At 45.5% G+C, this 72,089-nt stretch overlaps 2 long non-coding RNA genes across 3 annotated transcripts; both read left to right on the plus strand.

Annotated features, from left to right (window-relative positions):
* The first annotated feature begins 15,551 nt into the window (after positions 1-15,551).
* Positions 15,552-41,065, plus strand: LOC309633716. Its single transcript, XR_014247683.1, has 3 exons — positions 15,552-28,411; positions 40,770-40,834; positions 40,990-41,065. It is a non-coding gene; the product is annotated as an uncharacterized lncRNA (long non-coding RNA).
* A 933-nt stretch (positions 41,066-41,998) lies between these two features.
* Positions 41,999-48,098, plus strand: LOC309633703. Of its 2 annotated transcripts, none has more exons than XR_014247668.1 (5): positions 41,999-42,185; positions 42,748-42,960; positions 44,022-44,138; positions 44,483-44,575; positions 47,512-48,098. It is a non-coding gene; the product is annotated as an uncharacterized lncRNA (long non-coding RNA). The 2 variants fall into 2 exon arrangements; XR_014247669.1 differs by having other exon boundaries at positions 42,751-42,960.
* Positions 48,099-72,089: the final 23,991 nt, after the last annotated feature.

The raw sequence follows: 72,089 nt of genomic DNA on the forward strand, positions 1-72,089 counted from the left end.
TGTACATACAGAACATGTAATCCCACAACAACCCGGCAAGACAGGTATCATTATCCCTATTAAGCTAATCTAGCTGGCAGGTCAGGAGAACCAGAATGGGAACCAAGGGCTGTCTGTTTCCAAAGCTCTTCCTGTCCCACCTTAATGTGGTCTGTACAAGGCCTTTCTACCTCCAGAGATGGGACCCAAGGAATGATCAAAAATAATGTTCAAGGGCTTCCCGGGTGGCGCAGCGGTTGAGAATCTGCCTGCTAATGCAGGGCACACGGGTTCGAGCCCTGGTCTGGGAAGATCCCACATGCCACGGAGCAGCTGGGCCCGTGAGCCACAACTACTGAGCCTGCGCGTCTGGAGCCTGTGCCCCGCAACGGGAGGGGCCGCGATAGTGAAAGGCCCGCGCACCGCGATGAAGAGTGGCCCCCGCTTGCCACAACTAGAGAAAGCCCTCGCACGAACCGAAGACCCAACACAGCCAAAAATAAATATAAATAAAATAAAGTAGCTATAAAAATTAAAAAAAAAAAATAATAATGTTCAAGCAGGTCAGTTCTGGGACCTGCACTTGCAATAAATAGATCAAACTACTGCAGATTAGCTGAGGGGAGAGGGGTATTCAGCCTAAACTATGATGAAGCAAAAACTCTGACACACCCTTGCCTGGCGGCCTGCTGATAAGTGAGCCGGGCTCTCAATTCTGGAACCCATCCACCTACCGCAGATCCCTGGCCATCTTCCCAGCTGTCCCACAGCTTCTTCTCGCCCCTCAGGAAGAATTCTCCTCCTCAAAAGACACTCCCCTGTCCAACCTGGTGTAGCACCTGAGATACCTACCATGTTGAGGGGACCTTGAAAAGTGGCCATATCTCTGGGAGATGTCATTTATGCTGAGTTTGTTAGAAGTTAATTTAATTCATTCCCTTTTTAATAGACAGTCATCTAAGAACAAAAGGAAATGGAACCTCTTGTGGGTTACATATTTTGAAAAGAAGAGGGGCACTAGGTTAGGTAAAATGGGAAGAGCACTGGATGGAGAGTCTGGAGCCCTGGATTCTGACTGCAGCTGTGTTTCTCTGTTTTTTTTTAAATAAATTTATTTATTTATCTATTTATTTATTTATGGCTGCATTGGGTCTTCGTTGCTGCGCACGGGCTTTCTCTAGTTTCGGCGAGCAGGGGCTACTCTTTGTTTGCTGCGGTGCACGGGCTTCTCATTGCTGTGGCTTCTCGTGTTGCGGAGCATGGGCTCTAGGCACATGGGCTTCAGTAGTTGCGGCACACGGGCTCAGTAGTTGTGGCTCGCGGGCTCTAGAGCGCAGGCTCAATAGTTGTGGCGCAGTGGCTTAGTTGCTCCGCGGCATGTGGAATCTTCCCGGACCAGGGCTTGAACCCATGTCCCCTGCATTGGCAGGTGGATTCTTAACCCCTGTGCCTCCAGGGAAGTCCCTGTGCTTCTTTGTTGATTGGTTGACTTGGGTAAGTCTTTTCAACTGCATGAGCTTCAGGGTCTTTTATATCTCAGGCCCTGGAGTGGCAGGAAGCAGGTCTGGAGAGGCAGCTTTCTGAAAAAGGGGTCAGGATCTTGCTTAGCCACTAGGTATTATGAGATCTCTGAGTGAAATTTTTTAGGGCAACTGATTAGGGGCAGAGGTAGGTGGATGGAGATGTAATGCAGGGAGCAGCTGTCACCACTCACTGAAAAATCCAGGAAGGCTACATCCACCTGGATTTCCAGGCGAGGAGAAAAGGGCTATGCTTGTCTTTGCAGACATCCAGCCCCATGTTACCCTTCCATGCAGTGACGTGAGCGGCCATGGTTTCCCTTCCTCGGCAAAGAGTGCTCTTAACTGAGAACCGTTTTTGAACAGCTTGTTTGCTGGTATGTCAAATAGAATGAAGCTTCTTTATTCAGTCAAGAGACTGAATCCAGCATCGGCTTCCTTCGAGGCACTGTGAGCAACGCAGAGAATCCTGGAAGAAGACACACCTGGAAGAAGAGCGCCAACTTGTGTCACGTCCAATGCTAGGAGGTTTGCATCCACAATCTCATTAGATTTCAGAGGTCAAAAGGAATAAATTGCCATGAGAGATTCAGATCATAATAATAATCATAATAGAGATAATATGCTATGGGGAAGTCTCTTCATTTTCCCCCTGCCTTTCTTAGTTTTCCCCTAATCATCCTGGCTTCTATTTCCTGAGCTTCCTTCCTGCTGTGTGAGGCCTGTGAGCCTGTCTTTGGTCTCAGTCATAAAGTGATTCTGGAAAAGAGAAGAGATTGGTCTCGATAGGCTGAGCTCCCCCAGGGTGGCCTTGACCAAAATGGAGACTTCCATGGAGAAGAGCAGGAAAGAACAGTTCCCCAGAGAATGGTGCATTAAGGAAAGGGCATCCCTAGGAAGTGATCCATCACTCGTGACATGTAAAATGGAGCTGGGAAGAGTCAGAGGGCAGGGACCAAAAGGAAAGGAGTTCCCTGACTAATGCCCAGAAGAAGGAACTGGATGTGCCCCTTGCAGGTCTCATCTCTCTCTCCCCAGCTTCCATCCAACAGTGGCACCACCTAGGAATCAGGTAGTGAGCTGAGCCTCCCTCAATGCAAGGACTCCAAGTTTTAATCCCAATTAGACTCTCCATTTGCTGCTTGACCCTTGATCTCTTAAGTAGTGTCTACACAACCCCAAAACATCAGTTGAATCCAAAAATTTAGCCAGACATTTACCTAGAGGTCTGGGCTCCAAATTTCTGGACCAATTTGAAAGGATGCATTTATTGAATTGATTAAATTGGCCAGATGTTTCCCCTTCATTTTGGCATGGCCTTGGGTCCATATCTGGTTACAGCACTAGACCCTAAGGGGAAGGATGAATGAGAAATGAACGTGCATTTTTTAAACCCACGGTTCTGCTTACTGCACTTTGCTTGAAGAAACTAGAATGAGTACGCTAGGTTTCTGTGAAGCAAATCTATGCAAAGAGCCCCCTCCCTGTTGATGACCCTTCTTTAGTAACAACTATAATTCACAGGGCATTTGACTATCACATTATTTATAAAGCACTATCACATTATGATTTCACTGAAACTCAATGCAAAACAAAATATTATTTTTCTTATTTCACAATCAAGAATCAATATTCTCTCACCCATAAGGATCACCTGCCTCTGGTATAACCTAAATAAAATCCAGACTTCCTGTGCCTGTTATCAGGCTCAACTCTTGGGATCTGAGATTTGGGGATCATTCATACCCAAAAGAAAGCAAATCTAGCTCCAAAAAAAGACCTTACAGAAACTTGCAGTCAAGATGATGCAATAAGTTCAAAATTTGGTGGATCTTTCTGCTCCAACTCATAGCATTGATAGATAACATGCTTTTTAGAAAACATTTAAACATGGATAGCTTGACTCAAAAGCCAATAAACATCCCCACGTGCTATCAATGGAACAAAAAAACAAGGGTGAGTGTGAGCAAGATTGAAGCCACAGCTACTGGATCCAGGGTCCAGGGGCAGCAGTGGCAGCTGGGAACTCCGCTCCAGTAGACAGCGGTCACTCAAAGTGTTCTTTGTGAGACTGAGGACCACATCTGGGATAATTCTAGAAGCCACAAGCAGGGTGGTGCTCCTCTACTTCCCCAAGCCCTTCCACTTTGCTCTTAAAAAGAGGTTTTAAAAACCACTGCTGAACAGAGGATTTTTAGGGCAGTGAAAGTACTCTGTATGATACTATAATGGTGGATACATGTCATTAGACATTTTTCCAAGCCCACAGAACGTACAACACCTAATGAACCCTAATGTAACTCACTGGACCTTGAGTGATAATGACGTGTCAATGTACTTTCATCAATTATAACAGATGTGCCACTCTGATGGGGGTGTTGGTAATGGGGGAGGCATGCAGGGGGCGGCAGGAGGGGCAGTCCGTGGGAACTCTCTGTACTTTCTGCTCAGTTTTGCCTTGAACCTAAAACTGCTCTGAAAAATAAAGCCTATTTTTAAAAAAACTGCTGCTGAGAGCTCCCTTATTCCGTGTTTATTCTGAACCGGGGGTCTGGGAGTCTGGAGTTGGCTGCAGGAGGATCCAGACGTGGTCTTTTTTTTTTTTTTTTTAAGAGTCTTTTTTTAAAATAAATTTATTTATTTTTATTTATTTATTTTGGGCTGCGCTGGGTCTTCGTTGCTGCGCACGAACTTTCTCTAGTTGCGGCGAGTGGGGGCTACTCTTTGCTGGGGTGCGCGGGCTTATTGCGGTGGCCTCTCTCACTGAGGAGCACGGGCTCTAGGCGTGCAGGCCTAGTTGCTCCGCAGCATGTGGGATCCTCCCGGACCAGGGCTCGAACCCGTGTCCCCCGCACAGGCAGGAGGACTCCCAACCACTGTGCCACCGGGGAAGCCCCCAAAGGCACTCTTATAACCAGGAACTAACCAAACCAACCACTGATCTGGCTGGGTCAAATGTTGCTTAGGGACAAATAAGATGAGACCTCCCATTCTTCTATGCTGGTGGCCCCACCTCTCACCAGTCACTAAGTATTGGAGTGCCCCGGGTGCTATCTTCAACCTCTTTGGGCTCTATCTACACTCACTCCTCTATAGTGTTCCTATCGCTTGATGCTTTCCAAATTTATGCGAGTAGCCTTGACCTCCCCCTCTGAGCTCTAAGCTCATATAAATAAATTCTGTGAGGACAGAGCTTGTCTTAACTCATCTGTGCATCCCTGATGGTACCCATGGCAATACTGAGACAGTAGGTCTTGGTGAGAGGTGCTGCATTAAATTTTCTGCTTCCCAAACACAAAGGCGAGATTGGTCATGCAGCTTGCAGAGTCCAGTACTCATTGCTCAGGCCCGTGGTTTCACTCCCAGGACACTTGAGGATGACTTGTCCTTGTGGCATTCCAGGGCTCTGTTCATCTTTGCTCCCACATGAATGCCACGCTTCTCCCAGCCTTTACCGAAATACCATCACCAACACAGATTTTCAGCTCCCACACAACTGGAAACACAAACAGCCGAAATTATTCAGCTCAATCAGAATGATTTCTAGAATAAATCCAAGAAGCTCTTGGGATAAGACAGGAGGGGATTTCTCCGAGACTTAGCAGAGACAGTTGGTATAAGTTACCATTGGAATAGTATACCCATGTGGTAGCCTCTAAAATAACCCCCCATCATTCCCACCCTCGGTATTCACACTTTTGTGTAATCCCCTCCCCTTGAGTGTGGGCTGTATATATTGACTCACTTCTAATGAATAGAGTATGGCAGAAATGATGGTATGCCAGTTCCAAGATTCAGTTATAAAAAGACTATGGCTTCCTTTGGGGGCTGCGCTTGAGGCAGCCCCATGGAGAGGCGCACGTGGCCAGGCCCTGAGGCCTGCCGACAGCCACGTGAGTGAGTGTGAAAGCAGAGTCTCCTCCAGTTGAACCTGGAGCCCCAGCTGACAACTTGACTGCAGCCTCGTGAGGGACCTTGAGCCAGAACTGCTGGCTAAGCTGATCCCAGATTCCTGACCCACTTAGAACTGTCAGATAATAAATATTCGCTGTTTTCAGCCGCTGTATTTTGGAGTGACTTGTAATGCAGCAATAGATAACTAATACACCAACTTTAACATGGATTGACCCTACAGCTCTGGATACCAATTTAGCCTTTTCCCACAATTGTTCAGATGTTAACACACACATTCAATTGTGACACACGCGTTCAGCTCAGTTGTTAAGCGCGTGTTGGTACTTCCTTTCATAGCTGGATGCTAAACACAGTACTGAAATATAACATATTCATTTAAATGCACAGGAAAGCTTTCAGACACTGCCTTACCTCGGGTCCCCGAGAAAGCGGTCTGCATCAAATCTTAGGTGCAAACACATTACCAGCGATGCAATCCCAGGGCCACCAGGGTGAGGGGGGAGAGGGAAGAGAGGCAGGGAAGGATGGAGACAAATGTGGAGTGGTAATTACCAAGCTGGCTGCAGCGTCACAAAACAAGACAGCCAGCTGCTCAGACACACCGGAAGTCTCCAGAAAGACCATATGGAGTCAGGGTACCTGGAACAGTCCAGGAGGGGGAGAAGAAAGGAGTCATCTATTCGTTGTTCCTTCCTGTCTCCTGTCTCAGCCAATGGGACATCACAACCCCCCAAACTTGCAGGTTATGTTATCCAGCTCCTCCAGGAAAACCGAATCTCATGTGGGGATCTGGGACTTCCCCTAAAACCAAAGCTTCTGTAGGTGCGTCGGGCCATCCCTGGGCACTGGAGCCGCTGTGGCTACCGCTACAGCAGACGCTATGGAGGCCTTGCCAAAGTCTGGCCCTCGCTCAGGGGAGGCTGAGACAGATGGCAGTATTAGGAGATGAGGTGACAGAGGAAGCAGCTGGGGTTCTTCATTGATCAGACAGCCAAGAACTAGAGGGTAGGTGAGGCTGAGCAAATCGGGGCGGAATATAAACCGGGTCTGGAACAGATGTACACACAGATGAACACCTAGTCATGGGGATGCTACTTTTATATCTGAACTGTGTGTGTGTGTGTGTGTGTGTGTGCATTACACATTCAGGTGTTACCTGTATTGACTCAGACTTTATTATTTGTCCCCAAGGAAGAGCCACCCTATACAGGAGGCTTAAGGGAGAGGTTCTGCATCTCTGAGCAGTTTTGTTTCATGGAGACATCCTTATTCCTCAGGAGATTCCACTTTCCTGGAAACTTAATATTATTTAATTCCATTGTCTGGTTTCATATCATGATGTCACCAAGAATACAGGAAGATGGGAGCTAACGCAAGATGAGATGGCAACTAAAACCTGAATCAATCCTACAGAGGGCTCTGGAGCTAAGAAGGCCCTTCAGGGTTGTCCCAACTTGAAGGCAAGGGACCCGGCCTTTGTATCCCGGTATTAGCCAGTCATGGGGCAGGCCGCTCCCTGGGGAGGATGGAACCTTGGATGATGCAGTTTCTTGCTGCCAGAGCAAATCTCAGCGAAAGACACAATTCTGAGCCCTTCGAAGCCAGTGTTCCTAGTGACCAGGGTTGGAGCATCAGCCCCAAAAAGGGGATGTGGGTGGGATGCCACCGTATCCATGAGAGTTGCCTAAACTTCTCATGGTGAGAATTACAACTTAGTCTAACTCTGGTTTTCCTCCAAAACTGACCACACTGATTCACCCTAGATGTTTTCCCAGAGTCAAAAAGGCTTCCCATTAGTTGTCATAAAAGATTCCCGGTGGGCCTTCCCTGGTGGCGCAGTGGTTGGGAATCTGCCTGCCAATGCAGGGGACGCGGGTTCGAGCCCTGGTCTGGGAGGATCCCACGTGCCGCGGAGCAACTGGGCCCGTGAGCCACAATTGCTGAGCCTGCGCGTCTGGAGTCCGCAACGAGAGAGGTCGCGATGGTGAGAGACCCGCACACTGCGATGAAGAGTGGCCCCCACTTGCCGCAACTAGAGAAAGCCCTCGCACAGAAACGAAGACCCAACACAGCCATAAATAAATAAATAAATAAATAAAATTAAAAAAAAAAAAAAAAGTAACCGGAAAAAAAAAAAAAAAAAAAAAGATTCCCAAGATGTGTTGAGAATGATCATGTGATGTTTCTTTCCGGGCTTGGATGATTTCCTGATTTACCACAGTGAAGGAACAGGAGCCAGGCCAGAGATAACCCCAAATTCCAGGAACTCTTTCCTTTACAAATACTCTGAAATACAGATTCAGCTTTCTTAACCACCATGCCTGGATTTCTTTGTCCCACCTGACCCAAAGGGCAAACCCAACTATTTGCTCTAGTCCAAGAGACCACTGTCCTGTCGTCTCCTTAGACTTAAAGAAACTAGCACAGGAAAATAAAATAGCCTCACTCCTAGGTCAGAAATCTCATAACCCTCTCCTCACTACAGGTATGGCAACCTCTTTACAGATTCTCCCTCATCTACCTCATGCCCCTCCTGCTGCCACAAAGACTGCAGAATCCTGTCACTGTGCCCAAGTCCTCAAACTTTGCTTACTCAGCAAGGCCTCCAGGAGCCCCTGGTTCCCAAAAGCCAGTGTTTCTCAAAGTGCAGACTGACTGCTTTGGGCTCTGACATAGTAGGGAATGGGCCCCTACCCTGGCTTTTTTCGGAGCAGCTGCTTTGTTTTTTGTTTTGTTGTTGTTACTTTTTATCTGTTTTACACACTGTTCTTTATGTAAGATGTTTTCTGAAGGAAGTTCAAGAAAATCAATTTGAAAATCTCTCTTCTTATTCAATATTGAAGTGTTTAGCATTAACGACATGAAACTGACCTCCGTTTCAGTGACTAGGCTTCTGTTTCTGAGCATAAGTGCCCACCTCTCCGACTCTTGCTAATTTCCCACTTTAACTGGGAAACTGTGGGCTATAGCCCTTAGCAGTATCTAGCTGGCATTGCATAACCTTTTTTTTTTTTCCATTGTGCTCCCTCTACAGTTGCCTTCTATTATGAAGCAGTATTTGCTTACCATCTACATTTCTGGCATAAAGTTTTCATTTTCAGTAAATATATTTCAGATCTTTAAATGAATAAATTTAAAGAAAATTATTAAGTAAATAATAGAGCAGGCTCACACAGTTATGGCAAAGAACATGAAGGTGGTACAGGGATGAATGCCATCCTCTGTGGGGCGTTTACCTCTTGCTGGGCATTCCATCTGTGGTCCATCACCACCATCATCCAAATGCAGCAGCACAGCAAGCGTTCTCCACCTGATTGTGCAATAAGAACCAGAGATTCTAATTCAATACGTTGGAGGTGGGGCCCAGGAATCTGCATTCTTAACTGGCACCTCAGCTTATTCTGGTGCCTCATTATCCCCTTCTCAGCATATCAATTCTCTAGATCCACCAGACCAGGAGTTCTTTAAGGTGAAAAATTATATCTCACTTATACTAAGCTGTGCTTAGGACATAGTCTCCAAATAAATGTTTGGGGAATACAGTCAGGCAAGTAGGACAGAAATGACATGAAATCAGAAGTGCCAAGCTGGGAAAGGTCTTTCCATTATACAAATAGATAATGAAGCTCAGAGAGGTTGAAGTCCTTGTGCACAGCCCTTGGCTAGTGAAAAAAGAGCCACAGAGAAGGCCAAGTATCTGGGCTCCAGCTCATAGTCTTAGACCACTGCCTCTCGAGCTGGCGAGCCTCCCGGGATTGGAGCAGAAGTTGACAAGAACTTAGAAGATCATGGGCACATATTCAGTTAGTTTGACTCACTCTGTTCCATTGTGTAATTTAAGCTCTGAATTTTTTCTAAAGCATGGGGGAGACTGTAAGAGAGACTGGGTAGATCTGCAGACTGGAAGAAGAACAAAAGAATCTCCTCTAAGGAATCAGTAGCAACTTCTTCAAATGCAGATGTCGGCCACTGAACCTGCCCTGGAGCCAAATGAATGAAATGCCTTAGTGACACAAGGAAGTTGGGCCCCTCCCCCATGTGGAGAATGTGAGGTCCTGTGTAGCCATCTTTATCGATCCCTATGTCTGTACCCTGTTGCCCTAGTACAGGACTCCATTAAAGACCTCTCTGGGAGACAGTTTAGTGCAGTAGTTAGCACGTGGGCTTTAGAACCAAATTCCTGGGTTCAAATTCTGACGCTGCTTTTTACTATCTCTATAATCTTAGTCAAGTTCCTTAACACTCTCTGTACCTCCATTCTCTCAACTGTAAAACTGTAATAAATAGTAGCTCTTACTTCATAGGGCTTTCCATACGTCAAGGGTCAGGACAGTGCCACCTAACAGGTGGTAAGCACTTGGTAAGTGTTAGTAACTATTTCACATTTTTCAATAATCACCAGTCAAGCACCTATGTTAAGCACCATGAAAAATACAGTTGCCCTAGAGGTATGTTCTGGACTGAATGTTTGTGTCTCTCCAAGATTCATATGTTGAAACCTACCTCTCAATGTGATGGTATTAGGGGGTGGTGTCTTTGAGAGGTGATTATGTCATGAAGGTGGAGCCCTCAAGAATGGGATTAGTGTCCTTATAAGAGACCCCAGAGAACTCCCTCTCCCCTTGTGCCGTGTGAAGACACAGCAAGAAGACTGCCGTCTGTGAACCAGAAAGTGGGCTCTCACCAGATGCTGAGTCTGCTGAAAACTTGATTTTGGACTTCTCAGCCTCCAGAACAGTGAGAAATAAATTTCTCTTTTTTATAAGCCACCCAGTTGATAGTATTCTGTTGTAGCAGCTCAAAGGGATTAAGACAAGGTACATGCAATCTGATAGAGGAGATGCAAAGTGTACAAAAATAACTATAACTCAAGGAGAGACCATAGGGTCATAAGACTGTGCACATAATCAAATACCATATGGGAAGAATCTACCTAGGATGTGGATACTCCAGTCATTTCCCTTGGACCAGCAATGGGACTAAGGCAGAGAGTGGCTACTTCACTTGCCCATAATCACACAGGTAATGAGTGCGGAGTCAAGCTCTGAGGACCAGCTTCTCTTACTACAAAGCCTGTCTTCCTAACAATACAGGTTTCATGGTAACATGCTAGATTGCAGATCCAACAGGTGCTGGGGTTCTAAATAAACTGCAGCAATAGACCGACATTCCTCAGAGTTAATCTTACCGAACGTAATAAACCTCCACTGTATGTGCTAAACGGTCCCTAATTTAATTAATGACTTAATTGGTTAGTGGACTTACTAATGCATTAATAAGCCATTAATATCTCATTATGCCTATGGATACCAGCCTATTACTAGCACCGTTAGGCTGGCAATAAAGGCTTCATGGGCACTATTCACTCCCTGGTACCCAGAACAACGCCTGGCACATAGTAGGTATTCAATAAATATCTGTTGAATAAATAAACATACTTCTGTTTTACACTCATTTTCAGGTTCAAATAGCTTTAACATTTTTATTATTGTTGTTTGTATTTTTCGTGTAACCAGGTACCCGGCCTCACAAGGACTATGAACTCACTAATATTAAAGCAACATCTCGAGAATTCCCTGGCAGTCCAGGGGTTAGGACTTGGCGCTTTCACTGCCGGGGCCTGGGTTAGATCCCTGGTCGGGGAACTAAGGTCCCACAAGCCCCGTGGCACAGCCAAAAAAAAAAAAAAAATCAACATCTGGCCTTTCCTAACCCCTCCATCAATTGATGAAAACCAGGGATCACAAAAGAAACTGTTCGTTGTGCAACTCTACCAGAAGCCTAACCCAGACAAGGAATATCGGGGGGCCCTGGGTGAGGAGAGATGGGGTGAGAAGCAAGCTGATTGATTCCAAGGGGAACAAAAACTCTGCAGCAAAGAACATGTCAGCACAATTAAGAAAAGTAGACTGGGAATTAGAGATAGAGCCACCTGTCAAAAGATAAATTAGAACAGGTATGCAACCACTGACCCAGTATTCCTCCCTTTTTTTTTTTTTGGCCTCACTGCACGACTTATGGGATTTTAGTTCCCTGACCAGGGATCGAACCCGCGGCCCTGGCAGTGACAGCGCCGGCTCCTAACCACTGGACCACCAGGGAATTCCCCCCACTATTCCTCTTCTATGATCTTTAGTCAACATGGCCAATGCAATTTACGTGCCTATCAGCTGGTACACTGATCCGGGAAACTGTAATAACAAGTCTTATTTTAAAATATGGCCTGCCTTCCCCTGTCTTGCAAGGAAAGCTCTCGGCTCCGCACAACACGAGTTGGATTGGGCTGGAGGAGACGACAAGCATGAAGCAAAGGGGACCTGAGGGTCTCTAGTCCTATGCAAGGAAGCACAGGGCTGGGTGTGGAAGAATCAGGCCTGAAGTGAAGGGTTCCCAACAGTGATCAAGTGAGATGGAGCAGTCAGGTGCAGGAGGCAGACGTGGGAGAGTCCCTGGGGCTCTAGTACAATCTGTAGGGAGAGTTGAGGCCCCCGGTGGCCCGGAGAGATAGTGGAATGGGCCAGCTGTTCCAGGCGCCTTGTTAGTTCACCCAGGTGCACAGAATCACCTCACATACCAAGACGGCCAGGTGGAATTTTACGTGTTTTTGACTTTTTATCAGTCAGAGTCCCGGCAGGAAATGAATGGCAACTCAAGCCAGGTAAAAGAAGAGAAAGAAAGAAGCAACTATTTTATAAAGGAGTCATTAGGATTAGAAGAAACTAACCAGGGATGGCATGGTACCCCAGGGCTACCAACAGTGGGAACCCATTGCCATTCCTGGAGCCAAAAGGAGAAGAGGAAGTATGGGTTGCCTGCAGGAAAGTAGCTATATAAAGAGATGCTCCCTAATAGGAACTGTGGCCTTTGGTACAGGGACACAGCCAGCCATAGCAATGCAGCTAGGAAGAAGCCAGGGAAATAAACAGCCTGCCATTCTTCCAGGTGGTGCACCCTGTTGGCCAAATTTAACCAGAAACCAGAGGGCATGGGTGACCCTGAGGCACAAAGCAGAGTGAAGGATGGAGAGTGGGTCAGGATGGGGGTGGGGGAGGGGGGAGGCAAATGTAATAGAAGTTGACTTCACACACCTCCCAAAAGTTCTCACCCTTCTCCATCCTACTTTCTACTTGCATGGACCGTATCGAAGGCTTACCATGATCTCTGGCTGCTAGCTGGGGTTAGCCATTGGCAAAGATGAGAATGTGGTCAAGATGTTTATTTTTCTGGTCATCTCGAGCTGAATGTGTCCCTCCACAAAGGAAGGCCTACTCTACACAGCTCTCCCTTCAGGCTCCGGTAACACTCTCTCCACTTGTCATTTCTGATTATGTCACTGTCTCTTGCGGCCGCTCTACGGCCCCACACCTATGTAAGGAGCTCTTTTTCTTTAAGTCCCTTTGACTTATCCCATTTCGAGGGTGCTGCCTTTTTCCTGTTGGGACCCTGACTCATTCACTTTATAAGGATGATTTTTATAAGGCGGCATTTTTCTACATAATACAGCTCCAATTTTTTAATAGAAGTTAATAAGAAATTAGAATTTATTTACCAGAAATCCATTTTTACATTTTACCAACGTTTAGAGTATATACATTCCACTACTTAAGGGATACTTGGACAAGGAAGAGTTCATTACAATTATTTTATTATACAAGTGGGGAACATAGGAGACGAGGGCTTTCCTTTCCCTCCATGATGTTGAGACTCTGCTACTGGCTAGCTCCGAACTTCAGCTTAAGTAAATGTTTCCCAAAGCTAACATTAAAAGCAAACTGACCGGGACTTCCCCGGCGGTCCAGTGGTTAAGACTCCGTGCTTCCACTGCAGGGGGCAGGGGTTCAATCCCTGGTTGGGGAACTAAGATCCCACATGCCATGCGGCACGGCCAAAAAAATAAAAAAGCAAACTGACCATTTAGCTTAACTATTCAGCAAAATATGAATTGAGGGGACGTTAATCTGAACAGGGTTGGAATTCCAATTGTGTCTGTCCTGTCTTAAAAAAATAATAATAATATATACAGCAGAAACTAACACAACATTGTAAAGCAGTTATACTCCAATAAAGATGTTAAAAATAATAATAATAAACCATAATGGAAAAGAATATTAAAAAAAGAATGTATATATATGTATAACTGAATCACTTTGCTGTACAGCAGAAATTAACACAATACTGTAAAACAACCATATTTCAATAAAAAAAGAAAAAGAAAAACTTCCATGGCTCCTCATTGTGTATAGAATGAAATAAAGCCCAAGGCATACACTCCAAAGCCCTTTGAGATCCGACCCCAACCTGCTCTCTTCTCCCCTCGCCCTCTGAGTGCATATCCTGCATGCCAGCTACCCCAAACTGCTACCACCCCGTTCCCTGTCCACATCCTGTCTTCGTCTCTCTGTGGTCATGTACTCCTTCTGTCTGAAATATGTTTTCATCTCTAGCTGTCAAAATCCTACTCGACATGCAAAGACTTGTACATAAATCATCATAGCAGCTCAATTTTTAATAGTCACACACTGGAAACAACCCACATGTCCATCAACAGGTGAATGGATACACAAATTGTGGTATATCCATACAATGGACTTCTACACAGCAACAAAGAACACATTTGACACATGAAACAACATGGATGAATCTTAAAATCATTACGCTGAGTGAAAGAAGCCAGATGAAAAAGAGCACATACTGTATAATTCCATTTATATAAGATTCCAGAAATTGTAAACTAATTTATAGTAGCAGAAAGGAGATCAAGAGGTTGCCTGGGGATGAAGACAGAGAAAGGAGGGGTTACCAAGGGCCTCAAGAACTCTTTGGAGGGTGATAAAAATGCATGTTAATCTGATTGTGATGATGGTTTCATTGATTTATGCATATTTCAAAACTCATAAAGTTGAACATTTTAAATATGTGCAGTTTATTGTACACCCACTATACCCCCAAAAGGTATGAGAAAAAATACGACAAACTTGAAAAACTACTGGCAGCAAGCCAATAAAGGAGTATTAGTTATAATATATTAAGTGCCCCAACAAAGAAAAAAATACAAATAAAGCAATGGAAAATGGGTACAGAGCACAAGTAGGTAATTCAGAAACAAATACAAATGACAAACATGCTTCCCTATAAGTGTTTTGCTGGAACAGAAGGTAAAAATATACCCTATTCACCAAGGGGTCTGAAGGACCAGCTATATGGGGATCTGTAATGATCATCAGTGAGGAGAGGACCTTTGGGCAGGGAGTGGGCTTCACCCCAGCATCTTAACACATCCTCAGCCCTTTTGCCTTCATCCCGCCAGGCTCAGCATTCTGAGTGATACCTGGCATGACAGGTCACCAGATTCCTTATGTGAAACTGAAGTCCCATCCCATATGGACACATGTCCTTAAATTGCACCTTTTCAATCCAGTCGTTATCAGAACATGAGCATATACTGGTCACAGTTACATTTACTCCAGTGCAATACCAAGAAGGGGTGGTCACTAGTCCTCAGGCCAGGACAGAGCTCCCAGGTGGCTTTATCACAGCCTACATTCTGCTACAGCGAGTGGCACACCTATCTCTCTCCCCCATGGGGAAACACAAACTCCTGCAGGCCACAGGGCGGTCTGGTCATTGCTCTCCCCCTAGGAACCCAGCACAGGGCCTCCAGCCCCGAATGGGGAATGATATCTTGAGTTTTAGCACAGGACCTGCCAAAACACTGTCACCCACTCTTAAAATTCAACTTTTACAAGAACCCTGAGCTAGTATGATGATTAATAGTATCATTACCCTTATTCTCAATTTGAAGAAGCAGGGGCTTGCGGTGGAGCGCCTCTCCTCCAGGTGGCCCGCTTCATCAGAAAGGGGAGAAGAGCCTCCCCCAGGCAGCGCTGTCCCCAGCGCCCCAAACACTTTGGAAACGAGAGCTGAACGGAACTTCCGCCCAGACTCGGGGCGGGTGCACCTGCAATGCGATCTGACTGCTCAAGGCTTTCCCTTCCTCTTCGCCCGCGTCGGCCTGGCTGTTCCACTCGGTTTGCCCGCAGCGGACTGAAACTGACAGGCTGGCGAGGGAGCTGGAGCAGAGCGGGGGCGAGGGGGAGGGGCGAGGGGGAGGGGCGAGGGGGGAGGGGCGAGGCAGGAGGAAGACCCGGGATGGAAAAATCCCAGGTGACCGGGGAAGAAGCAAGGACACCCATAAGAAGAGTGAGACAAAGAGAAAAAAGTTGGACACCCGAGGACACACAAAGCTGCAGAAGCATTTATGAAAGAAAAAACAACAACAAAACAAGAATGAACAGAGGATGGCTCATTTATTCATTATTAACAAACAAGTAACACTAATGAATATCATTATTAAAGAGCATTTTGTGAATATTAATATGTAGTTATATTCTAAATAATGTTCTCCCCGTGGCCAGCCAGTATCCTTCCAATCTTCCTTCAAAAGGCAACTATTTTAACTATAACCACTGCCCCCCATCAAAACCCCACAGTCACATCCCTGATCCCGTGTCTCTTCTAGACCTTATCAGCAAGAAACACTGTTAAGATGTGATTTTCCACTTTTATTTTTACTGTCTGTCTCCCTGCACTAGAGCAGACGTTTTACAATGACATGGATTTATGTGTTTTGTACACTGATGTGAACAAGTACCGAATTCACCGTAGGTGCTCAATAAATATTTATTGAGAAAATAAAATAATGCTAAACAAGAAAGGGAGAGGGGTTCCCTTCAATGCACCACACCCACTTCCTGCAGAATTCCTCTCCCTGTCAGCTCTTTCTCTCGTCCATGGCTTGTAAGAGAGGCGAAGAAAACCACAAGAGAGGCAAAGAAAACCTCAGTTCGCCATGAGTTTTGCCTTTCCCTCTGAGCAGGCTTCTAGCAGCAGAGAGGCCCCACCTCAGAGCTCCTGGCTGCTGCCCCCGGGCCCTTGGAACCGAGGGCAGCATCCTCCCATTCGAGCACATAATCAGAGCGGCAGAGTTGAGAGGATTGAACCCTCTCGTTTTACAGATACAGACTTTGGGACCCAGTGAGATGGAGTGACCTGTCCAAAGGTAGGCGTGAGCTCCCAGGTCCCTCTAGCCTCTCTCTTGATTCATGGGGATTTGTTGAAAGGTGGCCAATGGCCCAGCTCTCGGCAAAATGCCCAAGGTAGAGGAGGCACCGGCGTCTTGCAGCTTTGTCTTTCTATGTTCTTGTCCCTCCTCACCCTTGCACACAGCGGTCCTTTCCCAACCTTCCCAGAGGCATGGTGAGCTGGGTGATTCATCCAGAGATCGCACTTGGCTTGGCAGACAACACCCTATTTGTATTACCCCAGGGGAGGAGGCTCCGGCAGTAAGGTTTCAGTCCTCAGGAACCCATGTGACAGAGCAGATGTCCAAAGCCAGCGAGAGGAAATGACTGGCCCAGAGTTTCTCTGCGTGCCGGGGCTGTGGGAATCCAGGTTTTCCAGTTCCCAGTTCTCTACCTGCAAATTTCTCTCCCCTCCATTATCATCACATCTTGAGCAGAGAAGAGCCACATGTACAAGGAAAATTCCAGGCAGGTTTTTCCTCATGCTCCCAGATCTGAGTAAGCCTGACATATAGGAGCTTGTTTTCACCCATACGCTTCCAAATGGACAAACCACATCTTTAGAAGCAGCCAATGGAGCACATGGAACAAGAGCTAAGAAACTAACACTTAAAACAGGCCACAATGACTTCTATTTGTTGAGCATCTAATAGGTGCCAAGCACTTCCAATGATTTATCCTCTGATATAATCCACACAACCGTCCTACAACATAGGCTCAGAGAGGTTAATCAGCCTGCCAAGTGTCACACAGCCAGTTAGTATCAGAACTGGCATTCAGACTGAGGGCTGCACGACACCAGAGCCAACGTTTGTGCTCCCTGTCACGCCACCTCCCTAAAATCCTAGCCGCAGTGGGCAACGTCAGGATGGTGCAAAGGACCAGCTTCCGTCTACTTCAGGATGACGACTCTCTTGTCCCTCAGAGGCTGCCATCTCCACAGGGTCCTTTCCATCCCAAGTTTCCGGGTTCAGTCTTCCACAGCTCCCATTGCCATGGCAGGAGGGGCTCTCGACACCATTCAAAAACCCAGAAGAGGAAAAGAAGAGGACTCAGCTCTTTGACTTGAGAGCTGACCAGTTCTTTTAAAAGATAAACTCAATCTGGTCCTTGAATCAGGCTTCGAAATGGAAGACAGATAATGGCACTTGTAGGCATTGGAGTTATTTAGCTTCTTGCTCCAAGGAGCTCAGTTCCCTTTTCAGACATGATCTCATTCTTCTCCGCAGGACCTTAGAAAGAGACCAGAGAACAGACCGGAGACAATTCTCTGCGGGGTGAGACTAGAAGAAGGCTCACCGCCCCCGCCCATGTGTCTGAACTTGGTCCTCTTCATTTTTTTCCTGCCAGCATGAAAGATAAAAATGTCACACTACTGGCAATGTTACATGAAAGTGGGAATTTATGTGAGGCCCATGGTTTGTCCCATCAAGTTTAAAAGATCAAGAAATAGGGACTTTCCTGGTGGCTCAGTGGTTAAGAATCCGCCTGCCAGTGCAGGGGACACGGGTTCGAGCCCTGGTCCGGGAAGATCCCACATGCCGCGGAGCAACTAAGCCCATGCACCACAACTACTGAGCCCACGTGCCACAACTACTGAAGCCCGCGCACCTAGAGCCCGTGCCCCGCAACAAGAGAAGCCACCGCAATGAGAAGCCCGCACACTGCAACAAAGACCCAACGCAGCCGTAAATAAAATAAATAAATAAATAAGCTGCATGGTTTGGAGACTATCGGAGATGAGACCATTACTGTTCCAAGTCCCATTTCCCCCCCACACACACCAAGCACCCACCTGGCACCTTCCAGAGGAGCAAACAGAAGCCCAGAGAGATTAAGTGAACTGAAAGGAACTAGCTTCAGCTACCCACCTTCAAAATAGCCTCTAGGGATTGGGACCACCTTTCCTGCGGCCAGGGAGAAGCAATTTCCACCCCCTTGAGGACGCTCGGGGTATGTTTGTTTATCACTCACTCTTTTGGGTCTTTGGTTTTCCTCCAGGACTACTTGCTCTTAGCACATTGGTATAGTGGAAACAAAATGCCTTTTGGAATCAGGCAGACTTGTTTAAAGCTCAGCTCTTCCTCCACGGAAAAGCTGTGTGATTTTAGATAAGTTGCTTAATATTCTCTCAATCTCAGGGCTGAGAACAGTCTGGATAGGCCCATTCGAAGTCCAGCACTCCGATTCCCTGTCCTAGTTTACTTAAATAAGGTATCAAAAGATTCCAGGTCCTTGCTCTGTGTTTCAACATTCTAGTGCTTGCACTTCAAATGTTTTCAACTTTCAGTTTTGGATTCCACATCTCAAATTCTCCAAGTTTTTATATTTAGACAGTGTGGTTTAAGTCTTGTTGACCGGTTCTCATACAGAGGGATCTGTTGGGAGTTCTATAACAGAAACACATACTGATTTCCAACCTGGCTAAACCACTCATTGATGAGAGGAGAAGAGACAGAGCCCTTGCTTTTGTAGAGCATGCTGTTCAGGAACAATTTCCCAGTTTGAAGGTGAGGCCAAGGGCGTTAAGCACTGTTTGTTTAGTCATCTATGAATCAGTGCTCTCAGCCCAAACTGCCAAGGAAATTTTATTTGAAATTTCCAATAGTCTCAGCCTTGGGCAGCACATAAACATAGAGGAGAGAAGTGGCCTAAAAGTGCAATTCTATAACTTCCTATCCCAGTCAGTATATTGGAAAATCAAACACTCTAGGCACTGCTTAGAACGCATTCATCCAGGAATTCATCCTTATATTTAAACTAAACTGTCTACTTACCTGTCTTGTCAGAATTAGTCTCAAAGTTAGTAGGGCTTGGGGGGCTAAGTAGTATTCCGATAATTCCAGAGTTGTAAACATCCTTCAGTGCCCAACAGGCCTGAGTTTAAAATCCTTAAGCAAAAGTCCTGGGGAGAAATGGGGCTAATGGATTTGGGGTTTCTTTTTAGGGTGATGAAAATGTTCAAAAATTGATTGTGGTGATGGTTGCACCATTGTGAATATTTAAAAAAACATCAAACTGTATACTTTAAATGGGTGAATTGTATGGTATGTGAACTAAACCTCAAAAAAACTGTTTTTAAAATTCCTAGGCACCTAATTCTCAATTTCATTATTACAAAATGAAGATAATACCTTAAAATGCTAAGTGACTATAGTTAAGTACCAAGCACTGGTTTACAGTAGATACTCAATTAATAGAATTTCTTATTGTCAGAGCAACAGTAGTAACAGTGATTATGACACTGATGGTAGTGAAATTATTCTCCTATCCTTCATAGTTTCTTAGTCCATTGTAGCCCCAAATTTCCTTTCTTCTCTAGATTATTGTCTATACAGTTCATTTGAAAAACTGAAAAAGTTAATGATCTATCTTTTGTGGTAGCTCTCCTATTGTTGTCTGGAACAATTATTCAGATCTTCTATTCAGCTACTTTTACAGTTAAAAGTAACTTTTTGCTTGTTTATATCATCTTTCAACTAGATTATGAATCCCCAAGGGCAGAGAAAGTATCTCAGTGCCCCTCCCAAAAAAAATTGCACTTGGGAGGCCCTCAATATGATTTCTTGACCGGGTTTTCTTATTGCATCTGTTGGGAGTATGAAATTAATCTCCTTACAGCTTCTTTTGTCCCTCTGTTCCCCCATCTGTCCTTTCTTTCCTAATTTCCATCTAGTGGCCCATCAGTCATCTATCTATGAGTGTAAAGAATCAGTCTTTAAAAATGGCTTCCTCCACTTTCTCCCACCCCTGTGAGTCAGACAATGCACCAGAACTGAGAGGAAGAAATCATCATTCCAGCTGACAGATAATCAGTTAGAGAGTTTTGCATAGAAGGGTGGGTGTGATACCCTCTCAATATGTTCCTTTGAGGAAGATTAACAAACATGGCCTCCAGAAACCCATTACATACAGAATCTTGGGCCTCCAAACTGGCTTCTTAGGAGGAAAAGAGTCTTGTTACTTGACAAATATCTCCTTCCCTGGTAGGCTCCTTGTTCTATGTAACCAAAGGACATTCTTCTTACCAAAACCAACAAAACTACATAAGTCAAGCAATTAAGTTAGAAAATGAGGCTTGGCACCTAGAAGAAATAGAACCAGCTATGATTAAGAATGAATCTGAATATCTAACAAAATAGAATCCACAAACTTGCAGAATATGTCTCTTAACTACTGCCAGCTTACATCATCAGAAACACATGGTGAAGAATGGTAGGAGTAGGTTTAAGAAGCTCAGTAGATTAATTGGCAGTACTGTTTGTGGAGCTCAATAGCAGGTGAAGTATGCACCGTATCTTTGACCAACGACCTAGACTCATCTCCCGACCAGCAACTGAGTGTATTAGAATGCTTTTAGCTGCAAGTAACAGAAACCCCTGCTCAATCCATAAAGAACTTGATTGTCTCACATAACAGGAAGACCAGAAGAAATGCAGGTTTCAGAACTGATTGATTCAGTAGCTTGGCAATGTCACCAAGAACCTAGGTTCTTTTCATCTCTCTGTCATCCATGGTGTTGGCTTTAATATTAGGCTGGTAGCAGTTTGGCAGCAAAAGTTCTCAGCATCTCATCCGGACACTTCACCATCCCTTAGGGGCAAGGAAGCCTTTTCCAGAGACCTCACAGCACTAACCACTGGCACAAGGGAGAGGTCAATCAGGCCTACTCTGGAGCTGGGGGCAAGGTCAGCTTTCCACAGGCATGTGGCTACGTGGGGAATGGAAGATACATGAAAGCAACTGGAGTTCTGTTAGGGAAGTGGAGGTTGTGTAGACAACCAAGCATGATCATTGCACAAGCCACCCTAGGACACAATGGAATGACTGGCAAGGGCTGAACGCCTATATGAGCACAAAGGCAGGAGCTGCATTATCCACAGCCTGAGGGCTCACCCTCTCTTAGAGACAATACAAAGCAGTCTTTCTTAGGAACTCTATAGGAGGGTCAAATCATGCAAAAGATAGGGCAGCAATGAGTGGAAGTGACATGAAGGTAGCTGAGGGATGGATGGGAACATGTGGGCAATGACTAACAAAAACCCACTGGCTTCTGCAAGGTTCTGCAATGTGTAACTGCCAGTGGGAAATGAGGGTGGAGGAGGGCACGTGTCACTAGCTGTTTCCAGCAGCACTGTGACTGTCCGATAAATCAAGGGTGTCAGTGTGAGTGTCCCTGGCTTATTAAGTTAATGGAAGAAAAAAAATTTTTTTTCAGATACAGAAGGGACTAAAGCCAAGTTCACAGACTTTAACCAACTCAAGGCAGGATGACAAGTATCCCTTTGAACTGTCCTGGCATCACTATCTGCACCTCTCTGACGGGCATGGTTTGACACTCTCACGGCCCACAGTAGTTAGGAAACCAGAAACGCCAATATCTTCCCATCAATTGTTTCGTAGGAACTGTTATTATTAAGTATTGGGTAGCACTCTACGGTTAACAAAACAATTTCTCATAAATGATCCCATTAATTTTTACTTAAGATATGTATTTGTTGTTATCTCCTTTTACAGTTGAGGAAACTGAGACTCAAGGAAGTTGAGTGAACTGTTCTAATCTTCACAGTTGGTGAAGAATTAGAACTATAACCAGGGCAGCCTCTCACAGAGGTAGAATATCACTGTGCCTTTTATGGCATAATTTGTGGCATCTCTGAGGCCCTGGAGATTCTTAGAGACTATCTTCTACCTTGGCCTGAAATTGAGCCTGAAATTCCTACTAGTGGGAACATGCCCATTGATCTAAGGCACCATGACTGCAAAAGGTCCATGTACTGCCTGGGAAAGTGGAAAAGAAATGGGCATCCCGCTCTCTGTCAATTATACTTTAGTACCCATCCATGCTTCCCCTGAAATCCAGGGCAGTTTAGACAACTCTTGCATGGAAAACGGTGACCCAGGGGTCCAAGGAAAGAAAGAGCATACTTAGACTAAAAACAATGAGATTAGTTATGGGGATGGGGAAAGAGATACCACAGGATTCCATCTTCTTTCTGATAGAATGGGGCAGAAAGGATTAAATAAATGCCTCAAGCAGCTAGAAAAAGAAAAGGGAGCCCAAAGAACACACTTTAAAGGAATCTGGGTTAGTCCCTTAGATTCTGAGTCTTCCTTAAGACCCCAGGTTCCAATCTCCAGCACAGCTTGCCAAGGACACCGAATCAAACATGCAGAACTCCCCAGTGTAAACAGCCACGGAGTCCCGGCTCAGTTTCCGAGGGGGCTCACGAGGCGCTGTCTTCGGTGCTGAAGTAGCACCGCCTGGAGCCAGGAACACGCAGAGGCAGCAAGGGCGATGCCGCGGCTCCGCTTCTGATTGCACTTTGGAGTCACACGGCGCTGGACCCTGGAATTGCTTGTTTCAGAACTAGGACAAAATGCCTTAAATAACCACCTTTACTTTTACTCTCATCACTCAAGCCAGCTTCTTGAAGGCCCAGGAAAGGGATTTTTGAAGCCTTGAGACCAGTACCAGGCAAACTGCCAGGTCAGATCATGTGACTCCCAAGAATCCACTTTTCATGTCCCATTTCCTCTTTCTGTGGTTCTTCCTCCCCGCCCCCCCCAACCCCGTTTCAAGTGCAGCTCTGCCACAACCTGCTTCCCAAGCCCAGTCTTGGAAGAGAGTCTGGGAGAAATCTATCACAAGCTAGAGTGAATTTAAGTCAGTGTGGGATTTCATCTGAAACCTTACATGCCATGAAATGAAAGGTTACACTGCCATTTAAGAAAGATATTTGGGAGGCAATAAGGAAGGGGGCGATTCCTCCAGGCTTATAACATCACACGCATAGGCAACTTCCTGTTGTCTCTACATATAACCAGTCCTTGTTACTATTGTCATTATACAATGTGAAAGGTTTTGGTGTTACAGGAAAAAAAAACACACATTTAACTTCTTATAAACCAGAAATATTTTAGTCATGAGGATGACCCAGACACAGGCTCTATTCTCAAGGCATTCCCAATCTAGTTGGGGGGATGGGTGGCATACTGCAAACTAATCATTTATATACCAACACATAGCCAAGTTTCATGGGTGCCCAGAGACCTGCCTGGAGGGTCTAGGCATGGACCTAGAGAAGATGTTTATTAGGCTAATAAAAGGGAAAAGGTAAAAAGTGCAGGTTTTGTGGTTAGAAGATGTAGGTTCTGGTCCTAATTCTGCCAATTATGGCGTGTTCTTAAAAGAATCATCTGTCAAATGAGAAGAATAATAATATCAGACTTACTGAGTTATTTTAGAGATGACTTGAGATAATAGGAAAACACACTTCCTAAACTGCAAAGCACTATTGAATAAAAAGCTAACCATTTTCTCACTGAGTAATAATACGTAAGCTTGTGTGTAAGTGCCATGAAGGCAAGGCTGGGTCCTCCTCGTGGATACAGTGCCTAGCCCAGAATCATGTTCCCAGAGAGGGTTATCAAGAGCATTCTGATTCCAAAAGAGCTCTGACTTGGGGAAGAAAAAATGCAGTGTTTGTCCTCAGTTGCCAGTTCTGCCCAAGCCACCCCTGGGGTGCAGGGCAGAAAGGTGCAATGGAAAAAAGACGGCTCTCACAGGAGGAGTTGGCCTCAAACATTGGCTCCAGATGGAATTTCAGCTGGAAGTATACAGCAGCAGCTGAGCTCAAAGAAATGACTGAGGTTTTCTGGACCTACTCTCTGGCTGGTGGATGAGATGAATCAGAAAGGAATAGAGGACAGGTGGCGCCGGCAGAAGGGGAAGGAGGTGGGATGAGGAGAAGCAAGAGAGAGGTCATGATGGAGGGTCGCATTCCAAATCTTTTGCTTGGGTGGAAATTTTCAGCTAATACAACTGCCACTGGATATCTCTGTAGCTTCACGAGGGGATACTTTTTAGAAAGAAGAGAACCACAGATTATTCAAGTTGGAAGAGACCTTTAAAATGATCTAATCCAACGCCTTCATTTTGCTGATAAGATTAGGGCCAAGAAAGGTGAAGTTCAAAGTCAAAAAAAAAAAAAAAGAGTTCCTGGAAAAAACAGAACTAGGATTCAGGTCTTCTAATTCTCAAGTCAGTTTTTATTTCTCACTACTCGATAATTGAATTCAGGTGAAGTTTGAGGTGTTGCAACAAATAAACCCAACACTGCAGAGACTTAAAGAATAGAGGGTTTTCCTTCACTCGTGTAACAGTCACAGTGTGAGTGGTATATTGGGTTGGATTCCCTAGGAAATAGACTGTTAAGGAGACTTGCACGGCAGAGGTTTACTGAGGAGTGCTTTCTGGAAGAGCAGCTGGGCAGAAGGTTGTTGGAATTATAAAGAAGCATCAGCGGATACCACAGGGAGCTCTGTAGCTGGGATGCCCTTTAGAGTTGTCCAAAATTGAAGCATAGGGGCCAGGCCTTTCACTGACCAGGCATTGACCAGTCATTGCATGTGGGCTGTCCCTGGAGAAGGGAATGGAACTTCAGGTGGGACAGCTCTCTTTGGCCAAGAGTAATTGCTGAAAAAGAATTCAAATGTGAAACTTCAGCAGCCAGTGTTCCCAGAACCTGGAGGAAAGAGTGCTGATGGCCTGAAGGAGGAGATCTAGGTAGAACTCCATGGCAACCACTGCTGTAGCCCAGGTTTGGGGAGGGGCAGCCCCCTTACTGCGCATGGCTACTTAGAGAGCCAGTCACTGCTGGGCCATCCCGTAGAGAGTCAGCATCATTCACACGTCCAAAGCTGGGTCACCGTAACGTCTGGGTTCATGTCATGGAAGGAGAAAGAGAGCATGGTGGGGACACATCAATACCTTAAGTAACAAAACTGGAGGTGGCTTACATTCCATTGACAAAAACTAAGTCCCATGGCCATACCTACTAGCAAGGGAAGATGGGAACAGTAGACTTGCCATGAAATACGTAACAAGCTACAATTCTGCTACTATGAGAGAACATATTAGGAAAGAAGGCCCTGAGCTGCCATTTATTTTTCACTGAATATATATTTTTAATTCTCTCTCCTGTTTTATCCTTCCCTTTGGAGCTCGATAACATAGGTTCCTTGAGTCTCTTCTATCCTATTATTCTTTCTGAAGTCAAATTTACTCCAGAGAGAACTGCTCCCTCCAAGACAGTGGTGAAGCCAGACTACTCTCTGGATGCAGTCTTTCTCACCTGCCCTTGAAAAGACCAGAAAACGATCAATGAGACTTTCAGAGACTATCACTCTGTTTTAGAGAAAGCCTAGGTTCTAGAGTTTCTCCATGCCCAACAAAATCTGAAAGGCACAGTGACTTAAGAGTCTCCCCCACCCCCAGCTCCCATATATGTAATCACAGGGCGAGCTACAGAGACTTTTCAGGTGAAAGTTTCACTTAAGTCACAATTCACGAATATTCCATCTCTGTCTCCCAAAGTCTGGCTGCTGATAAGCAGCACCTCTTCTGGCTCAATGCCCGATATGACCGGACCTCACTTATTCCATATCAGAACCCTGTAACCTAACTGCTTTTGAAGAAAGAAATGAATTTTTCAGGGTCCAGGAAACAATTTCTAAGTATTCTGTCCAAAATCCTAGAACTGGACCCATAGTTCTGGTTCTCTGAAACCCAACAAAGCCTTCTGAAGTTGCGGTGCAAAAGCATTTTCCTTTCTTCCCATTTATAATCCTACAGCCACACTAAACCCAAGCTAAACTTTCTTCTTCCAGAGCATTCTCTTAGGTCTCTAATCCAGAGAATATAGAATTGGGATCTATGCTCAGGTGTTCCTAATAGTCATGCAGAAAGCACAGCTGGAGTCAAAAAGATCCAGGTGAAACCAGCCCAACTTGCCTGGGACTCCAATTCTAAAGGAGGAATGACTAATTCTGTTCTCATTGTGAGCATTAATGGGTTGATCCTTCTTGGAAAAGTGTTCAGAGATCCTTAGAGCTTTACGTAACAATAGGTCTGCCTATGAAGACATTCTTCTCTGAATATGCATCCTTACCGTGGTTTTCATGTAGTCACTTCTTGCAGCTTACACAGCATATTTACATCCATCAAGTCAGGGGTTTCCAAAAAGGGTACAAATAAGTACGCCAGGGGATATGCAGAACCCTCCACGGAAGTGCAGGAAAGAAAATATCAGAACCTCTATTTTGTCTTAAATATCAGAAAGAAATAAATTTTTATTAATATCTGATATATGAATTGACACTGATGACTTTTAGAAGCCCAGGTGTCGCTTACAGGAAACATGTTATCCTGAGGAAAGAGTGAGAGTTCCCTGCGTGGAAGAGTTTAGTGGAGTTGCAGAGCAAACTATCTTAGTTTTAATTAAGCTAACCCCACACACTCACAGAGTGGATGCTTGGCTTCGAAAGATTCCCGTGAAGAAATCCCAAATGAAAGTGGATACTAATAACACAAGCAACAAGAAAAGGTGAAGCTGACACTTCCACTCGTAGTAAGAGCTCAACCATATTACAACCACATTCACAACCATATTATAAGATCAAAACAATGATGACTCATTCAGATCCAAGAAGAAGTTGGCCAAGGTTTTTTGAAATTGTCACAAGTGTTTGAAATATCATTTAACATCCACTACCATTAGTAATGAACTTCATCTTTAGCGTATTTTTTGACTTGAGGTGTTAGCTAAGGACATGTGTGTTATATAATTTACAAATACATAAATATACACACACTGGGGGTACACACGCAAATAAATTTTTACTGATGGAGAGCATTTTCAAAAAGATTTACAGACCGTTGCCATAAATCATGTAAATTCTTCATGATCACCCTGTGGGTGGTGTTATTCTGCAGAGGAGAAAACTGAGGACTTCCCTGGTGGCGCAGTGGTTAAGAATCCGCCTGCCAATGCAGGGCACATGGGTTCGATGCCTGGTCTGGGAAGATCCCACACACTGCGGAGCAACTAAGCCCGTGCGCCACAGCTACTGAGCCTGCGCTCTAGAGCCCGCGTGCTGCAGCTACTGAAGCCCGCGCGCCTAGAGCCCGTGCTCCGCACAAGAGAAGCCACCGCAGTGAGCAGCCCGCGCACCGCAACGAAGAGTAGCCCCCGCTCGCCACAACTAGAGAAAGCCCGCGCACAGCAACGAAGACCCAATGCAACCCAGAAAAAAACAAAAGAAAACTGAAAGGATGACAAAAACTCCCAGAGCCCATCAGCTACAGAATTTATGTGGAAGCAAAGACTAGCCACCAATAAAACTGGCACCCCAAAAGCTGAGTGAGCAGTTCAGGGAGACATCTGTGGAAATTACAAAGCAAACTCCACCCCCATAGCAAATGAGTCCCAGGCTCTGCCCTGTTCTATTCCCCAAAGATTATGCCAAGAAAGCCAGCACCACAAAACACATCTCGTCCTATCAGGCTGAATGATGTCACCTGGAACCCTGGAAGCCCACAGAAACATCACCCTTTAAGAAAAAAGCCAGGCATCTCCCCTGGCATTTAAGGATGCTTAAAGACCCTGTCACTATCTCCATCCACAAATACCAGTGTTGCCTTAGCGTATATCTGGAGCAGGAAGCAAGATCACAATCCCGGACGCTTGAGTCTGACTTCACAAGGGGGGTCTGATCTTGGCAAAAGCCAAGGTTCCTCAAATCCATCCCTCTGGGGGTTGCAATGTTGAATTTCTTCCCACCACTAAAACTCGCTGGGTAGAAATAGCCCTTGGAAGAATGGAAACCCACCTCCCTCTGCAGCAATGCAGTCTGCCTCCCAACGCTCAGAAATGTGCTGTGCTCAGCACTTCTGTGCTGACGCAGCATCCATGGTGGAAAAGGCGGGCGGCTGCAGCAGCCACAGCTGCAGTTGCTCTAGGGGGTGGAAGCCAGATTGCACCATTTCTACATCATCTGGCAGCAGAAACGTCGGGTCACAAGGAAGATGATGTCCTAGTCCAGAAGCAGCTGGGCTATGTCACTCTAAAGGTGGTGAGTAAAATGGCCATTCACTGGGGTGTTAGGTTTTTGTGCTATTTCCCTAGGTGAAGATTCTGGTGTGTAAGAGGATGCGTGTGTGTGTGTGTGTGTGTGTGTGTGTGTGTGTGTGTGACTGTACACGTGTATGGACATTCTTATTTTCAGTGAGCAGCAATACTTGGGAAGCTGTGTGTGGAATAAATAAATAGAACGTAGTGTTGTCAAGATGGAGAAAGGTAGAGAAATCATGCATTCCCAGACCCTTGTTTCACAGAAGAGGATCCCGAGGTTCAGAGAAGTGAAGCCCTTTGCCTGAGATTACAGAGCTAATGAGTGGCCAGGTCTAGAAGCCAGTGTCCTGGCTCCCGGTGCAGGATTCTTCCCACTGCTCTATCTGGGTATAAGATGACCACCTCTATGCCAAGTGACACGTATCCCTGGGAATAGACCGAAAACTGCAGCCACAGGCATCAGCGTCGCCGAGACCCTTCTCGAAGTTTCCAGTAAACATGGGACTTCATTTCTGACTAACTGCTGCCTGAGGCACAGCAGCAAAAAGCAGCACTTGTTTGCTACAAATTGCTCCAGTCCTAATGGCTACCTTCTCCCCCAAGGTTATTCTTTGGGTCACACCGCAAGCAAAGTGTGCGCAGCACCAGCAAATCTTCCCAGCAGGGTCAAGTGGGCTCTTGGTAGGGCTGGAGAGCATGCTTCATCAATAATACCTCCCTTTGCTTGGAACAAATATTTGCTGAACATCGTGCCTATGCCAGGCACTGGGCAAGCGACCGTCACATTCTTTATCTCATTTAATTCCCACCGCTGCTTCGTGAGGTATTATTATTTATACCTGACAAGTAAAACTAGGCTGGGTGAGGTTAAAACCTGGTGCGAGCTATATTTGGCCTTTTAAAAATTCCTAGTTCTTCCAAGAATTATGGTTTTAAAAATAGTTATTTTCTATGATCCTCCTTACCAGAATGACCGTTGCCCTTGAAATGGAAGGAAATGTTCTCTCCTTAACGAAAAGCAATTATCTGCAACATTCTGGATCAAATGTGTAGTCAGAGCAGGAAAATGTCATAGAACATTTGGAGACTTTGACTCTAAATTAGGCACTGCATGGGCCTTTCGGGTGTTCTCAGGTTTTTCTCCTATTTTTCTGGGTTCTGGTTCAAGTTAAGATTATACCATATGCTTAGGAACCTTAGCTTTTTAATGCAGTTCTACCCCTAATTGTGTGATCTGGAATCAGTTACTTTACTTTTCTGAGTCTCAGTCTTCTCATTGATAAACTGACAACTAAGACTAAGTGAGCTCTATCCTCCCTGTGAGCTTTGAAATGTTTACGTACCTGTTCATTCATTCATTTATTCAAGCATTTCTTCAGTTCCCATGACATGCCCGGTATAGTGCTGGTGGTGGAAGGAATTTTATTTATTTTTATTTATTTATTTATTTATTTATTTATTTATTTATTTATTTATTTATTTATTTAACATCTTTATTGGAGTATAATTGCTTTACAATGGTGTGTTAGTTTCTGCTTTATAACAAAGTGAATCAGTTATACATATACATATGTCCCCATATCTCTTCCCTCTTGCATCTCCCTCCCTCCCACCCTCCCTATCCCACCTCTCTAGGTGGTCGCAAAGCACCGAGCTGATCTCTCTGTGCTATGCGGCTGCTTCCCACTAGCTATCTATTTTACGTTTGGTAGTGTATATATGTCCATGCCACTCTCTCACTTTGTCCCAGCTTACCCTTCCCCCTCCCCGTGTCCTCAAGTCCATTCTCTAGTAGGTCTGCATCTTTATTCCTGTCTTGCCCCTAGGTTCTTCATGACCTTGTTTTTTTTTTTTAGATTCCTTATATATGTGTTAGCATACGGTATTTGTTTTTCTCTTCCTGACTTACTTCACTCTGAATGACAGTCCCTAGGTCCATCCACCTCACTACAAATAACTCATTTTTGTTCCTTTTTATGGCTGAGTAATATTCCATTGTGTATATGTGCCACATCTTCTTTATCCATTCATCTGTCGATGGACACTTAGGTTGCTTCCATGTCCTGGCTGTTGTAAATAGAGCTGCAGTGAACATTTTGGTACATGACTCTTTTTGAATTATGGAAGGAATTTTAGAGATAGTCTCCTCCAGCCCCACAGCTTTGAGCCTGGAGAGGTTATCTGTCAACAGGTATGGTTCTAGGCTAGCCCCATCAATACGCTGTCCAGCATGCTTTCCATGAACTACGTACGCTTTATCTCGAACCTCCCTCTCAGCTCTAAAGGATCTGAATTTCCTCTCTCCTTGCTCTTTTCTTTAACATTTGTTGAGTACTTACCCAATAAAACACAGTGCCATATTGTAAGGCAATTATACTTCAATAAAGCTGTTTAAAAAAAAAAAAACAAAAAAAAACACAGTGCCAGGCACTACGCTAGGCAGTTTTCATGCATTACGTCATTTAATCCAGATAATAATCCTATTCAGGAGAAAATATGATGAGCCCTGATTTGCGGGTGAAGAAACTGGCAAAATTGCACAGTTAAAAAGTAGTGGGCACAAAGTTTCTGTTTGGGATAATTAATGAAAAACTTCTGGAAACGGATACTGGTGGTAGTTGCACAGCATTATGAATGTACTTAATGTCACTGAACTGTACAGTTTAAAATGGCTAAAATGGTAAGTTTTATGGTATGGATATCTTACCATCACAATAAAAAAAAAAGTAGAGGGGATCTGAAACCTAGGTAGCATCCAGCTCTAAAACCTTCTACCCCTAATCACTCATTCATCCCCATCACAGACAGGAATCAGAAAGGAATGTGTTCCCTCTCCAATGGAGAGTTTAGGAATTTTTTTTTTTTTTTTTAAGTTTCTTAAGAAGTCTCAAAATCACACCCAGGCATCAGGAAATTTCTTTCTGTGCTGAAGGTCAGGAATAGCTTGTTCTAAATACAATCAGATTCCCAAGTCTGAAAGAATCAGAAATCACTCCCACCTTCCTTCTTCCATTTCTCTTCCAGCCTATTAGCTAATGCTCTGTCTACAAACTCAATGCAACTTCAAACACATTTCAGTATCAGGTGGCTCCTTTGCACAAGTCCTGGCTCACATGTTGTGGAGGAGCAGAGAGGAGAAAGATCTAGTTTCTGCCTCGAAGAGTTTACAATCTAGCAAAGGGGGTAAATAAGCAAATTACTCCAAGGGAAAAGTCATTGAATGGACTTGCTGAGCACCTATGCTAGATGTACAACCTACAGAGAAGAACAAGACACAGCTTTAGTCCACTGCAAAGATGGTGCAGATTTGGTGAGAAGGGCCTTCAGAGGAGAGAGAATATATTCCGCTGGGAGGGATAGGTATTTGCAGTGGAGGCGTGTTTCTCATCCATAAACTAGCCATGGACCTATTCCGGATGGTATTAGAGTCTGAATCTCACCACCTTTTTTCCCTGTCATTATTTTTTTCTTCTCCTTTCTTTGGGCTTACTCTGTTTTTCTTTTTTCTTAACTTCTTCCATTGGACACTTAGATCATTAACCTTTGGTCTTTCTTCTTTACTAATATAAGCATTTTAAGCCTATCAGTTCTCCTTTAGGTATTTCTATAACTGTAAGACACAAAATCTTGATATGTAGTATTTTAATTAATTAATTAACTATAATATGTTTTCTTCTTGAACCAGTGAGTTATCTAGAAATGTCTTTTTCCCCCAAATGCATGGAGAGAAGCAGGTGGGGTTTTTTTTGTTTTGTTTGTTTTTTTGCTAATCATTTCTTACTCAATTATATTGTGGTCAAATAACAAACTGTATGACATCATATCATAGTATTTGTTAGGACTTCATTTGTGAGCTAGCACATGATCAAGTTTTGTAAATGTCCCATGTATGCACAAAAAGAACATGATTTTTCTAATTATTGATAAGGGGTTTCCAAGCCTGTCCATTAAAGCAAGCTTGAGAGTGTGTTGTTCAAATCTTCTAGATCCTTTCCAACTGTTTTTATCAATTGCCAAGAGAGATGCATTAAAATCTCTTACTATCATTTCCAATTTGTCATTTTCTTCCTAAAATTGCTTCACTTTTTGCTTTTTATATTTTGAAGCTATGTTTCTAGGGGCATACAAGTTTAGAATTATTCTTCTACTTAATTGTCCTTTTTAAATTGTTCATCATGTGGAGACCATCTTTATCACTAATAATGTCTTTGTCTTCAAGTCTATTTCATATGACTTTAATAAACTACCTCAGTTTTCTTTTGGTTAGTATTTACCTACTATTTCTTTTCTCATTTTTTTCCTTTCAGCCTTTTTGCTCCATGTTTTGGATGCAACTCTTAGGAAGAGCATATAGCTAGATTTTATTTCTTGTCCAGTTATGTTTATTTCCTTCAAGCTCTACTATGCAATTAAAAGAATATTCATATATCTTATCTAAAATTTTTAGGTGTTAATTTCCAGGAGGTTTTCAGGTTTCTTACTGCCAGAAATTAACGGTCTAAGACCCTGCTATTTAAGAAGATGTCTATGAATGCTTTCTACAATGTCTCCCTTAGAATGTTAAAAATTGACTCTTTCTCTCACTCAGTCTGTGCTGTTCCATCACATAAAACAAGTCCTAAATTTCATCTTGTCTCTCCCAGACATCCCCAAAGAACTTCACATCCATAGCTAAAGTCTTCAATGTCTCCTTGTGTTCCTGCGGATAGATTGTACCAGAAGTGAAATGATGATAAAGTAGTTACTGCAGGCTGTCACTTCCTTGAAAACAGACCCTAACTTTAAGGGTCAGTTCTCCAAAAGAAAGAGAGTCACTTTGACCCTTGGAAAACGTGGTTACAATTGGCCTCCTCTGCCATTAATGGTGATGTCATTACCACAGACGTCGGGGAACTTCTCTGGTTTTTTCACTAAGAAGAAAGCCAATTACACTAACAGTCTTTCTTTGCCAATAGCATCATGGCTGCGTTTCTTTTTTTTTTTTTTTTTTTTTGAGGTAAAAAAATGCCTTCAGCTAATATCGTTGAGCACTTACTATGACAAGGCATTGTATTGTGCCTCTTGTGCACTGTGCCATTTTATCCTGGCGACCACACTGTGAGGTAGGTATAGCTATTACCCATCTAAAAGAGAACCTCAGAAGCTTGGGGTTCTGTCAGAGCTGTGCTCAGGCCCAGTGAGAAAGCAAGTCAGCAGACTCTCCAAATTCCCCCAGCATAGAATTCTACCTCTTCTCACCTGGACCCTCCTCTGCCCCCCTTTTCTCTTTGATGCCAACCACCTAGTAACTGGGGAGCCACGGAAACGTGCTTCACTCCTCTGGGTCTCAGTGTCCTCATCTTCTAGCTCTAAGCTTCTCTTCCACCTCTGACCACACACAACAGGGCCAAGACTGCCGGTCAGGTCAAGTAGGCAACGTCCCCCACCTGCTCAAGCTCCATTTCTGTGGGAGCTTCTGAGACCCTCAAGATTCCAAAACGTTCCCCCAGGATTCAGGAGGAGTTCATAGCTGTATTTCTCCCTATTTCACAATGTGCTGTTTCACATTGCTTGTTCAGTCAGAATCTTGTGGATCAACTGCAGGATGCATCATAAAATAATCCTTCCCCACGTCCCCCTCTGCTCAGACTGGTGCCAGCCATGGATCTCACAGCACGTGGCATTGCATTTTCCCTGCCCACATCCCTGCATCCTCTTTTACTGGGGAGGTGGAGGGGATGACAGAGCAGGGATCATCCCTGGCCCCCCTTTTAGAGAGAAGGCAGAAAGAGAAGTACAAAACTGGCATTTATTGGGTGTTCTCTCAGTAAACACTAGCCCTGCGAGGTCGGCATTACCATCCTCCTCATATTGCACGTGAAAAACTAGCCAAAGTCACTGAGCAGGTAGCTGGTGGAGCCGGAAGCTGGAATGTGGTCTGGCGTCTGTCTTGGCCCCAAGACCCCCGCTTGTTCTCCTACAATGTCCACCCTCTGTAGTAGAAGAGGACAAGGACCCACGCAAAACCAGCACAATTTCAGAAGTGCCAGGAAAGCCTCCTCTGTCTCCCCCAACCATCCCTCACTGGCTTAGGGGTTCCCAAAATGCTGTTAATTGATGTTACAGCCTTTTAAAATTCCCTGAGGAGAATAAACGTAGTGCGGTGACAGTTTCAGAGTTGGGATCTTGTCCTGCAAGCATCAGGAGAGAGCCTTATGAGCGGGGAGCAGGGAACAGAACAAAGGAAAGCTGGAGCTCTGGGTCCAACCCCTGCACCCTTGTCCAAGGTTACTGCAGCAAACGGAGAACTAGAAGCCAGGCCTCCTGGCTCCCAGGCCAGTAGCCCACCCCATGCAGGCAGTATTCTGTGAGCATGCTAGCTTCTCTACCAGACAGGGAAGTCTTGGTGATATTGTGGTTGTTGACATATGACAAGCTGAAGAATTTGGAATAAAATGCCGTCGTTTCCTGTCCTGGGTCAGCTCAATAATTTAAAAATATATATTAAACAGAGAAACAAAGAAAGAAATAAAAACTCCATTCCCATCATTTTTTTCTCTTCCCTCCTACCTTTTCCATCACTTGCTTCAGTCCACTGTTTGGCTTTTCTTTTCTTCCTTCCTTCCTTTCTTTCTTTCTTTCCTTCTTTCTTTATTTCTTTCTTCCTTTTTTTTGTTTTTGTTTTTGTTGTTGTTGTTGCTTAGGAGCAGCTCAGGGTGTCCAGTCATGCACCAAAAACAGGAAACATCTCTGCCGAGCAGGGGTCTTGCTTATCAGTCCTGCCTTGGGGGAGACAGGAAGCAGGAGACCTCCCAGAACCAAATGGAAGTATGTTCACATTGATTTACCGTCCTCCATCCCAAGAATTTCCCCGGGGAACTCTGCCCCCAAAAGAGCCCCTAAGTCCTTCTCTATCTTCCGCCTCCCCTCCCCCACCCCACCCCAGGTGACAAAACGCTGTGACTGTTGAGATGCTGTTTGAATGTAGAATGTTATTATCACTACATATCATCCAGATAGGCTTTCTAGGTTGTACTAAGATGTCATAATGATGCAAGCCAACATTTTTATTATTTAGGATACGGTATACTAAGTTTATGTTGATTACTCTAAGTATCATCTTTGAAAGATATCTAGCATTAAAGTGTTGATAGCGTTCCACTTTTGCAATCATATTTGCATAGTGTACTACAGAGTTTAGCAGGAAAAATTATCTTGAGTGGTGTTTCTCATCTGCTCTGTCAGTCTCACACTGCTCGCTTCAACTCGGTACAGGAGGCAGGACAAACGCTTACCTTTTTTTTTTTTTTATAGCAACTTTACATTATATAACGCTGTTCTTGTTTCTTTTGGGAAGCCTGCGGCACGGAGTCTTTGAGGCTGGTCATAACTGGATTCCAGTTCCAGCTTATGCACTTCAGAAAGTCGTTTAACCACTCGGGGAAGCAGTCACCTCTCCTTTTAAAATGGAGTTAGTAAGGCTGTGAGAGTTAGATCATATAAGGAAAACACCTAAACAGCACTGTGCCTGGCTCGTAGCTGCCTGACCTGCAGTGGCTCTTTGTTTTACATACAGTGTTTTTAAATGCCTGTTTACCACATTTGGAAATTAAAGATGGGAAGTAAACCGACTTTGCACTGCGCTTCTAGCTGACGATTCTGTGGCCTCCCAGCAGAGTTATATATGCAGATAATCTGTTTGACGCTGCTCAACACAGAAGGGACACTGATTTTATTTTATAAAAAATAGTTGAATGTCTCCTGAGTGTCAGCTACTGGGAAATAAATATTCTAAATTTCATCTCTTCATTCAGTCATTACAAACAAGCGACCCCCTCGTTCTCCCCTTTCCCCTTTCCTTTTTTTTTTCACACTCCCCCAGGCCTACCACAGTCTTTTTGCCCAACTGGATGCTATTTTTCATTTTCGTCTTATCACCACCTAATGTCCAAATTTATTTAAATCATCCTCAGACACAATCCTACAAGATATGAATCACATTTGGGTTTTTTTTTTTTTTTGCTCTGACTTGTCAGCTGTCTCATTTGTGATTGACAAGATTTCCATTTCAGTAATTTCTACTAATTCTGCTTCAAATCTGTATATGTAATGAACACACCAATTGGCATCTCATTATTTATTAGTCAGGACCATTTTTCCAAGAGTAATGCGCTGGTTTCATAACTTATAGTACAGGGTAGCTGCCTCTAAATGAAACTCAAAGAAAGCCTTGTCCAGTTTGCATTAAAACAGTATCCAACATACGAGTACCAACATTATTTCCTCTCCATGATCTGATCCTTTACGTGTAAGAACACTGCTTGCGTGCTCCCGTCAGACTCTTAAACACAAACAAGGCTTTTCTCTTTGTAAAGGTATGTTGAATTGTATATCTCTGCATAAAGACGAAAAGAAACACCGGATAGTTTGCCGGCACCCAAAAAAAAAAAAACCAGTCCAAATTCTCCAGTGCAAACACAATCTGACACATGCTAAAAATTGCCTGAAGCACTGGCAAGTTATAGATCTCCCTGGGGCAGATAATTCATTAGGAAATAGCCTCATGCCCTATGTAGCAATTTAAACAAAAATATTTACTTGTGGTACTATCAGATGATAAGGGTAACAGGGGTTTCTTTCTGAACAAGGGGGAGGGAGGACCCTGCCGTAGATGTCCATCATAAGCATTGCAAATGAATCATTAGTCTTCTTCCTACAATCTAGGTCAGGATGGAGCTAAAGGGGAGGGCTTTTAAATCTGCTACAGGGCTCAGCTTGGATCTGCTTCTGTGAAGGCACAAGAGGCAGACAGTTACACTGTGCTGAGGGATTCTAAGTGCGATAGAAAAATGCTTTCACCTGATACAGGGACCTTCTCCTGACCCAGAGAGTCATCAAGAATAAAGAGGGTTGTACTTTCAGATGAATGTCATTGAAACACACACACAACACTTCTTGAAGCTTTCTGTGTTCAACTTTTCAGGCCCTGAACAGTATTTGCCAGGTGGATCTTAGAAGGAAAACAGTATTTTCCAGACTCAGGAACATGCGGATTTTCTTTTTTTAAACAACAGAATCATACACTCTTTGTGTTGAAAGGGACTTTAGAAACCAACTACTCCAAGCGTCTCCTGTTGAAGAAGAGGTTTCATGTCCTCTATGATAGAGTGACTAACTTGCCCAAGGTCATAGAAGTCATCTTCATCATGCCACAGCTTATTTTAGTTTTGGGGTTTTTCTTTTTTCCCCAAGATTCCTTTTTTGTACAATATGATTAATTTATTAAATAATGCAGAAACAAAACAAATTGACTTTGTAACTGCCACCTGATAAACTAGATCTGTGTCAGAGACTCCTGCCACGTGCCTCAGCCTTCCCCCAAAATGATTATGAAAGGATGCTGTTTGCCAGACCTCTGTCCTGGGGGTCCTTCCTCAAAACCTCCAGCTCTGGCTTTCATGTGATTATCTTCTAGACATGTTGTGGCACTTAATTCACTCGACCAAAGGCTCAGAAACTTTTGTGTAGCTCTTGCTCTATCCTTCCGGAGCCACAAGAGGTTGGCAGTGTGTATTTTCCTAAATTTGTTCTGAAATATCCCTAAAACTAGAGAAATCTAAATAGAAAAACTTGCATTTCAAAATTAAATCCAAGCTACACACTAAATGGACTTGCTAGGGTAGGTGGGCTTTTACTTTCAAAATCATAAGAAAACCTAAAGTTCAAATATGATATGAGAAAAACATACAGGCAAAAAAATGAATGGGTTTTGTTCTTAACTTTACCACTGAATTTGCTACAAACCATCCACATGATATGTAGAAGCAATTTTTCCTTCTCTCTAGGCCTTGTTTTCCTCTTCTATTTGAGTAAGAAGGAAACCAAATGATCTCCAGGGTTCCCTCATTGGTTATGCCATTCAAATAATGTCTCCAAAATTGCTTTATTTTTTTAAAGCCACAGTCACTGCAGAACTATCTGTCACTATTTCCAAAGATGTGAAGTGACAGTAAAGGAACACTTCAGTATCTGCTAAATCCATGTAAAGCTTTCAAAGGATGTAGTTTCACTATTGAAATAATTTCTCCAAAACAATGTTGACTGACTTTGGACTCAGAGCTTATGAATCTAATCCTCTAACCAGTATGTTTTTTCCCCCATTTCACTCTCCAGGTTTATTTGTGAGGGTTTTTTGGTTTTTTTTTTCTTCCCCTCTTCCTTATTTTAAAGTATTTAAGGCCTGAAGAGAAGTAGGAGTCTGGAGGACGCAGCATGTGAATGCACACACAGATAAGTAAGAACAGGCCAGTTTCTTATCTAGCCTGAACACTTCAGTAGGGACCGAGTTTTGTATTCAGTTTCTCCAGCCACAACTTGAAGGTTATAGAATATTCTATTTCAGGACACCTTTAAAAGCGAGGAGCCCATTTCAAAGTACTGCAGAGTGTTATTTTGATTTCTGCCACAGGATGAATCATTCCTCCTGAATGCAAACACCAGCAAAGAATGCGTTAGAGGATCCGCCATCATATTAAAAATTAAATCCGGCTGCATTTCATAATGGGCTTTCCTTTTTAAAGCACGGTTTCATCTTCTCACCATGGAAATTGCGCTCTGATGGCTGTTCTTTACGGTTAACGCTGAGGTATCGGCTGAGGTCAGAACCCTGCTTCTCTGAACAGGGAACCACAAATGTCACCAACACATGGTACGCTTGGCAAATAATATATTTCTTTCCAGTCTCCCGTGTCTTCAGTTTGCCTAACGTCATGCTTGTGGTAAGCTGGAGAGAGTTTGTTTCTCTGGTCTTCTCCCCTTCCTTTGGTGGGACCAGCGGGAGGCATGCGATTTACAGTGAATTCAAAAGTGCACCTCTTGTGATTTTTGTTGTCTTTATTTTAACCTCCAAGAAGAGAGAGATTTAACTCAGTCTTCACCCCAGGCTAAGCTAATACTTAGGTCATGTCTGAGCTCTCTGGGGAACCCCTGCTTTATACCATCCGAGGGGCAGCGGTGTCTTTTCACGTGGAGCGGCACAGCTGTCTAGCCATATGGGCCCCAAGCAGCCCGGTCAATCGGATTTGGGAAGGTTTTACAATGTAATTTCTTAACGTGTTAGTATTTGGGGTGAGTTTGATCAGGAGTATAGACAGCTCTTAAGCCCAAGGGTTTAGGTTTTAAGAAGCCATCACAAATGTCCCAGCATCTGATCAGACTGTTTAAAAACAGATATGAAATCTGTGACTGGGGGGAGGGGAAAGGACTCGTGACCCCCTCGTTGGAGAAAGCCCCAGGGGTATGCTCTAACGATTAATTCAACATCAGCGGCTTTTTTTTCTTTTCTTTCTTTTCTTTTCTTTTCTGTTTAAACCCGGGGCTCATCATTTAAGGCGTTCCTACTCAGGCCTGCAGAGCCTGTTACAAAACCATCTCTCTGCTCCCCTCCCCCCATGCCGCAAGATGAGAGAGCAGATATCCTGCATTGCAGCAACGGCGCAGGAGGACCGCACTGACACCGTCCTCAAGTAAAACAAAACCAGGCCTTTACGAAAAACCAAGGAAAGGGCAGCAGCGGTGTGTCCTGCTGCCCTTCAGTCAAGCAACCTAGAACTCAAGTCGCAGCCCCATGCCTCCACGTAGAAGGTGTTCAGGGACTGCTTGCTTAAAGAATCCTTAGTGAACAGGAAACACATAGTCCTGAATCTAAAACCCTTATCAAAATGGTGGCAGTCTTGAGCCAAGCGACCGCCAATATAGTTTTTCCACCAGAAAAGTATTTTAGTTTGCGGGCAACGTTATCAGAATGGTAAGTTTTCCCCGTAAAGAGATCCCCTTTCCGGGGATCTTGGAAAGACAAACTACAGTCGTCAGAAATTAAAAATCTGCTGCAGGGATGTTTTATATTCTTTTCCTCTCCTCTCTCTATCTCTCTCTCTCCCTGTCTGTCTCTCTCTCAATATAAAGCAAAGCTTTCCGCTTCTTGGAATTTACAAAAACTGTTTATTTTTAAGCTTCTCGTGGTACATTGTTGGAAGCAAAAACCCAGTGCTAAGAGGTTGTGTGATTGCTATTCTTCTTTTAATGAGGCAAACACCCAATAATTAACAAGAACCGAAATGGCCTGGGAGCGAGCAGGGCCGAGCCCAGGGTCACCGTTCACTGGGACGGTTCCCGCACGGTGGGCGCGCATCTGCGGCGACCCCGCAGGACGGCTCCCGGCCGCCGCGCGCGGGCCATCTGATTTGAGGAGCTGCTTGTCGCTGTCAGGGGCTTGTTCTTTCTACCCATCGCTCGTTGCTCTGAATCCAGCGCTGCCCAAGGAACGCTTAGATTTTTCTTTCTCTTTTCTTTTCTTTTCTTTCTTTCTTTCTTTTTTGAAGTCATCAAAGAAGAAAAGCCTGAGTAGGGGAAGCAGATGGGCCCTGCGTGTGCGGACATCGCCGGGGTGAGGGTTGACTCCCGCGGCTGCTGGACCGGCTCCCGGGAGAGACCGAAGATTTCTCCTTGCTGGCGCTGGGCTTGTGTTGGGGGGGTCGGGGCGGGGGTGTTTGGGGGTTTTGTTCTAATGGACAGATTATTCACTCTGAGTCCTTCCTTAAGGCCAAGCTAACCCCGCGCTCCCGGAAAAACACTCCACACGGGGCACACACCAGCACAACAAAAGGCGCCTCCCGAAGTGAGTCTAAACGTTCGCGGGACGGGTGGCGGCCGGACGTGGAGACGCACTTGTGTGCGCTCTAATCCCGGGCGTCCATCTGGCCCCGGCGGCGCGGCGCGGGCGGGCGGGCCGGCGGGAGGGCGCCGCGGGCAGCGAGGCCGGGAGCCAGGAGGGGCGCGCGCACGTACCCAGAGGCGCGGGCACGCGCGCCCGCTCTCCTTCACGTTCACCTTGACTGCGAGGGGGCGGGGGATGGGACTACCTCCCCGCACCCCCCGGCTCACGACAACCCCTCTCCCCACCCCCGCCGCCGTCCTGCCCTGACGCAGAGGCTCCGGCTGGGGGAAAGGGGAGGTGGGGGGAGGCGCAAAAGGCCCTCCGGTCGCCGCAGCGGCGGGAGAGCCGCGCGCTCTCCGCAGTGATGTCAACCGCCTCCGCCGCAGCACCCCAGCCACCCCGCCCCGGGCCTCGCCCGAGCCGCGTCCCGCGGAAACCCTCGTCCCGCGCCTCCGGCCTGGGGTTAGAAGCAGAGGGCGTGCGGTGCCCTGAGCACCCCCCACTCCATTTGCCAAAGCAGGAGAGACAGGGGGTGGACCACCCGCCGGGTAGGAAGCGGAGGAAGGGTAGCGGGGCGGAGGACCAGGTGTGGGTTTGCTGGCCCGGGCCGCTGAGCGGAGTCGTCCCGGGACCGGTGCGGGTTACGTCAGGGAGGGAGGGCACTGACCACTGCAGGTGCCGCGCGTGTGGGCACGGCGAAAGCGCCCCCTTCTCCCAGGATAGAAACGGATAAACGGAAGCGCGTGTGAATGTGCGGGTGCGAATCGCCACCTCCCGCCTTGGTTTTCCCGCCCTTCCGAGCGCTCCCACTTGTCACTTTCCCCAAATCCGCATTTTCCTTGGCGCAGCTCTCCCCAAGCAAGCAGGAGAGGGAGGTACCCGGGGGCAGTGAGAATGACGTGTGCTGGTGCAGAGAGGGGGCGGGGGGCTGCGGGCCCGGCTCTGTGGACCGGCTTCTAATCCTCTTGTTTTCGGTACAGTCAGCAGATGTGGCTTCTTTTAGCTGAATAATCCGTTAAAGGAAAAATAATTTTTCAAAAGGACCTCACCCGAAGAGGATGGCGAGCGAGATTGGGGCTTGGTAAGATAAATTAAAAGGCTCCAAATTCTCTCTGTCCCTCTCTGCCTTCCTCTCTCCCCTGCTGCCCCTCCCTCCTCCTCCGTCCCCTCCCCCTCCCCCTTCTTCCCCATCCCCTGCAATCCGCCCTCGACGTGAGTTCACGCGGAGGGCTGGATTTCCAGGCTAAACCGCAACTTGCGCTGCGCGTTATTATTATTCATCTGAGGGCGCTGCCGCTGCAACCTTTGCCTCCCGCTCTGCGCTCCTTCCCCCCGGCGCCGCCGCCGCCGCCGCCAGCAGTGCAGTCCGCCCTGCACGCATGCTCTGGCTCGCCAAAGGGAGATTCTGAATTTTTTTTATCATGCTCATGATCATCACCATGACGCTTCTTATCATGGTTATCATTTCCTCCTGCCAAGGGGAGCGACCACCAGCGCCTGCTCTCCGCCCGCCCCTTCCCCAGCGAAGGCAGCCACTCGGGCTGGGCCCCGGCGGCCGCTCCCTAGATGCGGACTTCCTTTGCCTCTCCGTATCCCTCCCTCATTCTTCTGCCTGTACATTATCTTGATCCCTTTTATTCCAGTAGATCTACTGCCTTTCGTTGGAACGCTGCGGACTGCGACCAGTCTCTTAAAAAGAAGAACAGAGAGAAGAAGACCCTGAATAGACCCTCCCACCCCCACCCCGGACAAAGCACTTTGGGTTTCGCCAGAAGGGATGAGCGGGAGCGCTGGCTCCGGAATACGAGTGATCTCCCGTGCGGTAGGGGGCCCGCCCGGCGTGCGGACCTCTGAGGGTATTCGAACTGAATTTTATTTATCCTTTTGGTGTGCTTGGACAGTGTCGTTGTTGGGGAGGAGTTGCGTTTGCTTGTTTGTCTGTTTGTTTTCTGGGAATGGGAGCAGAATTGTGGGAGATCAGGTAGACTCAGCTTGGCTTTCCTGCTCCCTGCCTCACCCTCTGGAGATCCGGGTGTTGGAGAGGAGACTGGGGGGCAGAAGGCTTAGAAAAGAGTAGAAGCCGGAGATGATGGCTGGAGGGCTAAGGGAATAGTGGCGGGAGGGGGACGCGAGCGGGGATGGGCCAGCTGGAGGAGGAGGGTGAAAAGAAGGGGTCTGTTTTAACCCCCCTTTGGGTTCACAGGATGGGTTTTGCTGGGGATGAGAATACTGATGTCTGTTGATAGGAGCTCTGAGAAATTGATGAAAAATTGATATGTCCATGTACACACTTAAGGAGGCGTCTGGATTTGTGTGTAAACAGAGTGGAGAGGTAGAGGAGGGCATGGAGGGAAGGGGCTGAAAATAATGTCTTATTATCCCTTTGGTTTCGGGGATTCTCATTCTCTGGCCCTCTCCCCCTATTTTTCCGGGGGTGGGGGGGAAACCCAGGGATCCAGCACATTAGGCAAGAGTGACTTTTAAATTTGTGCCCACCCTTCACCTGGTAAAGCCCGTTGACAGTTTCGGGTGGGGTGGGGAGAGTGGTAGGGGTGTTTCGAAGACATAGATATTCTCTCTCTCTCTCTCTCCCCCCTTCTCTCTCTCTCCCCCTCCCTCCCTCTCTCTCTCCCCCTCCCTCCCTCTCTCTCTCCCCCTCCCTCCTTCCCTCCCCTCCCCTCCCCTCCGTCTCCTCCTCCCTCTCTATGCCCCCCCTTCACTCTCTTCCTCCCTCCTACCTCCCTCGCTCCCTCCCTCCCTGCTGCATTTTGCATGAGCTATCTAGGTCATTAGCATTTTAGCGTATGCAAGACTTGACAAAGCTGATGAGGGGCCAGATGGGCCTCGGTCTTATGGGTGTTTTTTTCCTTCCCCCCCCACCCTTTTTCTTTTTCCCCTCCACCACTTGGGACCTGAGCGAGAGGACTGCAGCAGCCGAGTTCCGGAAGGCTGATTCCCAGATCCTGGCCCCGGACCCCGGCAGCTAGCCCCTGCGGCACGCCCGGCCCGGCTGCGCCTGGACTCGGCGAGCGAGGTAAAGGCTGCGGCCGCGCGCCCTGCCCTGCCCTGGCAGCCGCTGCAGAGCTCCTGCTGCCCTGCTCGTTCCTTGCCCTCGTCTTCCCCCTCCTGGCCCCCCTCAGTTTCCTGGGCAAAGCTGAGGGCGAGGTGGGTGGGTAGGGTCTGCTGCGCTGGGGCGAGGTGGGGTTGGTGGTGTTTTTTGTTTTGTTTTGTTTTGTTTTTTTCATTGTCTGGGGTTGCAGGGGAGGCAAGGCTGGCGGAAGGGGCCGGGGGAGTCGGGGTAATTAACACGGGGGAGGCACCCCTCCGTTTCCCACTTCCACCCACATCCCGCAACCCACCACCCCCTCCGCTTTGCAGGAAAAAGCCTGGATCCGAAAGGATGGGGGAGAACAAAGAGCCTTTGGAAGACGTCGCTGTTATCTCATTGTCTGTGTGATCGGGGGAGCTGCGGTAGGGAGGATGCTGTGGTCCCTTTCTCCCTGCGCTCCCCCACCCCGAGCCTGTCCCCGCTGTCAGTGCGCACGCACACGCGCCGCTTTTTCCTTGTTTTTCCTTGTTTTCTCATTCCATCTTCTCCCCATCCCCCTTCCTTTCTTCCACCTTTCCTTCCTTCCTCCTTTCCTTCCTCAGGAGAAAGGCCTCTCTCTCCGTGTTCACAGCGGACCTTGATTTAAATGTCCATACAATTAAGGCACGCGGTGAATGCCAAGAATGGGGCTGGCTGTGCACCGTCGGTCCGCGAGGGCCCTCCGAGGAAGGAGCCACAGAGCCGAGGCGCCCTCCGCAGAGCTCAGCGCTGCGGCTTCAGGCGGGAGGGGTCGCGGGCTCTCGCCGGCTGGGCTGCCCCAACCGGAGCCTTTGGGCTGGGGAGGTGTGTGGCTTGTGACAGACAGGGGCTTAGAGATGCAAACAGACTCAGAGAGAAACAGAAGCCGGTTCTGTAACAGAAACACAGATCTGTGCAAGCCCAGATTGGGGGGGGGGGGCGGGGGGCGGGGAGGCAGTTGCTGTGAGCGCATTGCGGAGTGCTTCCGTGTGCAGATTTTTCTCTGGGCTCGGGGTGCATTGTATGCGGGGCGACACCTTTCTTCGTGGCTGTGTTTTTGCTCTGGTCTTAGCTTTTGGTTTACCCTTTAAACGAATAAGCTGGCATCCAGAAGACCGGCAGACTGTGTCAGGGCTGGGACTGCAGATATATTGGGTTCTGCTGGCGGTTGGGGGTTGGGGGGAGGGCAGCCAGTAGGAAGGGAGGAGGAAGGTGTTTGTCCCCCTTTGCTGTAGCGCTGTGGGCACCTGACAAGCCAAAGGAAGTCATTGAGATACAGGGGGAAGAAGCACCAAACTCCTGGACCGTTCACCGCAAGCTCCATCAGAGCTGAAAGTATGGCCAGGGCTCTCAGGAGCAACTCACTTCCTCCTGGCGGCTGCAGTTGCAGTTTCAGGCAGAGATCCAGGAGATGCCGAGGAGGGGAGAGGTGCAGTAACCTACATGGACCCAAGGGGGTGGAGGCGGTGCGTTCCTTTTTAAAATCTGAACAGAAGGAAAAACAGAATGTGTACAGGTGGGGGTCTGAGGAAAGACTGTTTTTGAAAGAGGCCATTCAGGGAATGGTAAGGGTTAACCCTCCCTCATCCTGAAGAGCCTGCTACCCAAATCAGCCTTCCTCCCCATCGGCAGACCTAGTGCAGCAGCTGGTCCTAGAGATCCCCCTGCGCTCCACAGTCACAGCCCCACCCCCGACCCTGAGCTGCAGTGGAGAGACCTAAACTCATTAATTTCCAGGTGGAGAAAATGGAGGAGGGGCAGGTCCCTGCAGAGAAAGGAGGCCAAGACCTGGATCTTCCCACCCTGGAAGGCTGCTGCCTCCCTTTCCCCGCCCCTGGCAGAGGCCCGTCTTTGCAAGACCAAGGCCATAAGCGATGCTTACAGTTTTAGTTTGATTCCTGACAGAGTAATCAAGGCCTAAAAGAGTCTCAGCTGAAGCTTACTGAGGAGCTCTTTCTTCTCCAAAGCCTCAGTATAGCCCACGAAATAAATTAGTATTCATGGATCCCTAGCCTCATGTCCTCCCAAGTATTTACTGAGTACCTACTATGTGCCGATCATTGTGTAATTATTATATCTTGGGTTTTTCCTTTGCCTTCCTAAGGGAGTGTCTGAAGTCAGGTGAGGTTAAGTGTGCTGTGCCCCATTCCAGACACTCCCAGAACCTTCTCTGAGTCTGGCAGAAATGTGCCAGAACCTACTCACCCCTGCAGAGAGAAGGCTGCAGTTCACGTCGTACAAACTGCAGGCACAGGGCTCTTCTTCACATCCCAGAAGGCAAGCCTGGCTGGAGGACAGAAGAGAAAGCAGTTTCTCTCACCCCGGAGCCTTAGCCAGGGTTGTCCTAAGAGGGACCGGCAGCCACTGCCTTCAAAACAGTCCTCCCTCTAAATGGTCCCTCCTTGGCCCTCCCCCCCCTCCTCTGAGCACTGCTCTTTCAGTGCTTTGGGGCCTGACTTAAGCCTCTGATGACCAACCCTCGACCCCACAGTTGTCCACATTAATGAGCCTCATCTCCGTAATTGCTTCCCCGTAATTCCATCAGACGTGACTGTGCCCTTCGCTGATGTGCCTGCCGCCAGTACAATCTCCAGATGCCTCCCCGAGTAACGCCCCTTTGAGGTGGAAACCTAACACGCTTCTCCCTGAGAGTTTAAACCGCAGGCACCATGGACGAGGCCTGCCAGGTTCCTGCTGCCGATAATTAGGATGGGAGGGGCGTATTTTCTTATTACTTATATAAACTCTTGTTCCAGAAAGCTCTAATGTGTGTGGGAGTGTTCTGGGTTTGCCGGGGCTTTTCCAGTGTTCACCAGGTCTCATTATGAAATGTGGTTTTAAGGGGGGCTTTAATGGCCGAAAATGGCACCGATGAATGCACCACTCTGCCCTCTGGGTAATTTCAAGGCCCCTTTTGTGTTCACCAAATAGAGGTATAAGGTGAAGAACAGTCCTAGCTTCTTACCTTCTGCTCTATTAGGGGCCTATTTCTGCCCAGCGGTATTTATGTAAGAAACCTGATGATTTCTGCTCTTTCAAGGCATTTCTTTAACCCTCAACGTCATCTTCACCCCTACCTCTCTGAGCCCCTCTAATTACAAGCTGTGGCTTAAATGAAGGAAAAACTATATGAATTTTTAAATGTAGGACATGTTTGGGGGCAGTTTGCTGACCGAATATGCTATGAAGACCCCCGTCGGTTCGCACACACCACCATCATTATGGTCCTCATGGTGATGGGAGCTCATAGGTTTCTCAAGGTGACAGCACCAGCTACTTTAAGATGGATTTAGAAATGTATCAAAGGAAAACTTGGTAATATTCTTCTTTCCCCTGCCAGACACGGCCCAGGCCCAGATCTCTGTTTAAGCGGAAAAGAAACTGATCCTTTAACAAAGGCAAAGGTAAATTCCTGTATGGCCTCTACATTCCTTTCCCTAGCGGGGTGGGGAGGGGGGACAGTTTTTGTGGGCGCATGAGGAGCCTTAACCCAAGAAATAAAGATTTGGGGGGAGGGGTAATTTCTCAGCAGGCATATGCCCATATACACATATATACATAGATTTTCTTGCACAATCATATCCATTGCTAATATTTATAGGAAGGCATTTAACCGCACATACAAAACATCCATCCACCTATACTATCTCCGCAGGGAAATAATTTTCTCTTTCCCTCTACTGGAACTTACATAATTCCCCCACCCCTTGTTCCAATCTTAGAATGGAGTCCTTTGGGGGCAGCTGCAAAGCATTCTCCCCAGGACAGATGGAACCACCCTTCCTCATCTACTCTGTGGGTGGGTCTAGTGAGTCAACACAGGCTGAGGGGTGTGCTGGTGGTTTGTGTTTGAGGCTTGCCTGGCTGATTATTGTCAATAACAATTATGAAAATTATAATACCTAATAAAGATGTTTTTTCTTCCAAGTCCCATCTAGAGTTCTTTTATTTGGGTGTTTTTGCCAAGCCTTACTCAATTTGACTTCAGTTTAAAAAACAACAACAGCAAAAAAAAACATTTAATACTTAATTGCATCTCCAGTGTAGACATAGGACAAGAAAAAGACTTCAAATGGGATGCATTCCGGTCCACGTGTGCTTGCTCTGGGACTTCAGTTTAAAAAACAACAACAAAAAACACTTAATACTTAATTGCATCTCCAGTGTAGACATAGGACAAGAAAAAGACTTCATATGGGATGCATTCCGGTCCACGTGTGCTTGCTCTGGGCCACCGTATGGGGACTCCTGGGGGCCTGGAGAGAGCTGCGTCAAATTCAGATGGCCTCGAAAAAAAAAGCAGGTATTATTGAGAGCAAGGAATGTTCCAGGTCAGAAATGAAGTGTCAGCAACTCTCAATAGAGTCACCTTTTCATTTTCTAATCCTTCTTCCTTTTGTCCTAAAATGGAAATGTTACCCAAGAAGTGAGGACCTGGGTCATGGTTTGCATACACACACACACACACACACACACACACACACACACACACCGCAAATAAACCTCCAGGATCACTGGGGACTTTCTCCAAATTAATGCGGGGAGGGAGGTTTATTTTAAATTAAAAGCCAATCTATTTATTTCTTAAACATACACAAATATAGAGACCTAGGACCTAGGAGGCGGTATTTTCGCTGGAAGTTCCATTTGCTGCTTGGTGCAACGTTCTCAGGCGGTTCTTCGCAGGGAGCGGCGGGCGAGCGGGTGCTACCAGGCGGCCGGCTCTGCTGCCGGGGCACCGGGCTAGGCCTCGCCGCCCATCCGGCCCGCGGCCCCGCGCCCCGGGGCTCCCAGTGACCCGCTTTCCAACGTGCACGAGGCTTGCTCTTTTTCTCCTCATGCCCCCAAGACACCTAAATCGAGCAAAGCGAAGATGAACAGGGCTGCTTTCCTTTTGCTTTTCTTTTTTTGCTCCTGTTTTCCCGGCTGTGATTTTTTTTTTTTTTTTTTCTCTTCTTGCTCAAGAAACTTGGGGCCCCAAAGACCTAGGTCAACCCTCATTTCCCGAAGCTTCGGACTGAGCCAAGGTGCGGGTAGACGCGGAGGACAGGGCACCCTCGGCACGGGGCCACCAACGGGAGGGACAGTCCCCAGAGAGGCTACCTTTTCCGCGCACCTCCGCTCCCCCAGTTTCACAGATGGGCACACGACGGTCAGCAGAGATGAATACGGAGTCCGGGGTAGGAATGGGGCGCGGGTCAGGGCGGGGGTACGTATTCAGCTTCGAAGAATGGGATGTGGCAAACCGAAGGCCTTGGTAGGTGAAGCATCCTCTCCTCCCAGCTCCCAGCGCTTCCGGCCTGGCCTTTGCGCTTCCCGGCCTGGCCTTTGCGCCGGGACCGCCAGGTGCCCCGGCCTCGGTCCCTCTCCCCTCATCCCCATCCGGGCCTCCTTCCCGTCCACTCCCGGCCCTGCAGCCCCGACGACCTCAGCCCACACTCTGGAAAGGCTCGGGCTGAGCGAGAAAGAGGGGCGGACGGGCGCGGCCCATAAGGGGGTACATGGGAGGAGGGTGGGAGAGGACCCGGCCGGAAAGTCACTTCTTAGGCACCCCCTTTACTTCCCACCAGCAGAGCGCAAGGGTGGAAGCCCTTCTCGAGAGATTTTTTTTTTGAGGGGGGGCATTTTCCACCTCACTGCGTCCTCCCTGACTCCCCTTTACTCCTACCAGCCTCCTCCATCCTCTACCCACGGCGCTGGGCTTCTCGCCCCAGGACCCAACGAGTCACCACCCCCAGCGACGCGTCCTCGCCCTTCCCAGATACCTTCCTTCCCATCCCCAAACGCCCTCCTTCCCCACTCCCACACACACTCTAAAGAAGCCAAAACAACAGCGGAATCCTCAACCCAGAAGGAAAACGACACATTTCTCCTTCAGACTTAGCGCTGGTTCCAGATCCTACGCCAGAGGGGACCGAGCCGCTGAGAAGCCGGCCTGACTTGCTCTTTCTGGCTCCGTGAACCTCCAAATCCCAGCCCCGCCCCCCGACCCCCGTCCCAGGCCGAAGGAGATAGGGCCCTTCCGTCCACTGGACCTGGTTTCTGTTTTAAAAAGAACTAAACTCTTCCTTTCTCTCGGCTGCTGGGCCCACCAGGGTGCAGTGTTATTGATGCAAGCCTCCCCTGGATTAACAGGCCAGTGCCCTGAAATAACCTTTAGAGCACTGGTCTCAAGGTCACGTGCCCAAGGAAAGGGGCCGGTTAGCCTCCAGAGGCCACACACAGGTCAGGAGCAGAACGTGCCTGACAAAGGTCGTGCCTCGGAAAGCTTGTGACACGCAGGAAGGTGCACCGGGATGTCACAGGGGGGCTTCCCTGTAGCCCCTCACACATACCCAGATTGATGTGGCAATATTTATTCCCATTTAATTGAGACACTGGTTTAATTTCACATGGCTTCGGCTTAAGGCTCAAAGGGGTTTACTACAGCTCTTTTCCCCAGTGCCTCTACAGAAACTAATTGCTGTTAATATCCAATTCTGGCTTTATTATTCGTTAGCCAATTATGTATCCCATAGCCCGGGCCCCTTGCTGCTTACTGTCTCTGCTGGAATCAGCAAACACTAGGCCTGGCTTCTGCTTTTTTTCCTTGCCTCTATTCAAACCCTTCCCCCATCCAAGATGATTTACTGGGCACATCAGTCATTTTGTTTGTCCCAGCACTTAGCCCAGTTGGGGCGGGGGGAGTGGAGTGGTTACTATCAGGCTTTTTTTCCCCCCTTTTGAGGGAGATTTTTCCTTTGCAGTTGAAGTAAATAATTCCCACTTTTTAAAAAAGAGAATTTTTTTCCTCTCTCCTCACCACCTCTGGGCTTGCTTTCTTTGGAGCCATTTTTGGAGCGGCACTTTTCAATCAGAAGAAAGCACAGGGCCTCAGCCTTGAGTTCCCCCCTCCCCCTCCCCAGAAGCCCAGCCAGGGCCGATCTGAGAGCTAGCACACATGTATAACACCATCGACCATCGATTCACACGGAGTGCTCGGACCACGTCATTTCACATTTTGAGGAGGGAAACTTGAAAAAGCGATTTGGGAAAGGCACCCTTTTCGGACATGAAGAGGGAAGCTTTTGTCTCTTCTCCCATGGGTGCCCTGGAAGCGGCTCCCGCTTTACTTCCTTAGCATGTGGAGCTGTCACAAGTGAGGGCAATAGCCTTTAAAAAAAAAAAGAAAGAAAGAAAGAAAAAGTGTTCTTTTGCCTCGTTTTATTTGTGTGTTCATTGATATATGGAAGCAAGCACTTCCCATTACGGGTGCTCTGGAAACAGAAAAATAAAAGTAAAAATCATAGCTACAGCGGGGACATCCTTCTTTGTCTGTTTTCCTTTCTTCCCCCATTTTGAAATAATGCTTTAAGTGCTCTAACGTGCTCTTACTACCTTGAAGAGTTCTATAGCAAACCTGCATCGTGTCAGCATCAGAACTGAATGGAGAGAAAACAAAATGTCAGAGCAGCTGGCTTTGGCTGAGGCATACCATTGCCCCCCGGAGGCCCGGCCCCTTCTGCTAAGGAGGCCGGAGGCTTTCATTCTGGCCTGGGAATCCTATGGTCAGGTTTTTCTTAGGGGGGATGTAGGGGTGAGTGTTGTGTCAGGCTGGGACATTGTTAAGAAGGTGCCTTACACATAAGGCTCAATAAATACCACCCAAATTGGCTGTAATTAAATTAGCAGCAGCTGCCCTTCTCCTTTTGCTGCAAAAAAAAAAAAAAAAAAAAAGCTACAATTATGCATTAAGGCCTCTTGGACACAGAATAGATAGAGTGGCTCATCAGCAAGGAAGGGGCTTAAAAATGTTTCTGGTTCATCCCTTAGCCCCAGCCTTGCTTAACTCATCCAGATGTGTGGACTTTGATTTTCAAATAGTTCACGCATGGTAGAGAGATGACATACAGGCCCAGTCCCAGACATAAATTCAAAGAGTAAAAAACTCTCCTTTGAGCCCTTCTATCTTCCTTGTAGAGCACTTGTTTTCCTTTCTAGTAACCCCTACACTCAAATCTTTCCCTTCACCACCCCCAATTCACATCACAGCCAAGGTCTTCCCAACCGGGGTATGCCATAAATAAATATCAATTTCTCTTTCCTTCTACACTCCTCTCCCAGCCCCTTGAAAATGTCTATATTCTCAATGGTCAAGAGGTGTTAGGAGAAAAGCAGTGAGGTTAAACCAGCTCACATAAACATGTGAATTGCTTAGTCTCAACTTTCCCAGAGATATTTACATCGTAGAAGAGGCACTTAGATAACAAGTGGAATCTAAAGGTTGGAGTTTCTCATAAAAGCATCCAAAAGGGGAGCGAATAACATCAACTTCCCTGCTCTTTGTGTGAGGATAGCATCCTCACCCCTTCCTTCCAGATTTACTGATGCTCCGAACATACCAATATGACCCAGTTAATAAGAAAACACATTTCAAGAAGCTCAGGTGAATCCTCTTTGGTTTCCTCTCCCAATTGAAGGCTGGTAGGAGCACCCTGAGCCTTTATCAGAGACACCTGTGATTTTTGCATATTAAATGCTTTCAGTCTAGGTTAAAGCCACCATCTTTAAAGCCAGACCGTTCATGTCACTTTGCATAATTGTGAATTCTGATTTCACTGTTCCATGAAGAATCACACTTAATTATTTGATTAAATACTGGACGATGTGACCCAGCGAGCCCAGTTCACTACAGTAACTCAAAGTAGACTCAAAGGCACGCCAGGTGAACCTAGGAATTGAATAGTGTATGGTCAGGCCACCCAAGATGGCTGTTCTCTTGCTCTCTGTATCTCCCCTGCTCAACCAGTACCTGCTTAACCTACACCCTGATCACATGACTGACCTTCCTACATGTTTGCCCTGGCCACAGGTGGTGATCGTTCTAATCTTTAGATCAGAAAATCTCCACCTTGATAGCTCACGGAGAGGAGGGGCATGCGCCTCTGCTGGTTTCCCTGGTAACGGATAAGCCGACCTGACATCAGTTCCTGCTATAACTGGTAACCTCCCTACCCCACCCCCAGGGAAGACTGCCGCCATGTCCTGCCCCACACGGTGCGGTGTCGCTCCAGGACCTTGCTTCAGACATGTAAGTTTCCCCATCCATTAACTACTGATCTCTCTGTCGCTGACTCTGGGCTTTTTCTTCGGTCTTGAAGCTGGGCAAGTACAGGCCTTGTAGGCCTGCAGGGTGAAGCACTTGACGTTGGTGCATCCCTGCGCTGGTTTTGTTTACTCTCCTCACCCTAGTCAGTGTTCCCTTGCCTACGTGGAGTTCCGTCATCTCCTTGACACCCTGACGGCATCCATTCCCATGGTGCATCTACACTGGAAACGATACAAAGCCAGGACTCAGAGCAGGTTCTCGCAGGGCGAGGAGCAGAGTGGGTTGTGACTTTATATAGTGAGCTCGAGGCCAGCACGTTCCTGTCATGACGGTGCCTTCCCGGGTTCCCACCAGCCTCTTAGAAAACTTGGTCTTGGAAAATGTCGCAAGTCTCTCCCTGGTTTCCCCTCTTTCCCTTCCGCCTCAGCGTCTTGCCGCCTTCGCCTGGGTGATTAATCAACAACAACAGCATAGCTCGAGAGGTTAGGAGCGTGATCTCGCCGCCAGCCCGTACCCACCCCTGTTTCGATAAACCTGTCTTACCCAATTCCTGAATCCCTCCTCATACTACTGACTAAAAACTATCCTTGGCAGCATTTGGGGCGGCTAGGAAAATTATTTAATGTGATACCAGGGCCTTTCAGAAGTCTGGAGGGATTTGGTCTCTTCCATTTCTTGAGGCTTCCAGGATATTACAAAATTAAGAAATGCCAAAGCAGGGTTACCAAAATGGTGATGTATTTTATATGCTTATAGTTAAGAATTTGAAATTAATTGATTACTATCTGCTTTCATTTCTGTTACTATACCTGTGCTGTATGTATAGCATCTTTCAAATATATTACCAAAAAGTCTGCATATGAGGCCCTTTGTGATTCTGGCACCCAGGCAGAAGGGCAGAATCACACACAGCCTCCTATGCTCAGGCCTAGACCCTAGTCCCCGGAGAAAGCATAGCACAGTGTGTATGACTTTGGGTAAGTTGCTAAATCTCTCTGAGCATCCTTTGTAAAAAGGTGATGATAATAATGCTATCTGCTTCATAGAGTTGTTTGTGGATTAAATTAAATAATGCACGTTAAAATGTTTAGCAGCGTGCAAAGCACTCTTCAATAGAAATATAAAGCAAGCGTGTACAAAATTTAAAACTCTGTAGTAGCCACATTTTAAAAAGTGAAAAGAAACATGTAACATTGATTTTAATCATGTTTTATTTAACCCAATATATATAACCCCAAATATTATAATTTTAACGTTAATCAACATAAAAAGTATCAATGAGATGTCTAACATTCTTTTATTCAGACTAAATCTTCAAAATCTTACACTTACCATGCAACCCAGTTCAGACACTGAATTTTCAACAGAAAGACTTGCTTCCTATTAGATTTCATAAAATTTATAGTTGAAGAAATTCACACACTCAAGTTAGTTTCAACCATTCTTAAGTATTTTCTAATAACCTAATAGAGTACTTGTTTTAAAGCTTAAATTAAATCAAAGATCCCATTCTTCGATTGCAGAAGCCACATTTCAAGGGCTCAGTAGCCACATGTGGTTAGTGGCTACCCCATCAGGCAATGCAGGTTTTAGCATAATGCCTGGCATATAGTAAGTGCTCAGTAAACACTTACTAGCCATTTACTTAGGGCCCCACCTCTCCCCAGATGGGAATAGGGAACAGCTCCTTCTCTTCCCTCAGACTCCAAATTGGCGGCCAGGCCCATTGTTTGCTCCATGCACAGCCTGTGAGATGAGCCCACATCCAGCAGCTCCAGGGCCTCTTCGGGTACAATTTCGCAGTCACTGATGAGGCCATTTGCCAGAAACGTCTCCCTGACTTTCCCCACTGTAACTCTAGGAAGGCTTTCAGAATCTCCAGGATTATTTTGCTACATGCATGTGTGTAAGGAGCAAGGATAGTGAGACTTCCGTGGAGGGTTATTCTTGGAAACATGAACTTGGTACATCTGTACAGCAGGAAAGACAGAACTAACGTGGCCACACCTGTGACTGACATTTGTTCCTATTTACAGATCAAACTGGATACGGGAGAAGGTAGATGTGAGTGGGACACCCTAAATTTATCCCTGTGCTAATTCCTGTGCTGTTGATTACAATATTCTCAGCTTCCCCAGATTCATTTGCAAGCAACTTTTATTGAAATCTTGCTGTTCGTCAAACACTGCTGTCGGCCAGGGGAATTTGTGGATACATAGGACTCCCTCCCTCCCTGCCCTCAATAACCTTAGAGTCCAGTAGAAAAAAATAAGACAAATACACAAATATTTATGACAAAGCCAAATGTGGTCAATGTCATACAAGAGAAACAGTCAAAATGCTAGAAGAGTTCAGATGAAAGAGATGTCTTCTCCAGTGAGAGGGTTAGGGAAACTTCAGGAGGCAGGTGGAATTTGGGGGTGGGAGGAGCAGCCTATATGGTAGAATTAGCAAGAGCACCATCCCTGACGTGAGGAGGGTTTGCAGGACAAAGCATAGGTATAATGACACTATAGCAGAAAGAAAGTTTGGGGCCAGATTGCGTGAGGGGATTGCTGGACCATATAGTGTCTTAGTCAGGCTGCCCTAACAAAATACCACAGACTGGCTGGCTTAAACAACAGAAATTTATTTCCTCCCAGTTCTGGAGGCCAGAAGTCCAAGATCAGGGTGCCAGCATGGTCGAGTTCTGGTGAAAGCTCTCTTCCTGGCTTGCAGATAGCTGCCTTCTTGCTGTGTCCTCACATGGCAAAGAGGGAGACAGAGAGGGGGCTCTAGTCTGGTCTTATAAGGGCCAAGATGATGACCCCACCCTCATCTAAGCCTAATCAGCTTCCAGGTACCATTTGCCATCTCAAATACCATCACTTTGGGAGTTAGGGCTTCAACGTATAAAGCTGGGGTTGAGGGGAGACACAATTCAGTCCATAGCATATAGGAGTTCTATCTTTAATGTTTTGAGGACCTGCCATACTGTTTTCCATAGTGGCTGCACCGTTTTGCATTCCTACCAACAACGCACAAGGGTTTTGATTTCTCTACATCCTTGACAGCACTTACTGTATTTTCTGGTTTCGGAGCGGGGAGGTTGTTTTGTGTTTTGTCTTTAGTAGCCATCCTGATGGATGTGAAGTGATATCTCATTGTGGTTTTGACTTGCGTTTCCCTAAAGCTTAGTGATGTTGAGAACCTTTTCAAATGCTTATGGGCCATTTGTATGTCTTCTTTAGCAAAATGTCTATTCAAGTCCTTTGCTCATTTTTTAAATCAGGTTATTTGTTTTTTGCTGTCACTGTGACAATTATGTTGGCAAATCTGAGGATGGTCTGACAGATGGAGTGGAAGTGTCGATCCTTTACCCCCTGAGTAGGGTCTTGCTGTCCTAAGACTAGTATCAGGTAGTTGCCCTGGTCAGCTGCACGCATGCTGATCATCATGTGTCTCCTGACAGTTTGTGCTTCAATCCTCAAACCATCCTCCTTGGTTGAGTCTCTGAAACCCTTCCTACACCTTGCCTGCCTCTAATTCCTGAGAGCTAGGCTTGCTCTCTGGAGGGCTCCTACTCCAAACCTGATAAAGGACTTAAAACAGCAGTACTCTCACATCCCTGACCTTGACCTCTAGCATGTTATTCAGAACTCTGATGATTTCAAGTGACAGAAGCCCAATTTGAACCAGCTTGAACATGAAGGGGAATTTATCGTCTCATGGAATCCAGTTGTTACTCAAGGACAGCTGGAAACGTGGACTCAAAGATCCTTCTCTACTTCTCTAGCGTCTGCTCCCCTCTGCACATATTTAATTCTTCTCTGTTTCTTTGAACTGGCCTCTGCTTCCCAGGCCCACACAGCAAGAAACATGCCCACTGGGATTTCCCAGACCTTACATTTTACAGCCCAGATTAAGTCAAGTGCCTACCCCTGGACCGATCAACTTGACCAAAGGGATGGAAAACCCTGATTTGTCAAATGGGAGTTAGATGTGTGCATGGAGCTCCCATGGTAACCGTGGAAGGGAGGGAGGGGCAGCTGCCTAGAAATAAGTACTGGTCATGTGATATCACATGTATTACTGCCAGTGTCCTGTGAATGGTGCATCTGGAGCTGTGCAGTGCATATCCCGTGTGCTGGAGGTTCTGGTAGAATATCTTATTTCTGGACTCCAATCCACCAGATTGGCATCTTCTTCCCACATCCTCCCTCCTCAGAAAACCTCAGCACAGGGTCCATCACATTCTCTGGACTCCTATGGTTTGAAATGCTGACCATTTCTCTTAACCCTCAAGACAAGGACCCAGCACACTTCAGCATCCAAGATTAGTGTATGACAGAAGCTGGTATGGAGACCATAAATTGTTACCTTTTTTTTTTTTTTTACCAACTGTATAACATTTGGTGCTTTTCACAACACCACACTGCTTCTGTCTTACTGTGCTCTCTCCCTAGCAAGGCACCAATATGTCTTGTCTCCTCCCTAAAAAAGAAAAAAGGGAGAAAAGCACCAGAAATGCCCATGCTCACCTCTCCCAGAGGTTCCTTGACGTAGAGCAATTTGGGACCTGAAGGAAATCCCTATGGAGAGGCCCTGCCCCCAAGTCTTACTAATTCTGGATTTAATTCTCTCCTATGAGCCAGGCATTGAATTACTGCCCTCCCCGCCATACCTCCTGTTTTCCATTGTCTCATCTAATAAAGGTTCCAGATCTGAAAGTCCCCGAGACCCTAACCCTAATCTAATTAAACTCTGCAAAAGCAACTAGACTCGAGAAAGACAAAGAGGTGAAGAGGTTAATAGCAGACAGAGCCTCCACTGACAAGCTAAATTAGCCTGCCCACCTCAGGAGAAATGGTAAAAGCAGATTACTAAAACTGCTGGTGGTGATTAACATTTGCTCAAAATTCTAAGTAGCTGATTTTTTTTTTCCAAGTTAAATGTTAACCTGAGGATAGAGGGACAGTAGCCATGGGAGAGAAATATGAAGAAGGAAACAGAAAGACCAGCCTGCTGGGTGGATGTCTTTCTTCCCAAAGAAAACAGAAAGACGAGCCTCCTGGGTGGATATTGGGATTTAGGATGCTGAGGAAAAATTTCCCATTTGATCTTGTTTCCCTCCCACGTAGGAGAGATGGAGATTTTCAACATCTTCATTTCTCAGAGAAGCTGTATGCCAGGAAGGGAATGGAAACAGGGAAGCATCTACCAAACCTGACCTTGGAGGGGCTAGATCAGGAGCTACCTGGAGGCCTTCCAGTTTTGTATCCTGTCTTAGTCAATTTGGGTTGCTATAACAAATACCGTAGACTGGGTGGCTTAAACAACAGATGTTTATTTCTCACAGTTCTAGAGGCTTGAAGTCTAAGATTAATGTGCTAGTCAATTCGGTTCCTGGTGAGGTCCCTCTTCTTGGCTTATAGACAGCTGCCTTCTCCAGGTGTCTTCACGTGATAGAGAGAGCTCTGGTCTCTTCATCCCCTTATAAGGGTGCCAATCCCGTCATGGGGGCCCCACCCCAAGGACTTCATCCAAACCCAATTACATCCTAAAGGGCCCGCCTCCAAATATCAACACATTGGAGGTTAGGGTTTCAACATATGGATTTTGGGGAGGGTTACACACATCCAGTTCATAGCACATCTTTGTGAACCTGTCCATGGGGTGGATTTGTTCTGATGCAATAAGTAGCTGACACTGTGGAAAAGCACCATCTCCACTCAGTGTTTCCAGGCACTTGGGTGTATCAGGACAATATTCTCGGTGCAAATAAATATCTTGATTTCCCTTGAGATCCTTTAATATAGGGGTCCCCAACCCCTGGGTCACAGACTGGTACCGGCTCTGCAGCCTGTTAGGAACCGGGCCACACAGCAGGAGGTGAGCGGCAGGCTAGCAAGCGAAGCTTCATCTGCCTCTCCCCATGGCTCCCCATCGCTCGCATTACCGCCTGAACCATCCCCCCACTTCCCCATCTGTGGAAAAATTGTCTTCCACGAAACTGGTCCCTGGTTCCAAAAAGGTTGGGGAGCGCTGCTTTAATAGAGGTTTCGTTTACCATGATGAAGAGTAGAAAGATTATGATGTGACCGTTTGTGTGACTACCTGTGCATCGTTAGTAGGATGTCAGTGTGGATAGAAATTCAGCCCTTCAACAACCAGTGGGGCACAGCACTGAGGGGCAGAACATCAGTGGGCACAACATTAAGGCACTAATGTAGACATCTGGGAGGAAATGGAAAAATGGGACATGGATCTTACCTTTTAGGAATTTATAATACAGGAAAGAGAAGACTTATGTGTAAGTGGCTAAAAACATAATGGAAAGCACATAGAGTGCTGTAAAAAGGTCATGTAGTTTCAAGAATGTAAAATAGTACAGCCACTGTGGAACACAGTATGGCAGTTCCCCCAAAAATTAAAAAGTAGAACTACCATAAGATCCAGCAATCCCACTGCTGGGTATAAATCCAAAAGAATTGAAAGCAAGAACTCAAACACATATTTGTACACACATGTTCATAGCAACATTATTCACAACAGCCAAAAAAGGTGAAGGCAACCCAGGAGTCCATCAACAAATGAATGGATAAAGAAAACACAGTATATACCTACAATGGAATACGACTTAGCCTTAAAGGGACAAAATTCTGACACATGCTACAACATGGATGAACTTTGAAGACATTATGCTAAGTGAAATAGAGTCACGGAAGGACAAATACTGTATGTCTCCACTTATATGAGACCCCAGAGTAGTCAAATTCATAGAGACTGAAAGTAGAATGGTGGTTGCCTGGGGGTTGGGAGATTAATATGGGTTATTGTTTAATGGGTACAGGGTTTCAGTTTTGCAAGATGAAGAGTTCTGTGGATGGATGGTGGTGATGGTTGCACAATAATATGTATGTATAATACTTAATATCACTGAACTGTGCACTTAAAAATGGCTATGATGGTAAATTTTATATATTTTTTACCACAATTTAAAAAAATTTTTAAAACATTTCATACAAATTTTGAAGCTTACTTTCCATTTACAGTTATTAAAAAATATTGGCTCTATTCCCCGTGTTGCACAATACATCCTTGAGCCTATCTTACACCCAATAGTTTCTACCTCCCACTCCCCCACCTCTGTTTTGCCCCTCTCACACACACAATTTTTAAAAATATCATGTTGTTTCAGATGAGACTTCCTAGAAAAGGTGGCACTGACCTGGGCTTGAAAGGGCAGATGAATTTCAATAGGTAAAGAAGAGGAAGAAGGACACTAGAGGCAGAAGGAAGAGCATGAAATGTCCAAGGGCAGTGAAGCTTTGATAGGTAGGCACAATGAGTTAGGTTTAAGTTTCCTGGAACAAAGTGTTCAGGAAGGAAAATAAGATTAAATAGCTGTTGAAGCCAAGACAACACAGCCTCAATGGCTACACCAAGGAATTAGGCTTCTGTCCTCTAAGCCAGCATATCCAGCATTTCCATAGTGTGTTCCACAGAAGGCTAGTTACCTGAGATGCTGTGGGGAAAAAAAGCAGGGGAAGGGAACCATAGTTGAATAAGTCTGGGAGATGTTGCATAGCCCTATAGGCAATTTACAATGCCGTATAAGTCCTGACGTAAAGAAACCTGACTCATTTTGTTTAACTTAGTGTTGCCCAAACTCATTTGATCATGCTACCCTTGGATTCTCACAACACCTATTAACATCCTCCAAGAGGGTGTTCCACACGTTGAGAAACACCTCTCTAGGACAAGAGAGCTGTTGGAGATTTTTGAGCAGAGACATTGACGTAGAGTTTTGCTTTAGGAAGGCTCATCAGACAGCAGGTGGATGAATGGATTAATGGGAGCTGGGACAAATGACTAGAACTGTGGATGATATGTCATTAAGGATGGGGCACATGTCAGATTTCTATAATCTCAGTTTGAAAAAGTGTCACAAACACCAGAGACTTTTCAAGCATGGAGAAGATACCACCTTACTGAAGTCAGATGCTGGCAATCGGCAGATACCCCCACCCCAAATTTGACTCATCCTACCTTGAAGCACAACATCTTCCCCTCTAGGTCCATCCTTTGGGTGTTGGTCCAGATCCCCTCAGTCCCCAGAGTCAGATGAAGTGAAACATTGGAGTGGCTCATACCAGCTCATGAGAGCTATTTAGGAATTTTGTAAGAACCATTGGTAGAAGTCTACCATGGCAGGAGTATTTATACCATGGAAGTCAGTCAGTGCTACAAATGTGTTCTTTTGTTTTTGGAGATTGGTTTACCAGTGCACTACTGAGCAGATGCCAAGAGGGGATTGAACATGTAAGGATTCTATTCGGGAAAGCATCTGTATGAGAAAAAAAAAATGGGAAGGGAGACAAGAAAGGCTCGGAAAGCCAAGTCACGCAGCAAACGAGTCTGACCCCAAGTGAGGGAGGAGGGAGGGAAGAATAGCTGGTGGAAGCACCCTAAACTATATATGCATTCGAAGGACAGTTCTGCAAGGCTGTTGGAGAGTCCTCGGGCCAAAGTCAGCCATCATTGGAGGTCTCCCAGGAACCAAACTAAGTATCCCTGTAGTACTCTGTCATTTATAAGGAGCACCCCATGGGAAGTGTGGCCTCAGAGCAAATATGGCAATGATTTTCTGAGCCCCACAGCCAGGGCCCTGGCTAATCAGGCCCTTGTTGTTGGTTGTCCATGGGGCACATTCTCATACCACCACAGTCCACCCCTTGGGCTGCACTGGAAGTTGCAGGAAGCGGCTCCTTCAAGGTTCCATTGGACATTTTTCCCTGAAGGGTAAGCCAACAGCCTCCACCACTGCAGTTGATCCTGGGGCTACAACTGAGCATCCTCATCCCTCCTCCACTCTTCATTCTAGACCCTCCTCACTCTTGTTCTCAACTTGGCAGGTGTTAGTGTCATACCTGATGGTATTGAACTTCATTCCTGAAGGGTCTAAATTCTTGATCATTGTACCCTTCTCAGTTTGGAGTGGCTGCACATGTCTATTCACAGTTACGGTGAGACAAGGAAGAGCCAGGAGGCACCCCAGTGGGTTGCCTGGTTTCCACACTCCCACCTCCTCCTGATGATGAAGGTCAATGACTCCTCTCAATATGATGACCCCCCCTTTTCACCCACTGACTCCAAAGTGTCCTGGTGGCAGCCTTAACTTGTAGTTCAATGGGTCTCTTGCTGTGTCTCCTGGCAAAGGTATATTCTCTTTTGGGACCAGGACTTCAAACCCTGCAGAACACAGAGTTGCAGGAACATGAGACATAAAATCTGCCCAGTGGGTCATTGACGGTGATGTAAGTGGGGTCACTTCTTATTCTACCTTTGGGTTTTGTTAACTTTAATAATAGAACAGCCAGTTATTTTAACAGCAAAAGTGAGTTTATTCAGGAATAACCAGAGGAATTACAATTCATGGTATGTGAACTACGGTAGACCATAGGCAAATTCAGAGAACAAGGAAGGGGGACTTGCTTTTAAAGGGAGAAGGGTAGAGTTGGGAGGGGCTGTAATAACCAATGCCCATTGGAGGAAGCTGAAAATCCAATATGGAGGCTTCTCATTGATTGGGCTGCTACAGTCTCTGATTGGCTGGGCTGTCATCAGAGGGAGATAAGTTTTTCTTCTTCTTCCAGGTGGATAGTAAAGTAGGCAAAACCTTCCTGTCAGAGATGTAGGCCTACATCTCTTTCTGTTTGGATAGTTGATAATGCATGGCAGGGCGTGAGAGCTCCCCATAAAAGCCTATCCTGACTGCAATTTTAGCTGAGATTTCTTTAATTAATTCCACATTTCCCCCTTTTGATCAAGATCTTTCCTCAAAAACATTGCTGATCAAAAGTCAGGATGTCTGCATATAGTGTTTTGTCCCTTAGTGCCAGGAAGACCCTTCCCTGTTTGTTATGTCTCACATTTGAGGGAAAGTATACAAATCAGAAACCTCATTAGGCTGCATTTGATTAACAAGGAAAGGTAGTAGGGAGAACTCTCAGGCATTTCTTTTAAAAGTCCGTATTTAGTCAATGTACTAAGTGCTAGAAATTATCTCCAAGCACTGAGTTAGCATCATCTTATTAGGCATGTCATTTTTATAAATGTTAAGACAAGCAATAGGTACAGAACTTAACCACAGTATACAGTGCAGAACTTAAAACAACATAATAAACTCAGTTTGCAAGATGATTCTAAACCAGGAGCCCATACTTGAAGGTAGCTAGCTGAATAAATCAAAAGATAGTGGGTTGTCAAGTGAAATTTGCTGTAACCAGTGTGCTTCCTCTTTAATTTTATATAATTGGATCTCTACTTCCCCAGAGGCATTTATCCACCTGCAACAAGAGGTGTTTGCTATTGTACAGACACCTCCTTGCTCAGTGAGTAAGTAATCATGGGCTACGTGGTTATCCAAAACCACCGTGGCCAATGAGTTAAGTGACCATTGCTGAGCTGAAAATGTGTTAGCCACAGAGTCAGCTAACTGTCCTAATATCAGAGAGGGATTCCTGTTCATACGTTCATTGGCGCTCACTCTGATCCATGGAAAGAAAGCTCTGCCTACAGAGGCAAAGCCACAATCACATACACTTCCTGTAGGTTCTCACGGAAGCCATAGAGGCTTAATGGGATGAGCCAATGAAAGGCTTCTGTTCGGTTACGTAGGGAGAACAGGACAGTGAATACAGCAAGGGCATGCTGTCCTTGTGTTCTCCAGGTATCAAACTGATGAGTTGCTCAAGCATAAAGGCCACTGCCAAAACTTCCACATGTGAAGGTGTAACCATGGTGTGTACATAAGGCCCCCACGTAAGTCATAGTATCTATGGATTAATTCACTGCCATAAAGGTGTTAGCATTATTTAACCAAGGCTCAGACATTATGTTGTTACACACCAAGAGGTTACCTAGATAAACAGATATGTCAGCAAATTTACAAATGATCCAACTTGCATTGCCAACTCCACAGGACCTTTCATACAAACATTTAAAAGATCTTATTTTCCCATAACAAGATTGGGTCAAATTGAAGCAAGAAATAATTTTAAGTGAGCTTAGCCCTCTGACTCTATAAAATGGGCCCATGGAACAATTTGGACAGACAACAGCATTTGGAACCCTAGTAAAATTACTTATAGAGTGAACCTAAGGACCATTCCTATCTTGGACGGACTGAGGTTTCTGATGGTAAATCCAGCAATCAGAGAGGTTTCCCTCTTTTGCAAAGGATTGGGAAATATGGATGGGGGCTTTGTTCTTCAATTGAAGGGAGGAGGAAAACAAGGTAAGAGACAATATTGGAAAAAAGGTATACAGGCCTGGTCCAGATATCTTGGAAAAGCTGTCAGCCTCAGGTGTCATTTGCTTCAGATCCTAGTGAGTTATATCTTCAGGTTGCTGGACGGTGAGCAGGTTCATCTGGAGTTTAGTGTCTTCTTTAGGTGTGACATGTGGATCCAGGGGTCTACTCCCCGGAGTTTGGTGGCACAACGGTTAGTTAACAGTACCTGATAGGGCCTCATCCAGCAAGGCTGGAGAGAGTCCTTTAGAAGGGGTCTTTTCCAGTACACAAAATTTCCAGGTTGTATGGTGTAATGTGTGGGATCTTTGTCCCATAGGAGTGTGTTGCAAAAAGAGCACTCTACCAGGACATGGTTATTTTTTAATAGAAACAATTAGGTCTTTACAATAGAGAAGTATGTATCCCTTTATCAGCTGTGGAGCAAAAAAAGCAGGAGGCAAGTGCATTCAGTGTCCTGTTACAAGGAAAGCAGACTCCTATTGAACCTATGCAAACACATACATTTTTATGAAAAATAAGAATTTTAAATAAGAGTTCCAGAACTCTTGAGGGATCAGGTAGGGAGAAAAATATAAATGCTCTGCAACCTTTGTTGCAAATATACACTTCAGCAAATTGCTTTAAGTTATAGACAGCTTAAAGAAGCGTAGAAAAAGGGTGGCCCTTTACATCTGGAAAACAAAACCCCAAAGCACTCGGTTTTCCGTTAGAGTTTTATAAATTCTTACCCAGTTCAATGCTATGATCTTAAAGTTATCAAAGACCTGTATTCCAGAGTACCTGTCAGAGTCCTTTCCATGAGTTTCTCTGAAGATGAAGCACATTTGCAAAAGTATCTGAGTAAAGTAATAACTGTCTATAAATGACAAAAAGACTTGAAAATGCCCATTATTAAAGATTTGATGAGAGTTCATTATAATTGGATTGACAAGGGGATCTGCTTATTTCTGTGACATACATTTTAAAATTATGATGGAAAACATTATATCAGGACATCTTAGAATTTCAGGAATTTCACACAATTTGGAACACTTATATTAACATGTCCCTATGCAAATAAAAAGGTTTAGTTTTCCTTCTTATCTGACAGGCTTCTCATTTAATTTAGCATATCAAATAAACCTGATTAGTTTAACATTTTACCAAATGAGAGATAAATCCTTTGAAATTTTCCAGGAACCCTCTGGAAGAACTCAAATTTAGTTCAAAGTCAAGAAGACTTCAGTTAGAACCCAATTTTTTGGGTAAGTTTGTCAAAAATATGAAAATGTTTTAGGCATTTGACCAAACAAGACCACAAATCATTATGAAATTATACTTAATTATCTATTTGACCAAAGTAACAAAGATTCCAACGGCAAATACCAAAAGGTTACATAGTTGTAGGTAAAACTCAGCTCTTTCAATATTGAGAAGGTTCAGTCTTCTTTAGTAATCAAAGACCTGATTAAGACCACGTGAAGTACAGGAAATTATTTTGATAAAACACAAATCTTTGTGTTCTAAGCAGTTTACTTAATAGGTTAAACCAAAAAACCCCAAAAAAAACAGAAACAAAAACTTTCTCCCATCAAGAGCAGGCCAATAGTAAAAGTATATTTTCCTCATAGTAATTTTCCAATATGGCACAAAACATGTTTACCAGGAGACCCAAATATCTTCAGTTCCTATGTAAAGGAAAGCAAAAGTGGATGAACCAATATTTGTAGTGTTTCAGTATTTCATCTTATTTGGAAGTGAGCTAGCTATTTAATGATCACCCATCATTTAATATAACTTAGCAAACCTCTAAAGTTTCAAGTTACCAAAAGGTTTCAGGAAGTTATTTTTCAAGCACATATACCTTAAAACATAATTATTTCATCCAAAAACTCTTATCCCGTTTTCATCCATCTAAATCATTTGTTCCCAACTATTGTGTTGAGATTACTCACAAAGCTTTGTGTGATAGTAAAACAGTTAACCATCGTCTTAAGTTATTTTTCTTGCTGACAAATTGTGTAACAAAAATAACATGAACTTATCTGACCAGTAAAGACAGACAGAATGAAAATTATATGCCTGTATTACTTTCAGCATTGATAAATTCAAAGACATGCTTGTTTTAATGAAAACAACAACCTTAGCCTAGCTTTCATTTACTAACATTTAATCATAGATAATGTGAACCCGTAGGGCATTTGGGGTCAGTTTTTGTAATATTTCTTTAACTTTTATAAGTACGTGTTTGTTTTTAAGCCAATTAAATAGAGCTCTTTACCAATTAATCTTAGCAGTACCATCCAGAGGTAAAGAATACCGTGCATCTACAACACACATATATAGATACAGAAGAGCATACAGACAGATGCAAACAGGGATCTTATAGTTTTGTTTTAGATTTTAGCCATATCTCATATACAAACTTAAAAGAATAGTTGAATCTAAATTATTTTTCTGGAAGATGGACTAAGTTAAGGTTACTTGCTCAAATGGCCAAAGATTTTGCTTGTTTTGTTTTGCATGCTATAAGGATACTTTTCGAGCTGTTTTTGGCGTCTCTTTGTCTTTTAGAAACTCCTGCATACCAATCAAAGAATGCATTTCATTGTCTCCCGAGAGGTTTGGGATCCTCTCTTTTAAGGGTGCACCTTAGGTGGACTTATTTAAAACAAAATTTCCCCCTTTTGAACAAGATGGATGACTTACCAAAAGGCTTCAACAAACAGACAGAAACAGAAAGCAAGTTTTCTCCTAGGAGTTTTGGAGTATATTTGTCTATTGTCAAAAGTCTAGGACTTTCCCTGTGGTGCAGTGGTTAAGGATCTGCCTGCCAATGTGGACACAGGTTTGAGCCCTGGTCCGGGAAGATCCCACATGCCACGAAGCAACTAAGTCCGTGCGCCACAGCTACTGAGCCTGCACTCTAGAGCCCGAGAGCCACAACTACTGAAGCCTGAGCACCTAGAGCCCATGCTCTGCAACAAGAGAAGCCAGCACAATGAGAAGCCAGAGCACCACAACGAAGAGTAGCCCCCACATGCTGCAACTAGAGAAGGGCCTCATGCAGCAACAAAGGCCCAATGCAGCCAAAAGAAAAAAGTCTAGGGAGATTGCTACTTTAATCTTTCTTACTAGTTGTTTATTTGTTCCACTTAAATTAGAAACAGTAATTAAGGGGTTAGCATTTGGATCCTCAGAGGGTCCAATTTTAAAGGGGCAGGTTTTGGGGCTTCCCTGGTGGTCCAGTGGAAAAGAATCCGCCTTCCAATGCAGGGGACACAGGTTCGATCCCTGGTTGGGGAACTAAGATCCCACATTCCGTGGGGCAACTAAGCCTGTGCGCCACAACTATTGAGCTTGTGCGCCTCAATGAGAGAACCTATGTGCCACAAACTACAGAGCCCATGTGCCCTGGAGCCCACGCACTACAGCTAGAGAGAGAAAACCTTCACGTCACAACTAGAGAGAAGCCTGTGTGCCACAATGAAGAGCCCGCATGCTACAATGAAAGATCCCGCATGCCTCAACGAAGATCCCAAGTGCTGCAACTAAGACCCAACGCAGCCAAAAAAATAAATTAAATAAATAAATACATATATATTTAAGTTTAAAAAAAATAAGTAAAGGGACAGGTTTTCACAGAGGAGGAGAGAGGAAGATGGCACAGGGGGCAGAGTCTGAGCACAAAATGGCTGCCAGGGAAGACACACAAGATGGCACCCGAGACAACAAAGGGGAGGGGAACACAAGAAACATGAGGCTTCAGAAGCCATGTATTTATTTATTTAAATATTTATCTATTTTGGCTGCTCCAGGTCTTAGTTGCAGCATGCGGGATCTTCGTTGCAGCATGTGGGATCTTTAGTTGTGGCATGCAGGCTTCTTAGTTGTGGCATGTGTGCAGGATCTAGTTCCCCAACCAGGGATCGAACCTGGGCCCCCTGCATTGGGAGCGTGGAGTCTTACCACTGTGCCCACCAGGGAAGTCCCCAGAAGTCATTTAATTCTTTTCTAGTTTTTTAGTTTTTTCAGCCAATGTAGAAATGACATTTGCAAAGAGGCAATTTTATAGTTTTGTGCACAATTGGAAGCTTCTGGGTACCAATGAAAATAAATATACCATAAATATAGAACTGCAGTACTCCAATTTAATCTTAAGAAAAGTGAACTTGGTGAAATCAAAAGTTCTTCATAATGACCATTGTAATTCTAGATCACTTTTAGTTTGGTCAGACCACTTAGTTTAAAAATGAGCACGTGTGAAGTCACAGTTTTAAACATAAAATGAGCCTGAGTCTCCAAAGGAGGGCTGCCTTTAGAACATTTAGATGGCTGGGATCCCATTTTCCTAAACTCTTCTGAAAACACAAGAAAGTTGCTAGGGTCCTAGCCCAAATCCCAAAAGGAATCTAAAGACAAAAAAACCAACTTGGATTCCAGTTAGTCTGATCCCCCAAAGAGAACTTCACTACCTTGCATTTCAGAAAACAACTGACTACTAACCAAGCACAAAGCCTTAAACTGGAAAGGATGAAATCTTTCCCCTGACAGGACAAAGCCTTTCCAGATCCAGAATAAAGTCAGAGAGCTCAAAATGCAAAAAGAGCAAAGCTTGAAATCATAGAGAAAACTCACCAAACTGAAAGCAGAGGCCTTCATGGAAGCAATGAGCACAGGGGATTGGTGTGAGTACCTCACTCAATTCCAGGGGGCCATCATTTCTGGAGTTTGCCTCCTTTGGATCCCACTTCTGACACCAAAAATGTCAACTTTAAAAATATAATAGCCAGTTATTTTACCAGCAAAAGCAAAGTTTATTTGAGAATGGCCAAAAGAATGTCATTTGGGATATGTGACTATGATGGATCATAGGCAAATCCAGAGAACAAGGAAGGGGAACTTGATTTTAAAGGGAAAAGGGAAGAGCTGGGAGGGACTATAATAACCAAAGAGTCCATTGGAGGGATCTGGGAGTCCAAAGTATGGAGGTTTTTCATTGGTTGTACTGCTACAGTCTTTGATTGGCTGGGCTGTCCTGGGGTAGAGAGAAGTTTTCTTCTTCCCGATGAACAGTAAAGTAGGCAACATCTTCTTGTCAGAGATGTAGGTCTATATCTCTTCCTGTTTGGAATAATTAACAATGCATGGCAGGGCATGAGGTCTCCCCCTACAAGCTTGTCTCAACTCCAATTTTAGCTGAAGTTTCTTTAATTCCACAGTTTCCAGACTTATGTGTTTTCCCTTTTAGGAACACAAGGCCATATATAGGTCTTTGGGCACTAAAAGATGGTATCCCATCCTTTCAGGGTATTTCCTGCAAGCTGGCACTTCAGTTGCTCCTTTAGAAGGACACTCCAGGATTCTATGAGGCCAACTATCTCAAGGTGGTGTGGTATATGGTACAATTACCCACTTCTGAACTTCCTTAGCTATAAGGTGTGTCCCATGTTTCAGGGTCCCAGATTGTCTTAGTCTGCTAGGCCTGCCATAAGAAAATACCACAGACTGCATGGTTTAAACAATAGACATTTGTTTTCTCACAGTTCTGGAGGCTCAAACGTCCAAGATCAAGGTGCCAGGCAATTTGGTTTCTGGTGAAAGCTCTCTTCTTGGCTTGCAAATGGCTGCCTTTTTGCTGTGTCCTCATGGCATGGGGGAGGGGAATGGCAGAGAGAAACAGAAAGCTCTTCCTCTTCTTTAAGGCCACATTCCCATCAGACTAGGGCCCCACCCCTATAATCACATTTAACCTTAATTACCTCCTAAAAGCCTTATCTCCAAATATAGTCACATTGGGGATTAATGCTTCAACATATGAATTTGGGCGGAACACAGTTCACTCTGTCCGTAGCACAGATTTTCCCATGGCCCTGTCCTTTGCATAACAGACCTGCCTTAGCTGAGCATTCGAACATCTCTGGAGCTGTGACTCACAGTGAGGTCTTCAGCCTGCTGCTCAAGTATCTCTGCCTTTCCACTCTGGGTAGCAAGGCCTCTTTGTGAACTACCACCAGGGCATTCTGGCTCTTGCACTTAGCCTTTATCTGCTTGTTAATAGCCTTCGGTCTCTCATTATCCTTTTGCAGGGCATCAGCACAACTTTGCAGTAAACAGTAAATTCCATTGTCTTTGTAGGCATTGTTCTCCCCATATTTTTCAAATTCCTGCATCACCACACCTGCCACAGCATTCCCCTCCACCATGATATTTCCCAGGTCACCACCAGTTAAATTTTTAGCAATTGGGCCATCACTCTGTGCCAGAGACTATCCATGTTCCACCTCCTAACCTTCCTCTTCATGTGTTGGGTGGTGGGTAAGCCAGGCCCACATCCCCAACTTGTCCCCTGTTCTCTCAGACTACTCTCAGTACCACTTGTGTTAGTCCAGGTCCTCTGAGAAGCAAACACCAAGGAGGGATTAAGCATGCAAAGATTTTGTGCCTATGGGAAAGCAAATGGGGAGAGAGCCCAAAAGGCTGGAGAGCCATGTCAGACCTCGAAGCAAGTCTGACCCCACGTGAAAGAGGGAGGGAAGGAAGGAATTGAATAGAAGCATCCTAGAGTGCCATGAAGTCTAAGGAAGTTTCTACAAGGTCATCAGGGAGTGCTGGAGCCAAAGCCAACTGTCAGAGAAGTCCTAGTATCCTTGCACACTTAGTCATTGGCTGGCAGCTCTCAGTGGGAAGCATGGACTCGGCACAAATACTGCAGTGGATTCCAGAGCGAAGTACCGGGGGTCCTTGGTCAATTATGATCCCTCTAGTTAGAGGTCTGTGAGGTGCAATCACAGCTCTACAATGCTCCAGGTCTTCTCTGACTCCAGTGGGGCAGAAAGAAAAAAAGTGTTACAGTCAACAAAAGAATAAGCACATGGTGTTTTTTAATCCTTGAGTACTGATCTAAGTATCCACTTCTGCCAAAAAACCACAGAGATAAACTTCATTATCGTTACATAGTCTCCACCATACTGGTAGGTATTTGTTAGTTTTTTTTTTACAAGTCAAAGTAAACACTGCCCCTGATGGCCAAGGATGTTAAAGACCATCTTCATTTTCTCCCATATCTCTCCAATAATTGTCTTCTGGGGAGCTCACCACCAAGAAGTATTCAGAATGACCTCCCATTGCCATGGTATCGTTTTTATAATGTTCATGATGCTGGGTTAATATCTCCGTGAAAGTTAAATGGTCACTCAAGGTGCATCCCCACACTAGTTTTGTTTTGTTTTGTTTTTTTAAATATTTATTTATTTGGCTGCGCTGGGTCTTAGTTGCAGCGTGCGGGATCTTCGTCGTGGCATGTGGGATCTTTTTAGTTGCGGCATGTGGGATCTAGTTCCCTGACCAGGGATCGAACCCAGGCCCCCTGCATTGGGGGCGTGGCATCTTAACCTCTGGACCACCAGGGAAGTCCCTCCACACTACTTTTGAAAGGAAAGGAGTGAGCAGGTAGGATTCTGTTCCTTTACCCAGAAGTAAAAACTCAAGTCCACGGTAGCAGAGCTATTGCAGGCCTGAGTGCTCTGATTGCCAAAGGCGTTTCACAGGT

Source organism: Balaenoptera borealis (genome assembly GCF_965194805.1).
Source record: "Balaenoptera borealis genome assembly, chromosome: 8".
NCBI classification, from domain to species: Eukaryota; Metazoa; Chordata; class Mammalia; order Artiodactyla; family Balaenopteridae; genus Balaenoptera; species Balaenoptera borealis.